The sequence below is a fragment of the Xiphophorus hellerii genome, chromosome 23 (assembly GCF_003331165.1).
Source record: "Xiphophorus hellerii strain 12219 chromosome 23, Xiphophorus_hellerii-4.1, whole genome shotgun sequence".
Taxonomy (NCBI): Eukaryota; Metazoa; Chordata; class Actinopteri; order Cyprinodontiformes; family Poeciliidae; genus Xiphophorus; species Xiphophorus hellerii.
The window spans coordinates 18,289,567-18,345,265 of NC_045694.1; the positions used below are offsets into that span (position 1 = coordinate 18,289,567).

At 37.2% G+C, this 55,699-nt stretch overlaps 2 protein-coding genes across 3 annotated transcripts; both read left to right on the forward strand.

The window, feature by feature from the left end:
* Positions 1-10,929: 10,929 nt before the first annotated feature.
* On the forward strand, positions 10,930-25,231 carry simc1 (SUMO interacting motifs containing 1). Of its 2 annotated transcripts, XM_032554506.1 has the most exons (10): positions 10,939-11,467; positions 15,468-16,734; positions 17,603-17,850; positions 17,949-18,042; positions 18,220-18,381; positions 20,129-20,221; positions 20,307-20,438; positions 20,687-20,843; positions 22,604-22,688; positions 24,762-25,231. In XM_032554506.1, exons 5-10 carry the CDS (start codon positions 18,290-18,292, stop codon positions 24,971-24,973), a joined length of 771 nt encoding a protein of 256 aa, XP_032410397.1. In that variant the 5' UTR covers positions 10,939-11,467; positions 15,468-16,734; positions 17,603-17,850; positions 17,949-18,042; positions 18,220-18,289; the 3' UTR covers positions 24,974-25,231. The 2 variants fall into 2 exon arrangements, with proteins under 2 accessions (XP_032410396.1, XP_032410397.1); XM_032554505.1 differs by lacking the exons at positions 17,603-17,850; positions 17,949-18,042; positions 18,220-18,381; ... (3 more) ...; positions 22,604-22,688; positions 24,762-25,231 and having other exon boundaries at positions 10,930-11,467; positions 15,468-16,660.
* A 145-nt stretch (positions 25,232-25,376) lies between these two features.
* Positions 25,377-43,499, forward strand: LOC116714155 (CCR4-NOT transcription complex subunit 6-like). The gene is given in 13 exon segments (XM_032554504.1): positions 25,377-25,484; positions 26,537-26,658; positions 28,984-29,170; positions 29,392-29,477; positions 29,583-29,687; positions 29,856-29,924; positions 30,397-30,521; positions 30,523-30,555; positions 33,772-33,926; positions 36,136-36,290; positions 36,502-36,732; positions 38,357-38,559; positions 38,997-43,499. Coding segments are annotated over 12 exon segments (1,677 nt in total). The 5' UTR covers positions 25,377-25,484; positions 26,537-26,546; the 3' UTR covers positions 39,213-43,499.
* The last annotated feature ends 12,200 nt before the right edge of the window (positions 43,500-55,699 follow it).

The following is a 55,699-nucleotide window of genomic DNA, read 5'->3' on the forward strand; positions in this document are numbered from 1 at the left end:
AATAAAAAGTTGTCATTGTTAATTCAGAGAATTGAGAGTAGAGTGTCATGTAACAGATTTGAGAAATACCCTATTCTTTTTTGCAAAAATTTTTTTTCCTGTTAGTTAATCTACTCAAAGCAAAGCTTCTTAGCCATTGACATAGAGCTCTACTTCAGTATCTTTGCATTCTGCAATACAATACATGTCAGTAGATAAACCAGAGATATTCTGGGAGGGCACCTTGTTTGGTACAATTTGTATTTTTCTTTTTGCTGCTTTAATCCTCTCACCTCCCTGTCTTGTATTTTTCCTTCCAAAGGAGGCTATTTGGCTGGATGTGAACTGAACCCACTGCTGCCTTATGTAAGTTTCCAGGAATAAACAACCTGCGGTGGTGTGTGGAAACCTTAGCTCAGGTTTCAGGTGATCTGCTATTGTAAACAATTTTAGGGCAATCAAGCTGACAAAATTCATCCTGGCTCAGCTTACACACTGTAAAGATATTTTATTTGCATTTTTGATTTAGAAGGTTCTTGGCTCACGTTTGTGTGTTTACTTTTTGGAGTGGGAAGGAGTCTGTGTATCTGTGAGTTAGCCACACTGTGATTCTTTTTTCAGTAATCTCGCTCTTCTGTATCTCCCGCCTTCTCCCACTGCTGCTCTCCCTGTTAGTGGCCTTGGCAGTTCAAAAGAAATACATGACACGACCTTTATTGTGCCCCAAACAAACAAGATTATCCTCAGATGTTTGTCACATCTAGGACCAAACTACACTGGAATGTGAACGTGTGACTAGATTCATAAATCCTCAAAGGTCAGATTTGACGACTGTGAAATAAATAAAATAAATGTATTAACAGTCACATGTAATTAATGATAAAAATCAGTTGTCTCATCTTTAAATTTGAATACCAAAAGCAGTTACAAACAGGGCAAGAAAACTGGCTATGGTACTTCTCTCCTGATATTTGCTTATTTTTGCAAATACATAAATATATTTTTGAGGTTTAAAGCCTCAAAACTGTATATAGTATTAATGAATCTTTGGCCTGCAGGTATCAGACTCATCGGCTAAAAAAACAAACTGAGACACTAATTTACAGTCTTGGACAATGACAAGCAGCAAAAGGTTGGGTGATAGTACTGGGAGAAAGTATACCATACTGTCACAATATAATGACAGTTTTAACAAATATGTAAAAAAATATTGTTTTTTATAAAAGTTACATTCTGCAGCTTTAATTTTACTTAGGAGAGGGCAGGTCAGGAGGGACTTGGTTTAGAGCTGCTGCTGCTGACTGACTCATCTGTTGTTAAGTGTGGTAAGAGGTACAGGTACAAGTTAAATATATGAATATGTTGGTAATTTTTTTCCTTAATTCATTAAATGCTAGTGAAATTGAGGCAAACAGTAGTCTGAAGCTAATCTAAGTGAGTGAAGCAAAGCGAGTCTTGTTTTGGCACCAGCTGTTTGATCAGTTTATGTAGGATGTGCCATTGCATTATTTTCCCCAAGATACCTTTAAAATATATCTAACAACTTATTCATGAAGACACAGAAGAGTTAAAGTAGGGGTGTCAAACTCCAGTCCTCGAGGGCCGCTGTCCTGCAGTTTTTAGATGTGACACAGGTACAAAACACTGAAATGAAATGGCTTAATTACCTCCTCCTTGTGTAGATAGATTTTCCAGAGCCTTGCTAATGACCTAATTATTCTATTCAGGTGTGGTGCAGCAGAGGCACATCTAAAACTTGCAGGACACCTGCCCTTGAGGACTGGAGTTTGACACCTGTGAGTTAAAGCAATGAGTCAGTATTAAATAATAATTGTAGTTGAGTTGTGACGTCCAAAGATCAGAGGGAACATAATTACCGTAGTATTTAATTGCACAACTTTTGAAGGATTTGACTGTGATCAATTGCGTATGAAGAGATTTTTAGACAGAGGAAACAGTTAAAGCTATATCCTTTTTTTAAGTTCGTCCACAAGCTAAGATCTTAAAATGTGTAAAAAAGGAATTATTTTGTACAAAAATCCAATTTGTACTTTTTAAAAGATCAGGTCACAATTTAAGGACAGACAGGGATAACTTTTAACTGGAGGTAGGAGGATAGAGGATAGAAGAGGAACAAATCATGTCCTTAAAATACCTCAGTGGCTGATGACTAACATGCCCACCAGCAACATGACCAGGAAATATCACAGTTGTAATGTGATTTGTTGAAGAGCAACAACAAATTCTCAGATTAAAAATTGTGCAGCCCTAATTTTGTTACAGGTCAGATGACAGATGACTGCACTCACACATATATCAAAATATACAACAATAAGAGAAAAGCTGTATGTACCAAAGACAGAGGACAGAGACCAAAGTAAGTCCTTACTCCATAACCAGGCCTTAATTTTATTCAAACAAAAACTGCACAACCTCAAGCAAATTATTGTAAAAAGCCTTTAATGTATAAATCCTAAGGTCTTGTTATGTGACAGCGGTGAGTATTTTACTATACTAATTGGTATGAGACCCTTTGACTGCTTTAAAAATCCTCTGGTATGAAATGTATTGTGTAACTTTGCAAAATGTTGAGCAAAATATGACATTAAGAGAGACTCAATATCTTTTCAAAGTGCTGCATGCCTTGTTTTTGTTTCCTTTGGTTATTGCTTCTGTGTTTTTCAGTGACCGTTTGCATTTCTCCTTTTCTTGGTCTATAAATATTTATTCCCCCTTACTTAGGCTGGTTCCATTCAAGAGAAAATGAGGAGAATTGTGTTAACAATTCTAAAATTAATGTTCAGTAAGCTTTTTAAGTTCCGTGAATGTAAAGTGAATTATGTTCACTCATTGTCACACACTTTTAACCGTTTTAGTTTGAAATTTGTCTAATTTCTGCACATTTGGAGTCTGTGAATTAGATTTCTTTGACCCATGTCCAGCAGTGACAGCTTTGACAGTGAAGTAATTTCTCTCGAAACAACTATTGTTAGGTTTTAATCTACACAGTCCTCTGACTGCTATATGCCTGACTTTAAAAAGACTGCTTAGTATTCGAGCCTGCTCTTTAAATCCTGCTGCCAACTCAACCATGAAGCCCTGATTTCTGAGTGGGACTTTGGTCTCAGTTCATGTTAATTCTGCATCATCCTCTGTATTCCAGTTTCCTTTTCATTTTCACATTTGTCTTTGAGACAACATTTCATCAAGTACAATGAGTTGGACTGTATTTAAATTTTTTTCTTTTTTCAAAGTTAATCTGTATGTGTTGAAGAATAGAGTTAAGGCTTACATAAAGTTACATAAATTAAACTGAATTTAACTGGAATGATTCAGTTTGATCCAATTTTATTTAAATCTATCATAATACATAATATATTTATGGATATAAATATCCATAAATATATGGATATTTATATATATTTATATATATATTTATATCCATAAATATATATACCCATATATTTATGGATATAAATATATGGGTATATATATGAATTTGTGATCAGATTTCAAATGTACCAGTGTATTTTCATCCTGGAGAGGCCCTGAAATAACTGTTACTGCAGCTGGAGCAATCTGAAACCGAATGAAATGAATTAAATGTATTTGTATTTGAATTGCATTTTATTGAACTGAGTTGAATTGAAATGACGTGAATCAATTCAAACTGAATTAAATTGAAATAACTTGATTTTATTCAGTTAAAAAAATGATTGAATTAAGTTGATCTACATGTGACTGAGTTGAGTTGCATTTAAATGAGCTAAATTAAAGTGAAGTGATCTGAACCAAAATGAATGAACTGGAATGAATTGAACTGAACTTAACCTCAAATACTAAAACTTAACTGAATCAGTTTCAATGAACTAAATGTAATTCAACTAATTGAAATAAAATTAACTCAACAGAATTAATCTAATGCAGTTAATATGAAAACTAAACTACACTAACGTGGACTGTATTAAAGTGAATTGAATGGAATTGAGCTAATTTTCTTAAAGTATAGATCTAAAGAATTATTTTTTTATGTATCTTTTAAAACTGAGTACTTAGACTTTTTTTACTTCTTTATCTATTTATCTACAATATTGATCACATAAAATCTTTATAATATTTTCATTATAATTAAAACAGATGGGATTCCCTTTACATGTTGTTTACACGTTTGACTACAATAGATTGCAGGTTTCTATGAGTTACCGTTATAGCATTTAGTTGATCGTAACTGTCATGTAAACGATCCTGGTATGACACTCATCACCCTCTGAGGTCACAGATTGTGGAGTGAGTCACTGGGCTTCGGCCCACGGTTAGCCTCTCCTGTCTCCCAATCTGGCATGCTCTGCCATTCAAATAAACCCTGTTAGGTGTGCTGAGCTGCTGCAAAGGCACAAAAAAATGGGTCATACTGACATGCTTCTAGATTTGTGTGGCAAGCATGCCCTAAAGATCTTACTAGCATGATGGGGCTTCAAGTAGCAATACAGGAATTTGAGAATGTGGCAGCTGGATAGTATCACTGGTGTTCTTTGCTTCACGACAGCTGGCACCGGATGCCTCTGGAAGTTGCTTTTTTCACTTTGCCTCTCTACCTGCAGATCTATCTCACTATCTCTCTTGTGTTTTTTTTCTCACATCCCTGACCATCTGCTGGGGCTTTTTGGGATCCTCTGCCAGTCCTTTTTTGTGCTGCCCTGTGGCAACAAACAACAGCTACACATAATTCACCAGATACACCATGAATGCACTGTGAGCATCCATGTACAAAGCTCCTTTCTGGAATCAAGCTGTCAGCCAACAGTGTCTTTTGGCATCTGATTTGTTTTGATACTTGCTGTTTGGTAGAGGTTGTGTGTGTGTGTTTTTTTTTGTTTGTTTCTTTGACTTTATTTTACCATAATCTCTGATCAAGCATCAGAAAGGTTTTAAGAAATTTGATGAAATACAAAAACCATATCAAAGCACTGACTGATTAAATGCATGAAGCTTAAATGCTTAACTGAAGCATTAATGCACAAGGCAATCAACATGATGTGTTAGCTTAAATGGGAGCACACAGTTTAGTATACCAATTCAAGCCAGAGCTTTTTTTTTGGTTTATTACAAAAATGTACTAGCTTTATGCAAACCGATGCTGTTTTCAGGCCATTAAATTCACAATATCCAACAAGCTCTTTGTGGGCCCAAAGTGGGAGGCCATCAATTTGCTCTGTTTTGAACAAACAGAGGAATGCAAAGAAGGGATAATGAATGAGGGGTTTTGGTAGCATAATGATGCTGCAGAGTGTCTGGGGTTTGTCTGTGACATGATGGGACAAGCACAATTAATCCAGTGTGGAACGGACACTTTCTAAACTATTTTTGGTCTTACTTACTCATCCCTTTATCTTGTGAAGAATGAAAGTAATCCTCTTTAAATTAAATTGGGCATCTCATCTGTTCATGTAAAACCTGCCCTTTCTGCTTTAGAGTTTATTCAACTCTAGATACAAACAGAGGCAGCTCTTGAATGAGGCAGTCTTATGTCAAATTGACTTTTTTTTTAAGCTGTACGTCATGTTATAATGTTACTCATCAAAAACATATCAGGAGTGTTGCTTTGATTCTTTCGTACATGTTTGAGAAATCCTTTAATCTCATAACCAAGCGTTGCATTTTCGACAAGCTCCTCCCCGAAGCTACAGTCAGGCTGAGGTCCAATTTCAAGGTGTTATATTGCGAAATTTTGTGTTTGAAATGTTTGATATATACAGCATTTTTAGAACAACTGAAGGTAAGATAGTCACTTGATTATGCTATAAAACTTATCATGCTTATCTCAATATAGAATAGCATGTGCCAAGTAAGCACATCAAAATGGCCTTTTACTTTGTGTAAATTACAAGCTTCAAATTCTATACAAATTTTAGTGTCATCAGCCATGACAATATTCTATTTTGTGCAAACCACAAAGGGGCACCTAGTCTGATTGATACACCATTAATGGAAACTAAAACCCTGGATAGAAATCCATATTATTTACTTTATCATTCTTTTTGTTGTTGTTGTTGTTAAATCTTTCAAAGTTAAAAAGTCTTAAGTAGTTAGGTTTGCAGGCTTGCAAAATTGCAAGTTGGATGCAGAATTTAGAAATGATAAAGCCATGTTGTAACACTATGAACATGTGCAATGCAGATAACATAACTCAATGCAATGCAACTGAATGCAACGCAATTCATCACAACTCAGCTCAATGCAACTCAATTCAACGCAACTCATCGCAATGCAACTCATCGCAACACAACTCAACTCAACGCAACTCAACTCAACTCAGCGCAATGCAAAGCTACGCAACTCATTGCAATGCAACTCTAAGCAATGCAACTCTACGCAATGCAACTCAATGTAACGAAACATAAAACAGGCTGACAGGATATTGCTACTCATTGTTTTAAAAGTTAAGAAAAGATTGACTGTTTCAAACTATCTCTGTCCTAATTGCAGGTTTAAAAAGTGTCATTGTTTGATAAATAACTGTTTTTCTAACAGTTTGCCGATTGCCAGAGTATTGGTTTGTTGAATGTGGTATTATGAAATGTCAGGATGAATACTACATTATGCAACCATCTTCAAAAACACCTGACCTCCAGAAGAGGGGAGAGAAGAGGAGTTGAGTAGATCATATTGAGTGTAGGATACCTGCAAAAACACCAGGCTCTATAAGGACTTTATTCTATAATTCTGTCATGTTTTGGCCATTTCACATTTCATTCTATTTATTTCATTTTTTGAGAAGAAGGCAAGATATGTCTCCTCCAAACAACTTGTTTTTTTATTGTTCATGGATTTTTTTTAGAAAGATTTCTAAATCTATTTTTTTCCAGATGAAACCTTGATAATGCACAATATAGCCAGCCATTGATAAGCACCGACATACCTTTGCTTACCTCTAAAACAGTATGATTGTTAAGTATTTCCTCTTCAATGTGTGCTAATGTATGCAAAACTGAGCATTGTAACGGATTGTAAAGCTACTGTCACACTGTCTCTTATCTCAGCATGGATGCAGATGTACCCATGAACAGGTTTTACATGGGTTTAGACATGAATAAATTAAACCCATTTTGTGAAATGTCAGTTCTTTGGATGTATATGACATTTATGTGACAGTGATGATGAACTCCTGATGTGATTTATCTTTTTCAAATGTAATGATTGCCTTACCGAGTGGATATCAGAGTTTAATTTTAGTCTATACAGTACAGAAGTGCCCCGAAGTGGTCAAATAGTTATTATCCAAATTCTTTAGAAAATAGGTCAGGATGCCCTGCTGTTGAAGTCACGTGAATGTTTTTGCATGGAAGTATGTTGTCATATTGCAACATGAGATTAAAGGTTTTCTCTCAGCAATTGCTTTTACCAAAAACAAATGCAGATTAATATGATAAAATAAAATGAACACATAAATAAAATTTTAATCATTTTGGACAAAGATAATTATGTTGACATTTTTTATTTTTTACCATATTTTGAGACTAGTGATTAAAAGGTTTATTTTTTACCATACGTATATTGAAAATGATGCTGCAGGAGAACAAAACCTGCTTTTCTAGCACAGTGAGATATTTGGAGGAAAGGTGATTTTTATGCATTTTATGTTTGTTTGCTTACCAGTTTTCTTTGTTGGAAATATGCCAGAATTTTGCATTGGTAGGTTTTGTAGGAACATAGTGTGTACATGCACGGACTAACCAGCATGTCTTCTGATGCAGAAGCGACACCTCTGTTTCCAAAGTTGACAGCACAGAGACTGGCTGAAAATCCATGTTATGCATACAAAAAAGCTATAGGTATATTGGTATGAGTAAACAATGAGCCCTGGTTTCTCCTGAATAATTATTAAGTAGCAAGGAATGAAAGGGTGGGTGACACAAAGCTGCATTAGCAAGAAAAAAAGAGAAATAATTGTCAAGTCCAGTGGCTAACGGTTATATTATCCAATAAATTGGCTTACTTTGTTACGTCTTGAATGACAATAATTATGCTCAGCAAGGTCGATATATGTGTCAATAAAAATGATTAGTTAAAATGATACTGAAGTCTCAAACCTAAAGACACTAGAAACAATTCTCAACTAAATACCCACAAAATGCTCATCTCATCTCACATAATAACAGAAATTACTATAAATGACAAACATATTAATTTGGACTGCCAAGGCTTGAGCTTCTCAGTCAGCTCCAAGTACCCATTGTTGTATGCCAAGCATGTATTGGTCCAACTCTTCATGAGTCCAGAAGATAGTATTATAAATTTTAACACTCCAAATCTCTCTCCAAAAGAATCCATTGTGATATTCTGTCTGTAGTTGACCTCCTTTCAATCTTCTGATCAGGAGACCTATTATGCTGCCACGTTTGCAGATGTTTACAACTGCTTGTTACGTCCTGCTACGTTGCCCTGTCGGCCATTTCATGTCCATGTCAGGTGTTTGTGCTTTCTATTTTTCAAAACCAGTACACAAAGTATATAGACCAGGGGTCTCAAACTCCAGTCCTCGAGGGCCGCAGTCCTACAGTTTTTAGATGCGCCACAGGTACAAAATACTGGAATGAAATGGCTTAATTACCTCCTCCTTGTGTAGACCTAATTATTCTATTCAGGTGTGGTGCAGCAGAGGAACATCTAGAAGTTGCAGGACTGCGGCCCTCGAGGACTGGAGTTTGAGACCCCTGATATAGACAGTGTAAAAAGGGGATTCGCAGGTCGAAAGTACAACGAATATTGAAAAGAGGTGCATATACGGCCTTTGAAAGGACACTATTCTCAGGTGATTGCCTCATCATTTATATAATATTTGCATAAAATATGTAGCTGTAGCATCAGTATGCAGTATGAATAGTCTCTGAAAGTAGTGTGGCTCAAGCAGAAATGAAATTACTTATATGCTACAGTATTAGATATGTAGAAAGACAATGCCTGAGTGAATTTCTTTAAACCCACAGAAACACAAGAAAATGTGCGGTAGTGCAATTTGGTTAGATGATTTCAGTTTTCTCCACAGCTCTAATGATCAAGCAATGTTGCATTTATGTTGGATTTAAATTTTCTTGTTTTCTTTATGTTCTCATGCCAAATAAACTGATCCACTGAAAACACTGCTGTGCAATAAATATAATTTTCCTCAATTTACATTTTAAGCTAATTTCCGATGCAAAATTTGTACAGCAGTTTTGTAATGCTAAAAAGCCTAAAGATGATTCCCAAGGCACACGCAATATGCAGATATAAACACAGCCTTTACGTATTAACCACCCTAATAAAGTCTTCACACTGCTGAATGGATGTCAGGAGGGTTGTATGTGTCTGATGGCAGTGACTCATCCTGCCTGATATTTCCTCACAGCGTGAAATGGTTGGAGACATCTGAGGTTAATAACCCTTTTCATCCAATTACATGAGACGCTGAAATCAAAATGTAAATTTCTTTGAAAAAAAAACAAGAATGACTCGCAAAATCATTGTGTTTCGACAAACCAAGTGGGATTTAACAATGCATGTAATAAGAAGAAATAGAATTCAAATAATAGTTAAATCATCTATTTGAAAAAAAAAAAAAAAAAAGGAAAATAAAAAATAAAAAACATGAAGCCTCCAAGGCGGCAGTAATTTTGTGGGCGCAGGAGTTACAGCTTAAATCGTGGGGTTCACCTTGTTGATACTTGCCTGACAATTACATAAATGAAATTAATTTGCGAAATATGTAAATTCGAGAAAAAGAGTCCTTTCTCAACAGATAGCTACCATGGAGACAAATTGAAGAGAAAAATGAAGGGAGCATATTCACAGAAGTGCTTAAGAAAAGGTAAAAGCAGAAGAAAAAGTGAAAATCAGAATGGAGGAAGTGTTTTACTCTAAACTTAATATTTCCAAAAAGCCTAGGAGCATTATGTGTATGCATGGAGATCTACAGACATGTTTGTTCTCCATCTTTTGAACATCACGAGTGCCATCCAGTGGTGACAAATGAGACTACATATTCACTCAGAATAGAATAGAATAGAAGAGAAGAGAAGAGAAAAGAGAAGAGAAGAGAAGAGAAAAGAATATGTTGTATTGTCCCTTAGAGAAGAAAATTATGTGTACCAGCAGCAAAGTGACAGAAAAATTGATGCATGCAGAGTCACAAAAAATAGCAACAACAAAAAAAAAAAATAGAAGAAATCTGAGAAATAACAGTAATTTTACAATATAAGAAAAAATACTGGGGGGCATAGTGTTATAACCATGTCTAGGAGCTTCTGGGAGGAATTACCTGAGATAATGCTCTTTTGTGCACCTAGAAGTAGTTTATTTCTGTAGGAGCTGCAGTTGTTTCATGTATGACGTGGAGTGAAGTTGGTCTTTGCAGATTCCCTCTGTCTTCCACCACCCTTTGTGAAGGGGGCATTCTAGCACAGAAAAAATAAAAAAGAATAAATAAATAAATAAATCGTTATAGCTTCCAGTCCATTGAGAAGGCAGGAACTGATGGTATAATGATGATTTATTATTTCAATCCTTTTATCTCATCAAGAAGAATGAAAATTACAGTCATTTCACCATTCAAATAAACTTCAATCACCGTTATTAACCTTGTTCCCTTACTTTACAGCATTGAATGCTGTTAACTTTTTCAGGTAGAACTGCGCTCTGTTACCATAGCTACCGTCACAAAAATAAAACTACAGCATTTTAAGCGTAGTTACATTAAACAAAAAATAACTGCACTCCCTTGGCCTTTACAATGATATTTTTTTTTACTAATGGGTAAATATTTAATGATTTTTGAGGTCTTAAATATGAATTGATAATGTTTCTAGGCCTGGTGTTATGTATACCTGCATTGGATGGAAGGCTGACAAAAGCAGGGTATGCCTTTGCATTCCCGTACAGCAGGTGGAGGTAGCTGCAACTACAAAGCTTTATTTGATGCGCCATACGAAAGAGGAAAAAAATGACGGAGGAAAACAAGGAAGCGGTAAAACGATACCTATCATTTTCTTGCTGCTGTTGTGAGATTACAGCTTGATCAAACGTTTTGAGGTGGTTTATTTGAACGCTACACATGGCCGACAACATTATGAGTGTGGCGTGGAATTCTAACCAGGAAATGCTAACAGTTTGACGCCTCGGCAGAGAAGTTGTCATGTGTTTTGTGGAAAACGTGATGGGCATTTTCCCCATTCACGATAGATCGTCTTTGTTCGGGACAGTGCCAGCTACCGCGGGTCTGCATGACAAGGTGAAGCTTGCGTGAGCGGCGGCCCTCCTGCTCTAGTAGACCTTCTGCTCCGTGTGAAGGCGCTGGATGACGGGGCAGATGGAAGACGTGATCTCCCTCAGCTCAGACGACTCCGATGTGGAGATCGTCGGCTCTTACGGTGGCTTCACTAAGTCCAAGCCCCCGCCGCCGCTGTCAGAGGTTCGAGTGGATGTCGAAGCTGTAAACGTCAACATCCCCCGGGTAAGCTAACGTCGAAAGTTGTTGCTGTAGAAACTAGGGCGCGGAACCTTTAAACTAATATTGCATAATATTGCAGCTTTAAAAAAAAAATCACACACCACCGGTGCTCAATGGGTAAGAACTTATCTATAGCGCAATACATGTTCTTAATTTCTAAAAAGAAATGTGCGTACTTCTTTGTCTTAGGTCACAAAGTGCTAAAGTTAAAAGCTGAAATTTGCATAACAGCACATATTGTAACTCGTTTGTCTGTCGAAGCACATTGTTTGAATTAGCAGGCTTGTTTTATTATATACAGTGCAGGAGTTTACATCTCCCCTGTATTTAGCTCTATTCCACCCATCTTCCTATTAATGCTGTGGCATGCTTTTCTGTCCTATTGCAGAAAAGCATTCCGCAGCATGGAGCTTCTGCCACCATGTTTCACCAGTGGCGCAAAAAGTGGGTATGCACTGTATGCATAGAGGGGGCGCAAAAACGATGTATGGATTTTTTTTTCTAGTCAGCATTTTAAGTGCTTAACAGCTGTTTGTGTATGAAATGATCAATAACAGAGGAACAGCACTGATTAGGCGCCACCCCCCCTCACATACAGGTAACTTGGGCAGCGTCCCTGAGAACGTGCCGAGGCGCGTTTTTTTTATTTTTCCTTTTAAATGGGAATTGTAGTAATGCACTCAACAACAGGGAGCTAAAGATGGGGCGGCAGAAAAAAAAATCCGGAGCACAAAACAAAAAACGGAAGAGGGGGAAGGATAAAGATGTTGGAGAGACGAAGAAAAGCTTTTCAAAGTGGTTTAAAGACAGTAGGTAAGTAATGTCAGTGTATCAACAAGAGAGTTGTAAATATTCAGGTTAGCTTAAGCTAGCCCAAAATGACAGGTGGTTGTTGTTGTCCAATCTGGGACGCGATTTATTCCGAATGGGCTCTTTGCACCTGCCGCGCTGACGTCACAACCGCATGCGCAAATGCGGCTCTCTTTTTTCCGCTTTGAGTTACCATGACAGCTAGAAAAGACAAAGTCTTATTTCAGACACTATGAACATTGCTGTCTTCCTAATATAATGGGCTTTTAAGTTTTCATGGATTTCCAAACGATCCTGAATTAAGAAGACGATGGCTTGTAAATATTCATCGCTACCAGTTAAAGCTAAGGCAGCACAGCAAAGTTTACAGCCTTCACTTCACTCCGGATCAACTTCTTCAGCCTAAAGAAGAAGGTAAAGGAGCCTCCTGTGTTATTTCCATGGAATCACTTCTGTATTCAGCCTGAACGAGAGTTTATGGGAACCAGAGAGCAGACCAGAGCCAGACAGCCGAGCAACTGATCTGCCTGTACACACTGCTGTAAACACCGTCCTGCTTCACAAGAAGCAGGCAAAACTAATAAAGCGAAATAACACGGAGACCTTAAGGAACACGGCCATATTTTTCTAAAAGCAACAACTGAACCTGAACAGTCAGCCGAACTAGAACTCCAACACCAGAGCTGCTCTACTGATAAGCTATGGGCTTGTTGTTCCTCAGGCTTCAGAAGCAAAAAGCCTGAACCGTAAAATCCCCGTTACTTGGTCTCTGACACGAACGACAATAAACCACGTAATATACTTGAAAACAAGGTAAAAACATTGTCCGTTAATGAACGATGAAAAATGTTTAGATACTTAAATAGCACGTTTTTACAAGAGAAATGTCTAGCATAAGCTAAAGCTAATGTTAGCCACAAAGTTTAAAGAAAGTAAAACTCACCTTCCCCAAACGCGGAAGCTGAGGTGCAAAGAGCCCATTGCTATAAATGTCTGATAGACACACCTACCACACACATCTCAACAATAAGTGTAAAAATAATTACCAAAATAAAACACAGGGAATAGTAAGGACAGCTAAATAGTCGTTGAGGGACCTAAATAGGATCCCACCCCCGTCCCCGGCGCAACCCTCACGAACTAACGCTGTTGTAAGGAGACGGAAACTACGCAGCCGTGGTGAGCTGCTATCAACCCGTGTCTTTTTAAAATGTCTTAAAATGTCTTTTTAAAATATTATTGATACTTTAATTAAAGATGAGTTGTACAAGTTTATGTCGTGTGGGGGATGGTGATGACATGTTTGTATATACCTCAGAAAGTATGTAGTTGCGCCCCTGTGTTTCACCATTGTGTGTTCAGGGTGATGTACAGTACTAGTGCTCCTCCACACGTACTGTTTTTTCCCCCCAAAAGCCTTAAAGCTCCTTCTTTCACATGTTTGTTGTGGCCAGTCCCTACATGTTTTGTGGGAACTCTATCCACCTTATTCCTGGCAGGCTTATTGTGGAAACGATTATGGGTCTTACTTCCGGCGCCCACCGGAAGTAGCAGTTTTCCATATGGGGGAATTCTTCTGCCATTATCAAAGAGCACACATGTTCAGTCTGAAAGCAGGATTTTATGTATTTTGTTCTCAAAACTTTCAATACTTTTGCTTACATTTTTACTTTGAGGGCAGAACTTCATGTCTTTCTTGTCAAAACTTGTAATGATTGTGCCCAAACTTCTCCTGGCGCTCACCCTTAGCCTCTACTCGGAGCAAATCTTCGCTTGCGAAATTCTCTGCTAGCTTGGTGGAAATTTCCTGCTATAATCCAAGAGCGCACATTTTCAGTTTGAGAGCAGGATTTCAGGTGTTTTGTTCTCAAAACTTTTAATACTTTTGCTTACATGCTCATTTTGAAAGGAGGACTTCATGCCTTTCTTATCAAGACTTGTAACGCGTGTACTCAAAACGTCTCCTCACGCTCACACTTAGTCTCTGCTAGTTCACAAAACATGGAACTGCCTTTTTGGCAGAGACGCCTAGCAACCTCTCAGCCAATAGAATGAAAGCGTTGTGCTTGAGTGCGTTTGTTTCATTCTAGCCCGTGTTCCTGTGTGGCTACTATGGATTGTAGCAGAAACCTCAGCACTGCCGGATAATTTTGTTCATATTGACGGACTATTGACGTGAGATCTCGGGGAATAACGTTTCACAAGGAAAATGGACACATTACTGTTTATGTTTTGTGAATAGAATATTACTGTACTGTATTTATGTCCACCGGCAAAATGCCAGCTAATATTACCTACAGTGCCTTGGTGTAATACCGGGGTTCAGCCAACGCAATGAAGGCTAACCAAGATTTTATAAATCTTAAAAAGTTTGAATTATGGTCTAAATTAAGATATCTCCTGTTTTTATTTTTGAAGGTTTCATAAGGACACGATGTGAGGATGAAGTGGGAAATGTCCGAGCAGATACTAAGTGTGAGCTGGAGGAGAAGTTTTCAGTACAAGCGTTATAATCAGACCAAGTTTAGTTTGTGTAGCAAGTGTGTTTTGAACGTGCTCCCAACACAAAAGCGGTATTTTTCATCACCTACCGACTGATAAGGAAATAAAAAGAGTTTGGCTAAAAATTCTAAACCTTAAAAGAGAACCCAAAATGCTTCATGTGTGCTCGTTTCATTTTGTGGATAAAAAGCCAACCGAAGAAAACCCGCATCTGCATCCTAAGCAACTGAGTCAGTGAAGTAGCTAAATATGCTAGTGCGGGTTATTTGAGGTAATTTCTTCAGGTCACCATCCCACCCCGCAGTAGCTGAAGGTAGCGGTAAAACAATATTGCCACATTTAAGCTGTAATAGCTGGTATTCCCAGATATTTTATAGCCTAAAACCTCAGACGAAAGCCGGTTAGCGAGTTGCTAATATGTAAACAAATAGCGGTTCCAGTTTGCGGCGGAAGTCGTGCCTATATATCATGCAAAGACTCAAGGGGACTAGGAATAAGGTTGATTTACCAAATAGGTGACTGCACTGGGCACTGGGGTTTATTTAGAAGAGACTAAAGGGGGCTATATACATAAGAGGGGTACATATTTATCACATATCTGTTATTTTATTTGCCCATCTTGTCTTTCTTTTCTGTCACACTTTGCAAGTATTTCGCTCATTTTGGTGACATTTCCCCTCTTTTTCCCCAGCATTACATTGACCTCACTGATCCAAGATGGGCTTGTCCAGAGCTCAAGCTGCGCCCAAGGTTTAACATCCCAGGCTCCCCTGTTATAGACTTGACTGCAAATGAGACAAAGCTGGAGACAAAGCCAGAGACAAAGAGCTCCCTTGCCTTGACTGAGACAAGAGTGACAAAACCAGAAATAAAGGGCTGCTTTGAAATTGGTGACAGTCAGTTCAACCAAAGCATTGTGAATAAAAATAATGTCTTAAATGGCCAAGGTCTTAAACTACAAGAAAGCTCTTCCGGACACTCCCACATCTTCCCTCTACAGCAGGACTGTGGCACCCAAAGTCCAAAGCAGAGACGTTTGAATTCTCCGATGCAACCACAGAAGCAAAACCTTGCAAAACAACCCTCTCAGGATGCACCTGATGTGGAACCAGATCAATTGCCTTTTATCGAATCACATATCAAGAATCTGAAAACATCAGGCAGTTGTGGTCAGCTAACCAACGATTCTCCACAGATGTCACTTTGTTTTAAACCAAACAATCGCTTTGAAGCACAAGAATCTGCTACTAGTTCAGAAATATTTTCTTCTACATTATATGTTTCTCTCACAGAATCTACTGTCCCTAAGTGTCTTCCTATCATGTTGAAATCTACAACAAAAGAACATGAAAACCCCCAGGAATATACAAGCAACCTGTTGCAAGCTCAAGCAACGCAGGACCTACAAATTCCAACTGACTGTCCTAATGCAGGACATGATGATGCAAACTTAAAGCAGCACAAAACTGTAGAAAATAAACTAGATGGCTTTCATTCATCTGACATGATTCCATCATCAACTTCATATCAAGATAAAACACAAAAAGAAGCTATTTGCTCCAATTTGGAAAAGCTGGATTTATATCATTCAGAATCTGGACAAAGATCTCCCTCCTGATCATCCTTCCTCTCATTCATCTCAAAGTTCTAAAGCTGACTCTGTCTCATACCCAGGTTCCAGTCCTCTCAATCATACAAACCAAGGTGGCCAATCACCCAGGTCTCCCTACACTCCTACTGAAAAGATGTGTGAATGGGAGCTGGAGTCACAGACTTATGAAGAGAATACCGGAGGTGATAGTCCGATGTCCTTGCCTTGGCAAGGAGAAAGTGATAGAGAAGACACGAATGAAGAGAGCAGATGTTGCACAAATTTCCGAGAGGCCAGTAGAGAGGATCGTAGACATGTGTGCCCAATCACTCTTAAGAAATTAATGGCTGGACACCATCAAGTCCTGGTAGGAAACGCCATGTTTATGCTTTATTTTCTGTAGCTCTCACAGCTTCTTTATACAGATGCAAACAAATACGTTGGCTGCTTGTTAAAGATGTAGAAAGTTTTAAAATAATTTCTTATTTTATTCCAGTACCATATTCTTACAATGATTTTGTTGAAAACAAAGACAACCTTTAATTTGAGTTCATTAATTCAGTAGGAACCAAATCACATATTGAAGCACTTTAAATAAAATCTCAAGTAGCCAATTATTGGTTTCAAAATAAATCCCTTTATGATCAGTGTAACTGAAGTGTTTCTGTAATTTATACTTTTTAAGTTCGTCAGTGTTTTGATGAACTTATGCATGGCTTTTTGCTTCCTGCCGGAGAATTATCCATTCTCCATGCTGAGTTCTTGATGTATGAGGTTACAGAAGAGTCAGAGAGTTGAATTCATGAATTCCATTTGTTAATAACAAAATACAGCTGGTCCATAATGACCTACTACCTCTAAGAGCTAACAGACAAATGGCGACCAGCAACAGTTGGTAACTTCTTTTGTTGGCCTCTGTCTAAGCTACGCCCCAAAGAGGGCGTTCCCTAGTGTGTCATTTCTTCTAAGCAGAGCTATCATTTGCATTTCCTTACATGTAATTTCTTGTAGGTTTAGCTTAGCTTTAGCTAAGCAACTAGCTAAAAGAGATAGAAGGAAAACACAGAATTATTTATTCTCAACATTCCCTTGATTGTAAGAATGGCATTTCTCTTTGTCACCTGCCACCAGTCGGAATGGACGCAAGTTTATTTTCTTATAACAAACACAGTGGACAGGGTAGCTTAAAAAGAAGATGAAACAAAGTAATTCTTTTTAAAATGTTTCTTTCATAGATCGATAAAGATAATGTAAGCCCTAAAGCTCCTGAGGTGCTGTGTCGTCCGAGCCTGAGTCTGGTCTATAGTACAATCGAGGAGAACTACCCAGAAGGCACTTTGCAGCTGCTGTCTGACCTACTGCAGCCTGGTTTCTATCCTCCCAAAGATATAACCACCCACCTTCTTCGTGGTATCCTGCTTGACCCACATTGTCCCCATCATCTCAGCTTGCAGGCTTATAATCTTCTTATGAGGACTCAGAGGTCAGAGGCACAAGAAACATTATTTTTCAAAACATTTCATAGCTTTGTGTCAGAATTTTACTCCCAGCCTTTGATTTAAATGTGCTTTTGTATTCCAGACACCACCGGGCTAATAGATCCTCTGTTCCTTGGGATTGGGAGTTGCTTACCTCGGTTATGTCCAATCAGCTTGAGCAGAGCAAGCAACAATATGTGAGAATGTGTAGTCCCATTAATATCACAGAGCAAAAAGAAGTGTTTGTAACATTCTATAATAAATTAATCTCATGATTTCATATTTATGTTGAAATAGATTGTACTATTTTGTTGATATTTCTAATATGAAGTAAAAAATAAGCAGGTGTTTTTGTTGCCTTCTTTCACTGTTAGGATGGCAAAAAGGAAAATCAATGGGACATTCTCTGCCTGCTTTTGGAGTACTGTGTGCAGACTTTAGAGGATGACTTTACTGCCAGATGCTCTTCATCTTCCCTCAGCCATTCCATTGCAAAGGCAACTCTGTCATGTGATCCGGCAGTTTTCTCGGGTCAGGTAAGATGAACAAGCCGAGGTCTGCATTTTACAAAGGAGTAGCCTCTGCCTTAAGCATTTCTACTTCTGCTGCTGTTTTCACAACTAAGCAGCTGAAATGTTTACGGTGCAATAAGAACTGCCCAGAGGGCACATTACAAGCCATTGTGTTAACTACTGCAGCCTGATTACCATCATCCCAAACATAAAACCATCCAAGTACTTACTTAGGGTAAGTCTATCATCTTAGCCTTTGTGACGATGTGATCTATTTACTTTGCTGCATCGCTTCCCTTTGGATGCATTGGCAAAAGAAAACAGACAAGTAGAGTTACCAAAATATTTCCTTAGCCCATATTTGGAGTTCCTGAGCTGTCTCACGAACATCAAAAGACAGGATTAAGTGGGAGTGTTTTGAGGAAATGTGCGCAGACAAGCACAGATACTTTAGTACTTTCGAGAAGTATTGTTTCCCCAGTACAGGCAACAGAATGGAAAAATTAAAAGCATGCACACACAGTATGCAGTTTTATATAATTTTTGTACATCAAATTTAGAGCTGCACAAAAAATCATAGTAATAAGGTTTGTCATATCACAATCGCAAAGGACTGCTTAGATGTAATATTTGGTTGGATATGATTTTCCCCATGCCATACATTCACATTCTATATGGTAACAATATTTATGGGGAACTGGATGGAAACTCACAGAAAATAAATTATGAGAAACGGAAAGAGTTGGGGAAATGTGAGTTGATCTCATGATCACGACATTATGCAATAGTATCTGTGTTGCATGTTTTACTTATCAATTTACTTATCCTTATCAAATTCCAGAAAGTAAGAGTTGTCTGTTTATGAAAACTACAGTATACGTGGTGTAATGTAATGCCTGGGCTGTGAAATTCAATTCTAGTGATTTGAATGCTATAAATTACATTTTGGCTGATGGTCAATATCTAATACAGTTGTTATGGTTCAGTTTTCCTTTTACTCTCTCCAATGAAAAAAAGGATAATGCACCTTAAAAAATAAACCAAATTTATTCTTAAAAATATGTAGAAAGTCTATCTTAGAACTTTTTCAAATGTAACAGTTTTAAAAGACTTTTAAGGGAACATGTTTTACCATTGCTAACTTAAAATAGTTCCCATTGGTTACATCGCCCAACTTCCTCCTCAGAAAGCATAAATTAGATGAAATAAATCATGCCAGCAAAAGAGCAAGGTCATTGCAACACCGGATTACAGCCGGAACATATATTTTTACTGACATACGCCAGCATCAGCTAGTATATTTGTTACAATGGGATCCCATTGAAAGAGCTTGGGAAGCAATGGGTTAATGTTGTCTTTTTAGACTTTATTGATTCTGCGTTGCGTAAGATCTAACTCTCTTTTGATGCAATGTACTCTTCACTCACAATATTTTCAGTTTAATTTAAATGTAAATTTCCAAATTGAAAACTTTTTTGTTTTGTACTTTTATTACTACATAAAAGTACAAAACAAAGCAACATTCTAATGTATGAATGTTGCTCATTCATACATTTGAATGAGCAAGTGAGAGAAACGGTAAATCGGTGGAAGTAAAGGATGCAAATCTAATTTATTTTCACTTTGTTTTAAAAAAACAAAACAATTGCATGATTAGGAAGCAACCACATTTTTAAATGTGTTTTTATATATATATATATATTGGCAGTGTTAGTTTTAACTTTATTTGGATAATCTTAAAATGTCTGTTTTGGCTTTTTCTTCTCAACAGAGATGTTATCAAGTGGCTGTTTTGTGTCATTATGAAAACAACCGAAAATGAAGACAGCAAAGAAGGAATCAAAATTAAGGATGAGCAAATAAGGTACAAAAACAAAACCTTAAATAAAAACCTGTTGTTGTTTCACTCTTCTCTAGCTTTCTGCACACTTACGTTCTGTCCCCTGCAGAATAGTGTCCGTTTTCCAAAGGATGCTGTCTCTGGCCCTGGAGGTTGACCGTTCTCCTGCTCTGAACTCTGCCAAGCTTTCCCATGAGCTCTTCCATATGGTTCTCAGCCACATGCCTCTAAGAGCACACAGGTGACAAGCAGGCAAAGAATGCTTAGGACTACCATAAATTCATAACTACAGGGAATGCTAAAATTAAATGAAGAAGGTTTTTTTTTTTATTTCATCATTTTCCTTTTACATTATGAATGCTCAGAAAAGTAATACGTTCAAATTCAAATATGCAGATGAATGCACTGAATCATCTGAGTTGTTTTGCAACCATACTTGCACAGGGACTGGTTCCCAGTTTTTCAGACTTTTCTGTTGGTGATATGCAGGATGTTGTTGTTGGAGAGCCTGCAGAGTAAGCTGCTGAGCTGTAAGCTGTTGGAACAGTTGCTGGACTATGCATGCCCAGAGAAAGTCTCTATTCCCATGTCGCTTAAGCTGCTGCTTCACTTTCTGAAGAACTGCACTCTGGCTGCAGACCCAACGGTGAATATCATGCTTGTGTATTTTCTTCTGTTATCATAATGACTTAATACTGTTTGCAAATTTCATTACTAGTAGTAGAACTTAATTTCACACAATGCAACTTTCAGAGAGCTCTAAGATTTGTAAAAGACACTAAGAGATTTCTGTTTCACAATTGAGAGACTGGAGATCACAAAACTGCAGCTGCCGGGATCACAGAGTACAGGATTTTTGAAACCAACTGAAGCCACCTGAACACATTAAGCTCTCTTGGAAACTCTTTAGGAGGGGAGATTTAAGCACGCCAGCTGGCGGTAGAAATAAAGAATATTGGGTGTGCTGTGGTGACATAGGGGATGGCTCGACCCACTTTTGGAGGCCTTGAGTCCTCGACGCGGCCGTCGCGGGTTCGATTCCTGGACCCTCCGATATTTGCCGCATGTCTTCCTCCCTCTCCTTTCCCCTTTCCTGACAGCCTACTTTCATATCAGGGACACTAGAGTCCACAAAAGACCCCCTGGAGGGGAGAAAAAAAAAAAGAATGTTCCCAGAGTTCAGAGAGACAACATTTTTCTTCTCCTACCCTCTTAAAACAAAAGAGATGCAATATAATTACTTCATAGAATATCATTTAGCTCACAGCTGAATTTCTCCAATGAAAATTGCATTTGGTTAGTATTGACTGGGTTTTCTGAAATACTTGTGTTGAGAAACATTATTCTTTTATGTAGGGATGTTTGTTTTTGAACAAGTTTTAGTATTGGATTTATTCTTAAAATATTTGTTTCTATTTTAGCAGACAGCAATATATTGGTTAGGGTGAAAAAGATTGTGTTAAACAATTTAGCTCTAATTGGAAAATGTTTCATCCATAAATGTGGATTCCTTAAAACTAAGCTCTACCTGAACCACTGTCAAAACTACTTGTCTTTATTCTGTAAATATATAACATTTACATTTTTAAAGTCCTTTACCTCACTTTTAAAATTTTTACATGTTTTGTTAATTTTATAAACCTTCATTATTTATTTTAAATTTATATCTCTTAATACTTTTGCAGGTGTTTGCCTTTTTTTGTTTATCATTAATGTGTGTTTTGCTCAATCTAAAACTAGGATAATATATGATTTATCCCTGTTTTGAGTTCGTTTACAAGTAGAGCAGGGGTCTCAAACTCCAGGCCTCGAGGGCCGCAGTCCTGCAGTTTTTAGATGTGCCACAGATACAAAATGCTGGAATGAAATGACTTAATGACCTCCTCCTTGTGTAGATCAGTTTTCCAGAGCCTTAATGACCTAATTATTCTGTTCAGGTGTGGTCCAGCAGAGGCACATCTAAAAGTTGCAGGACTGGAGTTTGAGACCCCTGAAGTAGAGTAAAAAAAATCACCTCTCATTGGTTGTCAGCAATGTGTTTGCACTTCAGTTGCTAATCAGTTCACAAAACCCACTGCCTCCATTTACAACTCAAAACATTTGTCTGACAGCAACTGAGTGTAGTTTGTTTCCCCTTATCCCCATCAAACTAACTATTTTTCGTGCGAACTCACCCAAGTAGAGCAGACTGTTGCAGACTTGTACTGACTGTTCATTGTGAGAAAAGTTGGGCAGAAGAAATGGTGTACTGCCTTTTCAGCTATGTTTTTCTACGTGGATTCAAACAAGAACGTGTAAGTCTTATCGAGTGAGTTGAGTTACTAGATTTGGGTAAAGAGAAAACCAACCAAATAAAGATGGCAAAACAAGTAAATCTCTATAAAGCTAAAACAATATGTTTTCCAGGATGGCTTGGAACGCTGGCGAAAGTGGGAAGAGTTGATCCATCTTCTCTGGATGTTACTGCTCAGCTATAGCAAAGCAATGAAAGGTGAGCTGGTAGAAAAAGGCCTCAACAGCAAATGTTGCAGAATACTGCACTGTATAGTATGAGATCTTATAAATTTAAAAAGAACTTTACTTGTGGTGTTGGTGAGGAGTATTTCTCTGAGTGGTGAAATAAATGTTTTCTTTTTCTTCCCCAACACAAAAGTTAGCTAGTATTATTTTGGATAATTAAACTATCTATTTGTACCAAGTCTGTGTTAATAGAATTTAAACCTGCAGGTTCACTGTGTTTCAAACAATGTTTGAAATGTATGTCCTTCTAGCATAACACAGTCTTCTCTAATGCTTTTGTAACATAAAAGTGATCTGTTGGAACAGTCAGTTTCATTACTGAGAAGTAGAGTTGGTATTCAAATACATCAAAAAATTAAACATCAGTCAGATCTTTTGGGTTAACTTAGTTAAACACATTCAAATGTGACCTCTGACGTGTTATATAACACTAATTATGTTGTAATTGAGACACCTATCAGACTGTGGGATCTAATAGGCAGAAGCAGACATTTTGTTCTTAAATTTAGAGTATGGATTTGAGTGAGTTTGACTGGGGCCAAATCATGATGGTTAGGGGATCATGAACGGCCAGTTTGGAGGAGCTCCAGAACACTAGCTTGTGTATGCTGGTCCAAGTTTGCAGTAGTCAGTATCAATCAAAAATGTTCCAGGGAACTAACAGTGGTCAAATGGTCAGATCATTGGCTGCTGAGAACAAAGACTTACCTTTGTAGTCTGATCCAAATTGCCAGAGAGGTTTATGCTGATTCTGATAGAAAGGTGTCAGCATACAAGATCATCATGGATTGTTGTGTTTAAATTCACTTACTGTTTTGCTCACTTTCAGCAGGAAAATGTGCCTCTGCTACCAAGCATAAATGGTTCAGTAACAATTTTATGAGAGCATGTTTAACTACAAATTCCCCTGACGTCAGTCTAATAGAACATCTATGGGACGTGGTGAACGGACAAGTATCGACCTCGGAGCCCCATCTTGCATTTTACAGGACTTGAAATGATCTGCTGCTGACCGCTTGGTCAGAGCAGATACCGCAGCACATCTTCATGGGTCTAATGAGTCCATATCTTGACAGATCACTGCTGTTATAGCAGCATAAGAAAAACCAGAACACCATTAGCCAGATGATCACAATGTTATACCTGATCAGTGTATTTCCTTTTCCTGCTCTCACCTTTATTGCCCACATTTTCCTTCCTGTTACAGTTGCAATTAAATTAAGTTGTAGAAGTATGCATGTGGTATATTGTTATGACATAGCTATTCTTGGTCTTTATGTGCATTTGTTTAGTGTTTTTTACTTTTTTACTCAGTTATCTGTAATAAAATTTTGCAATGCCATATATTCACATGTAAACTGCAATGTTTGTTCCTGGTGAATGCACTGTAATTTATATATGCTAAAGTTACTATTTTGCTGCTAATTTTACCACTTTTCTGAATATTGATTGTATTAAGGAACCAACTGGTCATGGTCACTAAGCAGTTATGTGCTCTTAGTTTGAAGAAGTCAATTAGTATTACTTTTTACAAACTTAATTTTAGATATTTAGAAGTCTTAAAAGACTAGGTCAAAAAGTATATTTTACTGTTTTATATTTGTATACTTAATAAAGAATTGGCGACACATAAAATTAGGTTGTTGGTATTAACATTTGGTAGAACATTTAAGAAAAACATTTTTCATTTGAAATCGTAATCAGCCAAAACTGGAATGGGCAGGTGAAAAAAAAAAAAAACATAAATCAGTATCGAGCATAAAAAACTTAATCAGGGTATTCTGCCCTTGATGCAGGAAAGCAAGCGGTCAAATTATATTTCCTAGACAATCAGCCTGACTTCCATTTAATAGTCAATTTTTGCAAAAACTATTACCTAAATAATGTATGTTCTGATTGCCTGTGTATTTCCCATAATATACCGAGAGCTGATTAACAGCTATATCTAAAATTAAAATTCTATATCATTTATTCACAACTTCTGTTCTTCAACCTCTTGCTTTACTTTATTCCCTACTCACACTTTGTCATCTGTCGTCTACAGGCTGTCTGACCAGCTCTCCCTTTGAGCAAATTGGCAAAGAGGCCACATTAGTTTACAAACCAGACGACATGGTGTCAAAGTCTGCTGTTCAAGAAGCAGTGAATGCTTTCCTGTCCCGATCCCAAGAGGACATCGGTGAAGCCTTACCTCTTCATGTGGAAGAGTCCTTAACTTATCTTCAGGATCACCTGTTAGATGTCTGTCAGTGTTGATTTTGAAAGAAAAGAGACTTTCACTTGTTTTATTCATCACATGATTTGAGAAGCATATTGTAATTTATAATTGATTTTTTGTGTGCCTGTTCATTTGCACAGTTATTTGTTTTAAACTTGTGACTTACTTAAAATTAAAATTTTAATTTATTCTGTTAATCAGGAAGTTATTTACGAGTTCAGTTTTCTGTTTATGCCACACTACCTTCACACAGAGTTTTTGAATAAAGTGGTCCTTCAGGTATATTTGTACATTTATTGCACATCTCTGTGTTTGTCTATCCATCACAAAATGGTCCACCAATCTAAAAGCATAGGTTGCTATTTATTGTGGTTCAACAGCTGGTTGGACCTTCTAGACGGCAGCCAATAGGATGCAGCGCTGTTATCGAGCGAGAGAAAAAAAAAAATCCTTACAGTCGCCATGATACAGCAGCGGAAACGGGGAAGAAGTAGCTAGAAAACAAAAGAGAACACGCAGTCGTCCTCGCGATTTGGTATGCTCTTGCAGGTAAAATGAAACCCTCTGTGTTGTACTCGTATTCATGTAAAGATATTCTTTCTCATCGCGTCACACATCTTTGTCTTTAATGTACACAGCTCTCCCTTCGTGTACCAAAGTATTTCAATAGGAACTCGGTCAGCTTCAAATAATTGAGGTGTTAGCTTTTAGCTTGTAGGCTAGCCAGGCTAAGCTAAATAGCCCGCAGTTGCTTGCAAGTTAATCGTTTCGGGCCTGTTTTAAGAGCGCAGGTGTTTTTTTTTCTTCTTTCATTTATTAGCAATTATTGTTTTTGAAAGAAAAATAGGCGAAAGTGGTGTTTTGCGTGTATTCGTGGCCTTGTGTTTATGCGCAATTCAGTGCTTTGCCATTATGTAAACAACAAGTGCACACTATATTTTCACATTTATCCAGCATATTATTTTTGACGTTTTTCGAAAGGGCTTCGGACTATGGTAACTGAGATTTAATACTAATTCAAGTTGGCCTTTTCACCAGATTGCTAGTCTGCGAGGTAGTTGGGGATCTGGCTTTGTTATGTAGTCCGATAGCTGCCAATTTAGGTTAAGCTAGGCTAATCAGTTAGCGTCACCGAGGGGAACAATCGGTGAGAGTAGCGTTGTTTATCTTGGCTTTATAGCTGTCGAGCTTTTTTTATTTTATCCAGAACAAAACCTCGTTTTGTTGTAAAATTGCCGTTTTTCTAAATCTGGCGGGAAGATTCTATAATGTATTCTCTAGGTGTTCCGTTTTTAACTTATGTAACAACAAAGAAATCAGTCTTTCTAGCAATCTGTGGCACGTTTTACTTATTATTATTATTGCTTCTGATGCACAGCTAGATCACGATCTAGATAACATTTTTGAACGGTTTTAATAAGTGTTGACATTTGTCTGCAGATTTGTTGAATAATAAAATTGACAGCCACATCATCCTGTAGATGGGGGTTACTGAACTATAGTTTCAGGCCAAAACGATAGGCTATGTCTTGCAATTTATTGCATATTGACGGACTTTTTATATTTACCACTGACAGCTTTATTACACACGATTTCTGTAGTGTTATAGGAATGCCCAAGGAAAAATATGACCCGCCGGATCCCAGGCGGATGTACACAATTATGTCTAGCGAGGAGGCAGCAAATGGGAAGAAGTCATACTGGGCTGAGCTGGAAATTAGTGGTAAGTGTCTTCTTCTGTAGGAAATGCAGAGAATCTTGCTGTGATTGTTTCATGCTTCCGACTGGAAAACCTTTATTCTGTCTGCAACCTTTAAGACTGAGGGTTTTAATTGTTTCTCAGTTAAATGTATTGTGCATGTCATTAGCAAATCATTTTTTTGTCAGTTGATTTCTTGGCTGTATTTTCAACACTTATGTCAAAACAAAGGATTATGACTAAGAAGATTTAAATACACAACATAATTCCAGGAATGTGTGATGAAACATTTTGATAGCCACACAATATGAAAAGTAAAATTGTGATTGTTTATGTCCCATTTACTTTAGAGGATCTAAGGTGAGCTCAGATGTAATAGCCCCATTATTCAACATAAAATTCATATTTGTTACTGCACAATATTTTCTTCTTTTGATCAAAAGCAACAGAATATTCTGCAATATACAAAAAGCTATTCAGTGTGTATTCAATGTAAACAGTTTAATTAATCCTAACATTGTCTAAATTATGTCCATTTATGGATGGCATTGAACATCTGTCCAATACCATCAAATTAATGAACTAATATCTCAAATCAGTTTTATTTTTTCTTATTAAGGTAACTGAAAACATTACCTGGCGCACACAGAAGTTGCTTTAATACATTCCATTCCATTTACGTAAATTTGAACACAATTTTGCCAAACCAAAACTTACAAAAAAATCATGAGCGAAATACAGAATTTGTTCCTGTTATCATCAGGAAATCTCAAAACTTCAAACCAAATTAGCCAATAAAACGTTTTTCAGTAGAAGTCACAGCTGGTACCATAATCCTCGATGAACGCATTAGAGGGCAAAAGCCAGCTATGTACTCACTGATGTTATTTATATATGTTTTGTAATCAATAAAACATGTATAAATAAACCCCAATCGTTGTCATACTAAAATGTTTTCCATTAATATGTCAACATAAAATGTTATGATTTTATTGCTTATTTTACATTATGAAAATAATACAGAATTGTTGCTGCTGGAGGCTGTTCAGTGAGTTTTAATTTATTGCTGTAAAAACAAATGCAACACAAAACTCTTTTAATAGTTTGGAAAAAAAAGTATAGGAATTTTTTTTTTAATCAAGAAGGTAAATAACGTGATCATTTGATCTTTAGGGGAAAAAGTCAAGTTCTGAACCATAAACGCTTGAAATTCACTGATGAAATGATTTTTCATCAGTCATGTTCCAGCATTCTCAGATGGAGTCTTGTAATCCCCTTTACCTTCGATTTTCACCAAAAAGTCCTAAAGGAGAATGAGATCTGGGCTGTTTGCTGGTTATATGATTGATGGTCTTTGCTTTCCCATATGCTGCATTATTGTCGTAAAAATGATTATGTGGCATATAAGAAAGCATATAAGATTATAAGATATGTGGCATATAAGATTATGTGGCAGTTCAGAATAAGAAAAATATTTAAATTTCAACGTCTGCCTGTGTGTCTTTTGTAGAGGTATTGAGTGCCATCTGCTCTGGTTCTTTATCTGACACAAAACTCCATATTGATGAAAACTCTTACCAAGAGATTGCTCAGGAGATTTTTTTATTATTATTTTGGGGGAGGTGGGTTGTTATGGTAAATATTTATAATGGTAGTTACGCTACAAAAACTTGTTTCATAACCAATTTTTCTGTGTGAGTCTGAGTTTGTGTGTAAACAGAAAAGTTAGCTTTACTGCATATGTGTCTGTTTTTAAAGACCGGGGAGCAAAACCATTTCTCCAAATGTTGTATTATCCTTCTGATTCAATGTTTCGAAGTCCAGCATCTGGCCTTTAGGTTTAACCTGCAAAACCTGCTTGTGCAGATGATACCACCATGGACCATTACAGTGTTCCCAAAGATCTCAACTTAAATCTTAGTGTAATAAATGTCCAGATGCTTGTTTTAGCAAACATTACTTATTTACTGTGGAAGTATGGCCTCATTGCAAAAAAAAAATAATTGCTTAATTTTTTTAGGTGCTCTATAATGATTGAGTCACATCTGCCAATATCCAACATCAATTTGTAGGTTGATTGGTAGGTCAGAAGAGGACAATGAGAAGTGGGTTATTTACAATTTAATCTAAGACACAACTTGGATCTGCTTGTTTTGTGGAGTGTCTTAGAATATTTATAGTGTTTTTTTTTCATTATTTTTATTATAGTAATCTTAAATTATGAAGTTAAGTTCCTCCTTTTTTTTCATTTTTAGCTACAGTTGAAAAATGTATAATTGTGTCCAAACAAGATTTAAGACACAGTAAATGCATTTACATTTTTGTCTTTGCTTTTTGTTTTTTCTTCAGGCCGAGTAAGGAGTCTCAGCACCGCCCTGTGGTCTCTCACCCACCTCACTGCCCTGCACCTCAGTGACAACTCTCTGTCACGCATCCCGCCAGACATTGCCAAACTACACAACCTGGTGTACCTGGATCTCTCATCCAACAAGATCAGGAGCCTGCCGGCAGAGCTCGGCAACATGGTGTCTCTCAGGTCAGTGATGCCAGGTTACATAATGCAATTAGTGCAGAGATAAAGAGGGCAGCCACCACAAGTTGCCTGTGCATTTGGACTCTGTTTATTATTTAATTACATAAATGCTGAGAAGTATGAAGGTTTTGGTCCAAATCTTAACACAGGGAGTGTGGTAAACTGTTTCCAAGATAATGTTTTTTTTTTTTTTTATATATACATATCTTATTTGTCCTCTGCAGGGAATTGCTTTTAAATAACAACCAGTTGCGAGTTCTCCCGTTTGAATTGGGAAAACTTTTTCAGTTACAGACACTGGGGTTAAAAGGTAAGTGGCTTGCACAAGTTTTTTTAAAAAAATATTTTTTTTTAAGCCTTAAATCATGTTGTTTTTTTGGTACTTGATACAGGCTGATTATCTCTTCCTTTCCAGGAAACCCACTTGCACAAGAAATTATGAGCCTCTATCAGGAACCTGATGGCACACGGAGACTGCTCAGCTACTTGTTAGACAATCTGGCAGGGGCTATTAAGCGCAGTGAGTACTTAGCATCCTCTGCTAACCCGAGACTGGAGCCAAGAGTGTGTTTTTGGTTTTCTTTTGTGATATTATGTGCATAAAAAATATGTCAAATTTATGCATTCAAAAGCAAAATTTAAACACTTCAACTTTTTTATATTGACCTGTTTTTCTTCTTTTCAACAGTACCAACAGAGCAGCCACCAGCCAGGTCATGGATCTCGCTCCAGGAACCAGACCGAACACGTCCAGCAAGTAAGGCTGATGTACACACACCGTAACTTTAAACAAATGTTAGAAATGGTTTTTTTTTTCCTTTGTTTCATTTTATTACTGTTTTTGTTTTTTCCCCTTTCTTACATTTTATACATGTTGATGCAAAATCAGGTTATTTTCATCTGTGGACCTTGATAGTTTGTTGCTGTTGAAAATGTATCACAAAAATAAGGCTGATATATAAATGTCAAAGTGAATGTTAAGAGTTTTACTTATATATTTCATTTTAAACAAACAAAATAACAAAGTCAATTTTTCAAATTCCTTATAGTAAGACATTATCATACTAATATTTAACATTTTCTGGCTAAATTGAGCAACTCTGTTTTATGGCAGAATTTAAAGCTACAGAGGGTTTCTTCTTTTCTGTATAAATCAGCAACATATGAGGACTTGACTCATTTCTGTTCAACTAAGTGCATTTCTTTTGGTTTCTGTTTCCCTTTCATAGCACTGTTCTCAGTTATGTGTTACAATGTTCTGTGCGATAAGTATGCCACACGACAGCTGTACGGCTACTGCCCCTCCTGGGCTCTGAACTGGGAGTACAGGAAGAAATCTATCATGCAGGAAATCCTTAGGCTGCAACGCAGACATCATCAGTTTGCAGGTAAGAAAAATTAAAGGATACTTAAAGTTCAGAAAGTTGTTTGTTTTGTTCATTAAATTAATACCAAAAAGTTTTTAAAAACATCTTTTTGTGAAAAGATACAATTTTGCCCCTACATCACATGATTACACTAACACTCCCCATGATGTGGTGCCTTATGCAAGAGTTGCTGCTCAAAATAACACCCTTAGCAAAACATCACATACAAGTCAGATAGTGTACCTCTCTATTGTAAAATATATTTTTACAATAACCCTCTGGATTTAATGGAACTAGACAGTAGGGAATGAATAGATCAATCATTGTTGTTAGAATGAGAGAAAATATTTTCACTCAGTTATTTAGAAAGCTGTGTTGCTTGATGATTAATACCTGACTGGAATAACTCGAAAAATGAATGTACCCAAAACCCTTTTCTTTGTTTAATGTTCAAACAATCTGCTTAAAAATAAGCTTTTCCAGTAAATCATTCCAAACTCACCTGACACTTTATTAGGTATGCCTCTGCAAGCAGTTCTTTGTTTAATTTATGTATGTTGAACGATAAATTAAGTTGTGGTGGAAAGGGAAATTAGTTTTATGAATATTCAGCCAACAAATCTGCAGGATCTGTAATTCTGTCATGTTGGTACGGATCAAAATATAGGAATATTTCTGACACGTTGAATTTATGGCATGAAGGGTTGAGGCAGTTTTGAAAGCAAAGACGATCCATCCAGGCACTAGCTTGACGTTAGTATTAAAGTGTCACTTATGTGTCCCACTAATTTCCAGTAGATCGTGTGATATTCATACAGTGACTTTGTTGTTGGTAATGAGTTCTAATGAAGTTAAGAAATCTAATGAAAGTAAACATTTTACTTATTGTAAGTAAAGGTAGTTATGGCAGTATATGCCTTTTTACCCACTGGTTGAAACTTCTTTGTTTGAAAGTACATATTTTTGTTGTGGATCATATTAGTTTGAATAAAGTTTGAGTTTTATTGATTACAAAACTGTGAAGGTTTTTAACTAAAAACTATTGAACGTTTTTCAAAGCAAACTTGAATGATATTGTGCAATTTCAATGTTTAATTATTGTGTTAAGTGATGAATCTTCACATAATATCAGCATAAAAATTTAAGTTAGCATTCAGTTTGAGACACTTTACTAAAACTTTTCTTTGTGTGATTTCTGATGACTTTTTGGCTTTTTTCATGGGATAAAGATTTTTACTCCTCACCACTCTGTTAGGTGACGGTTCCTGCTGTAAATTTCCCAGATTCTTTGGGGTTTATAAAGAGCCATATTCCTTCTGTACCCAGACGGTTTTGAATTGTTGTAATTATAGCTTAATTATGTTCCATAAGCAGCCACTTGATTAGGATATGTAAATGCTGCATGTAGTTTTCTGTTTCCATCTGCCAATGTCAACTGGGGTTTAATATTGTTCTCTGAGTTTGAAAAAGCTGCATTCAGGTTTGCTGGTTGGCTCTGACCTTTCTCTGCAGATTTTAGGTGGTTTCCTGGTCCAGACATTTGCGTGCAACATTATTACATGCAAATGTAATAATGTAAATAAGCAAATATTTGCTTATTGTAAATATCTACTCAAGTTTGTGAAAAGTATATAAACTTCCGTGGGACTCATGTAATGGACCTTTATGCACCGTTAATCTTGTTCTTTGTGTCTGCTGGGATGGACTCCACCCAACCACCGTCTTAGGCAGTAGAGCATATCAGTGACCTGGGGAGATGAATTGTTGCTACAGAACTTGTAAAAGATTGGAAAAAAAATTACACCCTGTTCATTTTTAAGGTTTAATGTATACGATCACAGAAAAATCTAGTTGTTATATTTCATAAATATAGGTAGGTACAATTTCTGAAATAAACACACAGCACCTATTACTTTGTACATTCATCTACCAGGAAATGAACAAAAAGGGTCTGTGAGCTAAATCTATCAAATCAGTAACTTTTAGAAACGTCATTAGCAGCTGGATCATAGTGTAATGATCTTCTGTGACCTCATTAGTCTTTCACATCATCTTCAACAAAATCAGGGTTGTTATATATCAGTGTTTTTGCACAACTCTACTAAACACTACAGCTGCCTTTTAGCTAACGTTGACTGCTGTTTCTTCTGCCTGCAGTGAGAATAAAATGAAAAAAACACTTTAGACGTTTTCTTTGTGTAGTTTAGTGAGATTTAACAGTTCATGCTCTTTTGGGTGGTGAAATTTCCCCACCTTAGTTTAAGCACTGTCTTCTGCTTCTGTTTGAGACAATGTGTTTAATGGGCAATCAAAAAATCAGAAGCTTTTACTAGTGTCATAACTAAATATGGTTTTTATGCATTTCATTTTATGTTAATACTAACTAAATCCTAGTTAGTTAGTAGGATTTTGTCTTCAGCGTAATTATGAAGATGAGTAGCAAATTCTTCCCCGTATCACAAGTTATTTCATGAAGCTGAAGGAAAAAGGAGAAGTCAAACTGAGGTCAGAGCGAGAGTTTAGAACTACAATGAATAGAATTTGACCTCCAGACAATCCTATGATGTTTCTGCTGCAGCAGATTATGGACGCATTGTAATAATCCACAAACTAACATAGTCATGTTGCCCAGGTTGTGGTTCCTTTTTCTAAGAACTATAAAACACACACAATCAGGTGTTTAAACTTACATGAGATCTATTTGAGATTATAATTATTAACCACAAAGAGAGGGAGAAATCGCCTAGCTGTTTCTTTATATAGGAGCTCAAACTTGGAATACACTAAATAGTCAAAGGGATTACAAAGTTATTCACATTTATGCAATAAAGTATATGCACAGTCTGTACAACACAGCAGTATTCTTTTTTTGTTTCCAAATAGCAAAACAAAATTGTAAAATTAAAACATTGTTGTCCCAAAGTAAATCTGAAGAATTGTTAAATGGAGGATATGCCTTAATTATTTTTCCCCAGATATTGGTGTCTCTGCTCCATTGCCATCATAACACTTTGCAAGAGCTAGATAATTTTCTGCCTTAAATAATGTAATTTCACTACAAATATATTGTTCACATTTGTTGACAGTTGTTGAATAACTTTTTAACATGTTTCAATATATAGCAATATCTCAGTAAAACATGCTGCAGCTAACATTTAATAAACAGATGGATTTGTTTGGTGTTTCAGAAATGTGCACCATCCTATTAGCAATTTATTTTATCTTGTTAATTTGCAGGAAGTGGAAACGGAGCAGTACTTCAATTTCTTCTTGCCAGAGTTGAAAGAGCAGGGATACGACGGGCTCTTCAGTCCAAAGTCACGAGCTAGAACGATGTCCGAGTCGGATCGTAAACATGTGGACGGATGTGCAATCTTCTTCAAAACAGAAAAGTAAGTAATGCCAACATTATTCCTGTAAGGTGCTGGAAATATAGATTGAAAAAAAAAAGGATTCAATCTTTTTTCAGCCCAGAACTTGGGCTGTCAGAATATTTAAAGAAATCTATGGAACAATAGATTTATTTCTTTTTGAGAAGAAAAAAAAATCTGCATTTTTCTTTTCAACTTGAGTTATTTTTTTATACCTTTAGTCTTGGCATTCTGACACCATTTGGAATGAAATGTCAACAGGTTTTCAAGTTATGAATTACATACAGTACAGACCAAAAGTTTGGACACAACTGTGTGTCTGTACTGTACATGCGTGGTGCCATATCTGGGAAAACAAGTATAAGTCTAATTAAGCTCATTATATTTGTGCTAATAAATAAAACAACATAAAACTTCCAAATGTAAATATGATTAAACCAAAGAAGAAATTAACAAAAATAAGTCCTGGTTCAGTCACAACACAACTACAGAGGAGAAAATATTTGTGTTAAACATTAAGGGTGTATTCAGACCAACCATAGGATTAGAGTCCTGAATCAAACTCTAATCAGTTTGTCTAGAAAGTCTGAGTTTTTGGGGAGGTCTGAATGCAAACTTGAATTCCAAAACGGACTTAAAAACCGAACTCTGATCCGCCTAAAAACCTAGGTCTCGGTCCTGTTGAAGTGGACCCTAAAACCAGTAGAAAACCTGTCTGAATGCAACCTGACTAGAGACAGTTTCAAAAGCAGGAAGTTAGCTACAGTCAAAATATTACTCTCTGCTCTGCGGGTTAACGAAGATGTTGTGGCGGTTGTCATATCAATGGGTTTGCGTACCGACACTAAGCAAGGAATAGCAGAATATAAATGGTTTGAAGTTGTTTTACAACTTTTTAGCAGCTTATTGTCCCATTGCTGTGACGTTCTGCAGCTGCTGTAATTTTTAAACCTTAATAAATGACAAAAACTGAACTAATTGCCTCCTTTGTTTGAACATAATCATTAAATAGGATGGAGGAATTTGCTTAGTCCTCTCTTGTATCTTGATGGAAACCAAACTGTTTGTAGATTTATATCAAGGGAGAATACTTACAAACATCAGCAATTTTCTCAGCTTTAATTTAAGCCATGTTTATAGAAATCAGGGTAAGAAATAAAGGCGCTCCGATCATTTTTGTGATTCCTGCTCATCCCGCTTTGGAACAGCCTGGTTTAGTGGACAGACTCACCGCGTAGTAACGGCGCCTGCAGGAGCGTCGCTAGGCATTTGTCTTGTTAAAAGTTAATTAATTTAGGCATTCACAGTGAGTTCACAATTATTAAATGTAATTTTGTAAGCAAGATGAAGTAAAAATAATTTGAGCTTCTGCATAAAGTCGACATATTAACTGCATACATATGGGCAGCACAGGTGAGCAGTTACATTACTTTACATTCACTTGAGCAAGTTTTTGGGAAGAAAATAATTGCAAGAGTAGTTTTACTACACAGTACTTCACAATTGTATAAAAAAAATTTAATTTGTCTTCAAAATATCAAAGCTTGCACGTTAATTTTATGCTGTTTGTCTGTCTGACATAATTTTTAAATGTTAAGTCAGACGTTCTTATCAGTTATTCAGAATTTAAGCAGCACCTTATACCAAATACTTTTTTCCTCTTGAGTAATTTCTTGAATTGAAACTTTTTACTTTTACTTGAGTAAAAAGTTTCAAACAGCTGTGCCACTCGTACTTCAGTACAATCTTTTGGCTTCTCTACCCAACTCTGGTGTTAAACAAACATATTAGCATTCAACAGCTTTAAAAAGAAAAGCATCATTAAATTTATTTATTTTTTCCTGGCTCATCAGCAGTCGTTTCTGTATCTTTTTCTACTCTGCTGCTGCCAATACCTGAGCTTGAAGAGCACAAAGAGCTCTATTTATATCTTATTTTGATACTTGACACATTTTAAAAATCTTGTTCGTTAAGAAGTAATTAATCCATTGAGAGCCAACCAAAGGCTTTTCTCCTTTCAAAACATGTTCAAAAGTATTTGGAGAAAAAAGCCCTCATGAATCATTTTGAGCTCCCATTTAAAGCATAGTTTAAATTTTAATATTTTTTCTTTGTCAATGACCTGAATTGCATCCTTTTACAACATACCGTAAGAGATGTACTTGGATTTTAAAAACATTTATTCTTCCAATTGCCTTCAAAATATTTTTATTTCTTCCTTTTGCTCTAGATTCAGCGCTGTGCAGAAGCACACAGTGGAGTTCAACCAGCTGGCCATGGCTAACTCCGAGGGCTCAGAGGCGATGCTGAACAGGGTGATGACCAAGGACAACATCGGAGTAGCTGTATTGCTTGAAGTCCGCAAAGAGATGATGGAAATGTCTTGTGAGTAGTTTTGTTTTTTTCCCCCTCATCTTTATTATTTGAATTCTTGCATATTTTGACCTCCTATGTCTTAGATTTGCTTTTACTATTGATCCTTATGTGGCTTTTGTCTATAACTCAAATTATTGTAGTTTAAAGAGGCCTATGATGCATAAATGTATTTTCTGTTATAAGAACATGTTGTAAATATGCTCGTGATTGATCTTTTTAGCTGGTAAGTCACTCCACGGCCTGGACAAGCAGCTCCTGCTGGTGGCAAACGCCCACATGCACTGGGATCCCGAGTACTCGGATGTCAAGTTGGTCCAGACCATGATGTTCCTGTCAGAGGTGAAGAATATCGTGGACAAGGCAACACGCAGCTTCAAGCTGTCCACCTCTGGTGAGACCAATGCCATTCCACTGGTGCTGTGTGCTGACCTCAACTCCTTACCTGACTCTGGTAAGTAGGCGAGAGCAACAGTTTTATATGACCATTATAATTATGGGGATGTGGGTGTCTTAATTGATCGGCGTAAGATCCCACAGCTTTCATTCAAAAACTGCCTTTTCTTTCTGGTATCGCCATATTGCGCTGCTAATTATGGCTTTGTATTTGTGCCACCATTCAGAGCGCGCAGTGAGATTGATGTATATATTTCAAGCAAGCAATAATTTGTGGTGCTTGCTTACAAATTTTTACGCTCGCTCACTCAAAATGTGTTCTGGCGCTTGCACCTTCTCAAGGGTGTGAGTGCCACCCATGAGTGAATGCACTTAACCCCATGTCTGCATTCACAATTTATCAAATTGTATGTTAATGAACCAGTCATAAACACAGTTTTGGATTAAAACGCTGAAAAAGCACAAAGCATCTATAAAACGCATTACATGCATCGCCCTCCCCATGTTTTCCCCTTTAAGCTGCAGGCAGCAGCAGACCAGCAGGGAGGAATGATAATAAAGTTTAACATTGCCCACAATATTGCAGAAGAACTTCTCTTTACTAAGTTTACTAAGTCTGGCATAATTCTTTCACCTAAAAATGGCTTGACGGTAGCAAGATGTTCCGTTTGATATGTTCATGAGCTTTTCAGGAGTGTTGAAACATTTGGACTCATTTAGATTTTCTTCTGTTTCTACCTTTAAATTTTAATTTATTTTATTTTGATGATATCCAGTCTTGTGCAATTCTGATTCAAAAAAATATCTTTATGTTTACTAGGTAATAAATCATTTATGAATCAATATTACCTTTATGGACAGTAATAACAAAAATATATATATATATAAAACTTTGAAGTTAAATTTGATGCAGTTGAAGATTTGGGTGCATCTCGTGTTTGTTCTGGTGCTCCTAAGAAAAAAAAAAAGACCCCAGTGCAAGAAGTCAGTCTAGAGGTCTGGTTAGACCAAGCAGAATAACTAAAAGGAAACATTTGCTGGACTAAAAACTTCCATTATATATAATATAATATAATTATTATATTATGTATGAATTCCATTCAATCCATTATTGTTTTCTGTTTTAAACAAAACAATTTATACTCAACTTGTAAGAAATATATATTTGGTATTGTATTTCTGGAAGAGGTAAGCTATGTTTTCTTTTAACTGTGGTAAACTTTTCAAAATAAAGATGGCTTCTGGGGACATTTGCTCTATTTACACTGCATAAACCAGGGTTAAGACAGATTAGGTTAGAAATTAGAAATGCAGATAAACGAAAGTATAGCCAACTCAAACTGCTTGTAGGGAACCTCCTCTTTTCAAGATAAAAAGAACAAGCAGAGTGGATCATCAGGGCTGATTTTCCCTCCATCCAGGACATGTACAGGTTTAAGGTCAGGAAACGACAGCAGTAGTTTAAGGAGGGACGAGCCAAGGAGTCAGTAGAGATAATTTACGTGAACATATAAGTTTGTATGTCGTTGGAAACACAAACAACAAACAAAGATTTAAAAGAAAACGTTCCTGATCATTGAAAATTCAAGAAATTATCATGGAAATTATTATTATTTTTTATTTAAATAACAGACTAGCACAGTGGGAAATGTGTCAGTTTATGTGTCATGTTTTTTCCTCAGGTGTAGTCGAGTACCTGAGTACAGGCGGAGTGGACTGCACCCACAAGGATTTCAAGGAGCTTCGCTATAGCGACAGCCTGACCAAATTCAACTGCAACGGCAAGAACAGCACTTCTAATGGCAGGATCACCCACGGCTTCAAGCTCAAGAGCGCCTATGAGAACGGCCTAATGCCTTACACCAATTACACCTTCGACTTTAAGGTAACTAGATAAATAAAACACAAATTTGTCCTTTTTTTTACCCTTGTCTTTAATCTTTTACCTTTTTCTTTAAAACCAAGAATCGGGTACCATTTTTGCCGTTAGGAGTCATTAAATATGCTGCAACAAATATGCCAGAGGCTTGATGGTGGCTACAAAAAGTGTTTGTTTGTATCTTGCTGAGAAATGACAATTTTTGTCTGTATTTCAGGCTGTATGTGTAATTTCAAACCTGTTTGGGTTAGAGAAAATCTGGTGTACATTCTGGTTTTTAAAATTCATTAGAGTTGCCCTCCACTTTAAATGGAAAAAATGGTTGAAATTCCTGAGAAAAAGTAAAACAAATTGATGTTAATTCCCGCAGGTGAGTTTATTTATATTACTCTGGAGCAGCCCAAAGCGTTTTATTTGCTCACTATAATCCTTCTGTCTCATAGGGTGTCATCGACTATATTTTCTACTCCAAGCCTCATCTGAACGTGTTGGGCATCTTGGGCCCCCTGGACCCTCACTGGCTCGTAGAGAACAATGTCAGCGGCTGCCCACACCCCCACATCCCCTCTGACCACTTCTCCCTCTATGCTCAGCTGGAGTTGCTCCTGCCCAATGTGCCCTCCCAGGTCAATGGGCTGCACTTGCCTGCACGCAGGTAGTGAGACCCTGCCATGCCACCAGGGGGAGCTGCGACCACAGCTTCCCCCTCTACCAGCTCTTACCTCCGCCACCTCTGGAGGAGGAAGACCGAAAAACAACGCAACCTGTAAAATATTCGTACAGTGAGGTCTGGCTGACAGGGATTTCGTATAAAATGTTATAGATATTCTATATTTTTCTTTTATTCTTTCTGATTTTTTTCTTTTTCTTTTTATGTCCTTTTTTAACTGCTTGGTTCAGTCCTGTTTATGTATCACGTGTTTTGGACTCCCTCTTCTCATCTGGTTCACAAACCCCCACCCCTGCATACTTTTTATTTTTCTGTCTTTCAGGCTAGAGGGGATGGTAGCTCATTCAGATTCATCACATGAGGCTCTGTGTGGTTTTAATGGGGAAGCTTAAAAGCGGCTGGGTGGGTGACATTTAGCTGAGAAGCTGCAGAGCTGTCTGTCTGTCCCTGTATAAATCTAAAACCAGCAAAGACAGCAGACTTGTCTGTCTCAGTCCCTCCATGTTTGGCTCATGCTCGCTATCCATCTGTACTCTGGGCAGCCGGCGTAGATTCTCGGTCTCTCCAAGATACGCACATTTGGGCTTCGGGTAGAATGCAACTTTTCATGACTAGCTAAGCATCCCAGCAAGCGGATGCGCCGCAGCTGATCCGAGGGGATCTTTCCTGCTGTCATTCTGTGGTGCTCAGGCCTTTTTGTGTGGTCACGGCCTCCCGCGGTGCTACAAGATAGTCCACACCTCTGACCCCTGGTCCTGGTGCATAAGAAGCGGAATTATGTGACATCGGCAGTTCGGAGAAAAAGTGAGAAACTGAGAGCAGCTACCATCCTGTTTGCAGACAGTTTCACCCCGGCTTGTATAGTTGTTATGCTAGTCATGTGCTTAGGAGCTCATGTGGCCCAAGAATCACCTTTTTTAGAGCAACGAGCGAGGGAGCTAGGTCGACCGGTTAAGCGATGGGAGGTAGGGGGGCTTTCACAAACCTTTTCATTGACGTCATTTGCGTTTTCCCAGAGAGCGAAAAATGGCTGAAGAGTAAAACCAGCATTCCTCTCTCTATCAGGAGATGACCTCCAACTTCACTCATGCAAGATCGAACATACACACACACACACACACACCCATACACAGGTAATTTTCAGGCAGATGTGTAGCACTGTCTCCAAGGCCAGTAGTGACTCCTCCCCCCACCCCCAGCCATACGTTCACACATAGAAGCAGTGATTTTTCACGAGTGTTTGTACAGAATAGAAACCTAGACTCAGTCTTTACATGATTGTATATGAACCACAAAAAGACCTGTTTTCTGGCATTTTTTGTACGAAGAGTAAATTATGGTCAGATTAAGAAAAAAAAGAAGATTGTATTGTAAACTATGGCTAAATTTTTATCCAGTTAATGTTGAGATGAATTAATATTACCAGCTTGTACAAAAGACGTAAGAGGAGGCTGCTCGCCGCGTTCGCTGTCACTTCTTTGCACTCCCAAGAGATTTAACTGTAACGCATCAGTATTGTTTTGGCTGATTTGCTTTGATGTAAATAGACAGAGTCAATTTTTTTTTTTTTTACCTGTTGCTTTCTGCCTATTAACAAAGCCAACGAACCAGGCTGCTGCCGACGGTTTGGACGAAACGACACGCAGCACCGATTCGCATCTGTTCATCTGGCTCCAAAGCGAAGTGTAAACGACACAACACGGAGAAGTCCCGTGCGTACGCCCCGTACTCACTGTAGCAGTTGATGTTGTCTTGCACTATTTACATGCGACGAACGCTCGAGCAGCCTCCTCTCCTTTTATTTTTAAATACTGTTGAGACATTTGTGAAGATTTTATGTCCTTTTTTTTTTTTGTTAACGTTTATTTCATTTTTTTTATGAGATGTGACAATGTAATGATGATGTGTATATTCTTCCTATTCATTGAGCTCTCTGGTAATCAGGTATGCTTTCTTCACCCTACCCTCCTCTCCTCCACTGTACGGAACATGAGCGGGGTCGTCTTTATAAATTCACTCAGATTGTTTTTTTTGTTGGTTTTTTTTGCCCCCAGATTACCTGATCCCTCCTATCTCCCTTCCTGGCCGCAAATTAGCCCTGAGCTTTTATCCATCACCACCACCATAAACCATCTAACCTCAGACTTTTTCTGCTACTCTTCTCAATTTTTTTAACATCCCTTGCCCCACTTTTTTTGTATAGATTTTCTACAATTGTCATTGCAGCTATAGTGCCATTTGTGGACCACCCCTGTCTCTTGCCTTTGCATTGGAAAGGGTGGAAGAGCCCATTGTTCTTTTTATTCCTGCTGTTTGTCAAAACGGCCAGCCTGTCAAGTTTCTGTTAATCAGATTTGTTCCATCTCAAAAACAAGTTGAAATCGGTTAAATGTGAGATTATTTGAAATGCACTTAAACGATTCAAATGCAGCTCTTATTATACTTCAACAAGAACTTTTTTTATGTCGAATAAGCAAGAAAATGGGAAGTGTCAACTTTGTCCCTGTCTCTTGTTCCTCCCGTTTTTTCCCTTTCCTTTGGTGAAAATCAATGTGCCCAAATTGATTTTTCTTTCCTGAATGGCATTAGTATTGTAGTAGATTTAAAGGGTAGCTTCTTTTTTTTTTTGTCCTTTTTTTTTTTGTAAAAGTGTGAATAAAAGATGTACTTCTTATTTCCTTTCTAAAAAGACATAATTTTTGGTGTTTGTGTAAATCATGATTTATACAATGATGATGATGATGATCTGCTGCATTGTTTTTACCCTTCTTTGACTTTTCTTATCCCTTCCACCACAAACCAAATCCTCTGTCAAAATCACGACACGTTGACTTGATGGGTTGATTGGAGAGGTCGAACGTTTCCGAAGATGCGTCGCAAGAAGGAAGTAACTATCAGTTAAAACCCGACACACGGATGTTTTTTCTTTTCTTTTTTTTTTTAGCTTTTCAGCTTTACTTTGGCTGTCTCTGCACTAGCTGGAGAGTGCTGGTGTCCATAGGTTAGGGCAGCAGAGCTGTCTTACTAGTTGCTGCAGTTCAGTATTAGCAAATACTTTTTGACGGGTGTTAAAAAAAAATACAAAAGAATAAAAAACGTGTTTGTACGGCAAATGATGTGCCGCTAGACCGGTCATGTGATTATTTTTTTTCCCCCTCGTACTTCTAGTCCCACCTCATTCTGATCTTGTGCTTTACAGTGGTTCAGTCTGTTAAACTAGCTAGTGATAGTATTGATTCACAAATCTATTTCTTTGTTACTTCTCTTGTTTCCTCTAAAGATCTGTCAAATTAGAGCTGGATTTGTCATTAGTGGGTCATCACATCGCAAGCTTTTTATTTGTTCAGGCTTATTTAGCTTAGTGTTTTTGTGTTATTTTGTCTGCTGGCTGCATCTTTTTGTAACAGTGCAAACCAAAGCTGCTTGTAGTACAGTTGTGTTGTAGCGGAAACTCTTAAACCAATCAACCCTTTTCATTTCTCTTATTTAAAAAAACAAAAAAAAAAAAAAAAAAAACCTCCATCTTCATGCAAATTAGGGCTGTAAGAAAAGCAAAGTCGTTTTCTCTCTGATCCCACTTAATTTGTCCTTCCATCAGCTAAACTTGGCAATAATAACTGGAAACTTTCACATTCAGCCATTTTGTTTTAATCTTTAAAATGTAGCTGTTTAATCCTTCAAAACTGTTTTGCGCATCTTAAATTTGCCTACCTGAACCCGTTTGCCCCCCCTTCCCCACTCTTCCTCTCTCTTTTATCACCCATTTTGTATATTTGCTCATCTCCTTGCCAATTTTAGTGGTAGTTGTTCAATGATCAGGATTGTCTATCTGTAGTCAGCTGAGTACATATATTGATCTGTGTCACTGTGTTTATGCACTGGACCAACTATTGTTTACCATTCATAAAATACCAGCAAAAAAGGAAAAAAAAAAAAAAGATGAACACTTGCACAATGTTGTAGAATGTCCATTAACCCAGATGAGAAATCAAGGCAGCTGTTTTCAAATCAACACATACTGTTTAAACCTGCAACTGAATGGTAAACAATGCTTTCTGTTGTATCCTTTAGCCGTCCTTTTTATTCTCTTTGGACTAGTTTTATTCTTTTATTATACTTTTTTTTTCTTTTGACTACAGGTTCTGCTTGTTTCCTTTACACCTATCTATGTATTTTCCTACTTCTGGTTGAAAAATAAATTCTGTATTATCTGTTTCAAGCTGTGTCACCTCCTATTCTTTGCAATGGATATTGGGAATAAATTCTATATCTGTTGTCCTCGTCTTGCCTGTTTTCATTCTCATTTTGTTTCCTCCAAGGCTTATTTTGTCAATGGATGCATTACGCCTTCATTGCGAAACTTTTTTTTTTCATTATACACATTTAAGTATTGCATTTTTAGTCTTTTAAGCATTTTAGTAGATGCTCAAATATCAGGTCCTCAAACCCAATGAACTTGTTCATGATTCCACAGGTGAGAAACCTACATTTCCAAAACCTTTTGTTGGGTTTTATTCGACAAAACACAATTTTGTGCCTAGTTTTTAAGTGGAATGAATGGCTTCGGAAATATTTTACAAATAAAAATCTTAAAATGTGTGCATTTCTAGTTAATCCCACCTGAATCTATATTTTGTTTCTTTTGACACAATGTCTCTCCCACATCTATACAGGTTTAATTTTTTTTTTTTGCTTTTTATCAAAAGCTGAAGTAAATAAGATTGGATTCTCCAGTTTTGACACAGTTGGAGTAAAGACTTGGACTAGGCCAGGGATCCTCAAATCCAGGCTGTGGGAGCAAGTTGTAGATGTCTCTGTTTCAACACACCTGTGTCAAATAATTAGGTAATTAGCAGGACTGTGGAGCACTTGGCTGCACCGAGGAGGTAAATCAACCATTTGAATGAGGTGTGTTGAACGGGGACAAGGACCTGTGCATCTTGAAACGCTTCACCTGCGAGGTAGGATGGCTTATCGGTGTATGGTGACATGTTCGTGGTTTGAACAGGCTAACATGCTTGAATGTTTCATGTAACTTTTATTCAAGCGTTTAAAACCAGGTACTGTCGCCCCTCTAAAGCGAACCGCACGAACTTTGTGAGTAAAATATGACGAAAAAAATACTCATTGTAAAAAAAAAAAATCAAATAAACTCCACCAGTTGTCTTGACGTCAAATAGTACAATGCTAAGCTAAACGTCGAGCCTGACCTTTAATGTTTTTTCTTTCTTTCTTTTTATGAGCTGTACAGAAAATGGACATGTTTCCCTTCAGTTTCGGCTAAATATTTAACACGTTACATCTTTTGCAGGCTGGGGGTGATTTCTTTGTGGTCACATGGTGGAGCCAGAGGATCAGCTTTAGACGAGCAGCGGGATCCGGTCTGCATGCGCGTCGCCCTCTGACAGAGCTGACCTTTTCAGATTGACAGGTATGAAAGAGTTGGGACTTTTCACCTTTAACACTTGAAAAGATGGTTTTCATCAAAAAATGAGAACTGTCTTGCCTCAAAACTTCCATTCAATGAAAGCTGCTCTTTTTGACGTCGAAGATAAAAAAATAATAAATTATGTTTGCAGTGTGTAGAATTCAGTTTTCTGTGTATATTGTATTCAGCACAGGTGAATTTGGTGGATCTATCAAGAGATTTTCTATTGCTTGCTTTAGATCGTGTGGTGTGAAGTAGTGCTTTGCTACCTTGCAGAAAATGACTGACTCTCAGCCTAATGTTGTTAAAATGTCATGCTGAGCCTCGTAGAAGTCGTCCTCTTTAATTAACAAATAAACCTCCAGATCTTGTTCAGGTATATTACTAGAAGTTTAGCTTTTCACCTGTAATGTTTTTTACTTTCCGTTTTTGAGCCATAATAACTCTTGGTATGCTGGTCGAGTGAATCTAAATTTGTAAGTGATACAAAGGCTGTGTGGTTGTGTTATTTAATGTGTGACTGGACCATTTTACATGCCATCAGTCAGGTGGAACAGGTGAATGATGGCATGTTTGGAGTTTTTCTGCAGTAATATGGGTGCTGTTGCAGTCTCTTGTGGAAAAGAAAGAGCCTGGCCAAATGGCAAAGCTCAGGATTTTACAGTTTACATCCTGCCCCTTACTCCTGGTCATGAGATATGCAGCATGACCGAAAGAATGAAATCGCTCATAAAGCAGGAGAAATGACCCAACTCAAAGTAGAGCTGATGGATGGATAGCCATAGTCTTAAATATTCAACTCTTTTTAAAGTGTTTTATTACAGATCTCCTCAAAAACTGAAGTTCTAGACTTTGGAGTTTTTACATTGTTCTGGTCAATGGTTTTTCTTCACATAAACAAAGCCTACAGCTCACAGAGCCCTCCTAATCTGGTATCTGAGCTGCTTTAAGAAACCTCAAGTCCCAGAGCATCATACACTCTCCATCATGCAACGTAGATGCCACTGCATTATATAGAGGTCTAATTTGTATCCAATTTTAGAGTATTATAATATCACTTAACAGAATATTGACATAGAAGAGAGTGAAGCCCATATATAAAAGTTTTGCTACTGAAATGAATTGATTGTCATTGGGCTTTTAATTTTGAGAGGTTTTGTAGAGAGACGTTGCCTTTTTAAATATTTTTACAACAATTTTACCAGTTATTTTTCTTTTTCTTTAACAAAAATTGCAGGAGTAGAAGTGATTATGCCTCTTTGGTAAATGTACGAAGCCTGAGGGCCATGGGCCCACAGTAAAGTTCAATGTCTCTATCTTATTAGAGGGAGAGTTTCAGAAATGAGAGGAACAACAACGAAGCAAAAAAAACACGCTCTCTGAACCATTCCTGTACTCTTTCTTACCCAAGACCTGAACTCTATACCAACATTTTCCTCAAAGTGACTAAAACCTAAAATGCCCCACCATAAAAGCAATACCTTTTGTGGTCTTTCTTTTGGAAAGTGACAAGACAGCCCCTTTTAGCTTTAGGTTTTGTTTAAAAGCTTTGGCAGTTTTATTGAGTTGTTCTTATATCAATATACTCTATTAAAGAATTTAGACCATCTACACAAACTATCATTGCAATTTAAGGCTTTGTACTTTTCACTCGTCACATTTAATACGTCATATATCTTACAGAATAGCAATACCTATATGTAGCACATTCAATATCCCTTAATCAGTCTGTATAAAATGCATCACTGCAACATAAAGAAAATCAGTGAATATGTAAGACAGATTTTGCTCCGTCTTCTTGTTGTTCTATACAAATGTTATGTTTTTAGTAAAGGCGATAAAATATTTATTGAGATACAAACCAGAGATATTTCCCCCCATGTTTTAGATCAGGTCAGGATGACCTAAATATCTCTACATGTTACAGACAACATCTCAAACATGCAGCTTTGTTGTGTGACCACATGGGGAAAATCTGTAATCAGGAAGAGACCTTTGGATCCTTATAAGTCTAGTCCACATGACTGCAGATGCCAAATTCATCAGTTCAAGCAATTATATAACCCTAACCCTATGTACACAAATTGATACTGCATCTCTTCTTCAGACTGGTTTACTATGAATAGGCATACAACCAGGGGTCCTTTTGGAAATACTTGTACAGTCTGTTTACATGTCTCATCAGTAAAGAGATGCCATTTAATAAAAGAGATGACTATAGTGAGAGCTCTGCTCGATCAACCTCTGATCTGTGCAGTTTCCACTTTGTGTTTTTCTTTCAAATGCTAAGAAGAACATTTTGCACACATAAACGCCAATGCTTGAGAATTGCAGCTGCGTCCTTGAAATTAGCACCGGTGAACAGACCTTGAGGGAAGTGAGCCACCATTCTCTCCTACATCGACGATGTGCACAATGAAGAAGAGAGGAAACTAATCCAAGAAATGCAAGCAGACCTTTACCAGATGCCCACAGGAGAGACACCAACTCATAATGAGATTGCAACTGCTCTGCAGAGCAATATAACTGTTAGTAATATGTTCTGGTTTCAGCTCTTTACACAAAGTCAATGAAACTTTATTTCACAGAACATGTACAGAGAAACTCATGGTTTCCCATAATTCCCCTGAAATGGACTTTGACACTGCATGCAGTTCTCACCTGAATTTGCTCAAGTGGAAAAAGAGGGGCTTTAAAGACGCTGTTTTTATTCTGTGGAGTTAATCTGCTTTAAATGAGAGCTCGGAAGTTGGAAGACGACATCAAGAACTTTCCAAGAAGCAGCTGTTCCTCTGAGGCCATGAACTGTTTCTTATTTTAAATTCAATTTTTATTTACTTATTTTTTCCCCGAAGCCAAATGTTATCCAGCGTCAGTTTATTGACAGTTTTTTAAGAAAATAAGAGGAAACCAGATCCTTCCTTTGGCGTTACCGGGCTGTCTGTCTGGTGTTGACGTGGCCTCAGACACTATAAATTTTTACGCTCTCTTGCGATCTCTCCTTTTTTTTTTTTGCTTCTTTTCTTGGATCTGATGTTTTCACTCCTCCCTTCTTCAACCATTGTTTTTAAAGTAAATTCCTCCAAAATTCCAGCTGGGGTGTTTCTGTAGTGAGTGTGTGCTGTGATAACTACTAGGCCTGTTTCCTGTGTGATGTTTAGCCAATTCCTCTCCTCACTAAACTACTTTGGGCTCCATGGCTGTGGATTCAAGCAATAAAGGCTCAAAAAACGAGCACATAAACTGTAGCTCCGCATGTCTAACTGGGCCTAGGAAGAGCCAGGCAGAGACATTGCTAACACAGAGGGATTTTGGCTGGAAATGTTCCTGAGGTTTTTCACCGAGTGAAGTTGACCTCTCTGTGCTACAAGAGCGAGACTGATGCAATCTGTAGCCAATCTGACCAAAAGGTTTTACTGCTGATGGAATAACACTTGATGATTTGCCTCTCTGCAGACACCACATGTTCATGCTTATGTGTGGCTTTGTGCTATTAAAGAGAAAGTAAAACCTGACAGCCACCAGGACAGAAAAAGCTTTGCATACAGATTCGGACTGCAGAAAAAAATTTAATAAATCAGTGTTTCTATTTTCTTAGAAATCTGGGAAATTTCTTATGTAAATTTAAAAGATCGAGACAGTCTATCGCAAGTTGTATTTAAAAAAATAAATAATAAAATCAATTACGCCATCCCTCCATTTTCTGCACCAGGTGAGACCTAAGGCTAACTATCTCCAGGGATTAACGGACGAGAAGTGGGGAAACATCCAGGATGCATTGCCAGTCTGCTGCACGGAGCTCAGAAACACACACAGACATACACACATCTGGTAGCAATAGGTGGATTCAACATATGGGTGGTGGACACTTAGCCCCTTGTAAACCTACAATATGGAAAATGTTTTCACTAAGATTTTAATAAAGGACTTAATGCAACCTCCTGGGTATTTTGCACAATAAAAGCATAAAATAAACAAATGTGCTTTTCGAGTTTTAGGACCTTGGATGTCTTGACAAATTTGACAATAATGTATTGTTGCTTCTGTTCACTGATTTTCAACATTTTAATAAAAACAAATGATTGGATAAAAAGTTTTTCACTTAAGTCTGCCTCAACAGATTAGATTTGAGGCGATATACTATGCTTTATTAATTTATTTAAATTAAAAACTACTTGTAACTTGTAAATCAAGAACTGGCTCATCAGTTTATAAAAAAAAAAATTGCTATTTTCCGAGTTTCATATTCATCCATTAATAGATCGCCTAGAAACTCAATGGAATTGCGCTATCTTTATACTGTATATTTTTCTTTCTCTCTGTAATTATCATTAGTTTAAACATAGCTAGCTATAGTAACAGAAATTTTAGTGAAATGAAGCCTGGAATGCCTTAAACTTTGTGTTCAACATGCATTCTAATAAAAAAAAGAACATTTCTGAAGTTTTGCTTTATCTTTTACATTTTATGTTTGTGGGTTTGAAGGCATTTTCTCAGAGACCAAGCCGACCACGCGACATCGTGAGTAGGCGTGAGCTGTCAGAGTAATGTCATTAACCTCGCCAAATCAGAACTCTAAAAACAATTAAAACTCAAATGGGAGATGCTACTTTAGTGTGAACTGCTGTGTGTGAATAATTTACTGCCTAATGGGAAGTGATATTAACTTCAAGAGTTACTGTATGTTTAGGCTATTTTTCCATCTGAGCTTCATTGTTCTGATTTTGGATGAACATTCTTTAATATATTCTTGAAGTCATGTGCTGTTTATGACAGAGGCAATAAAAGCATCATAAAATGTCTGCACGAAGCTGACAGCTTAAGCATGTTTCCTGCAGGGCAGCTTTGCTGCAGAAGCTAATGTTTTCAGCTGTCAGTTCTGACATAAATTATACCATTCTACTAATTTAGCCAAATTAAACTATGAGTCCTCCTCGCACTCATTAGCTATTAAAGCTATTTAAAAAAAAGTTGTGTTCTGAGTACTAAATCATCTGACAGAATCCCAGTTTGGTTATCTTTGAAAATTCATAGTTTCATGTTAGCAGGGAAGAGTAAATTAACCTTGACCTGCAGAATTCATTTAGCAGGAGAACATTAAGGGAATGACAAAACATGTGGAACAGACGGATGTGATGAAGATGGAGGATTTGGTAACCAAACAACCCCACCTCCTTGCAAACTGCACACAACCTGCAACCTTTTGAACAGCAACAACTCTGCCATTGACATATAATCCACAGAAAGAGAAAACAAGGCTGTTTATCTGTGAAGTCATGCCAGGAATTCACAGCATGAACTTCATGAAAACGTAAATAAGATTGCTTGCTCTGATTTGTGTCTAATTGGTGCAATATGATGTGACCGTGGTTTGTTTGTAATTAAATGATAAGCTGTCAAATAGGAAAAGCATTTTTGTCATTATGCTATTTGGTCATTTATGACGATTATTAAAGAGTTTTTTTTGTTTTGCTTTTTTACCAGATGTTAATAAGTGATAATGAAAGCCTGCATGGAAGGAACACATGCAGATGAAGTTATCCTATGGCTCTGACTCTTTGGGACTGCTGTGGAATGGGTAAAGTCTCTGTTATACCACTATTTCTTCCAGTCTATGAATGTGTTTTAAAATGTAGGCCCCCTTCTGAAACTTTGCATTGTAGCAGGATAGAATATCTTAATTTTTCTGCAGCAAATTGTTACCATATGACTGCATCACCTCTTTATATCCAGCAGTGTAAAGACATGAAAATATGAAGCTATTCTCACTGGAATATTTATATCTTTTCAACTTTTTTCATACGGGCAATATCTGTGATAGCCCAATGCAGGACACAAAAAGGGACATAAAAATAACAAAATCACAATCTCCATAGTGTAGCATGATTCTCTGCTCCAGACTTTGCAGTTGAGCTATTTTCATTTTCAGATGATGAATGAAATCCTGAGATGCTAAATGTTTGAAATCTTACTTTATAATCTAAACCTCTCCACAACTTTAGCAATGACATGTTTGCTGTATTCCTTTGTTTTCATAAAATTAATAACTACAGTTCTCTGACAAATCCGAGTGCCTCAGTAAACTGAAAATGTTCTGAAAGTGATAAAATGCAACTGGATTTAAAATGTTTGCTTTTAAACTGTCATACAGTGTCATGGTAGCAAGAAACATATTTAATTCATAACATAAAGTCTGTTTTTGAGATAATCAAACCTGATAATTGTGTTGCGCATCAGTTTGTCGGAAAGAAAGCTGTTATTGTTATACAGAAACCTTGTGCTTAATTTTTGTGGATAGAAATTGCTTGGTGGAAAGGTGATTGTCCTTTAGATTTTGAGATCTCGATACCATTTTATTTTTGATAGCTCATTAGACTGTTTGGGTAAATATGTACTTATTGTAGCTAAGTCATGATAGAGTATTACCAGCAGCTGGACTCAATTTACGACTGAAGAATGTGTAGACATTTGCCAATCAACACAATATGTGCTGACAAATTCGTGCAGGAAGTAAGTAATACTCCTTGGACCATTAGACGTGTTTTTTTGTGACTCAAGTTGTTTTGTAAGTCTGACACTTGCTTGTTACACAATTGGCCCCAAAATTATTTATATCTTTTTGAGAATTGGATTTGAAGAAATCTTTTGATTTTATCAAAATCTTTCTTTTGACTGTAAAACATTTTCACATTGCAGAGTGCCCTAGTCAAAGTCTTCACTTTAATCTGGTAGCAATTTTATGGAGGCATCTAAAGATTAAGGTGGCGATAAGGAGGCCTTATGACTTTGACGAATTGGACCTGATAATTTTAGGCATATCTCTGGAGGCAGTCTGCATGATGTGGTGGCTTTGCATTTTTTTCCATAAATTTTTGATTGTAGAATTGCCAGAATCTCAAAACCTGGCATGCATTCAATTTAATCAGATACATTAAACAGATACTTCAGCAGCAAAAGTAAAATCAGAGAACCACTCTGTGTGTTTGATAGAAACAGACTTCATCCATGCAAGCAGTTCTCTGGAGCAAGGTAAGTTTAAGCCAAGTTTAATTGTGTGGATCCGATTGCTGAGTTAGCTTCTGCTGCTGTCATTGCTGTCACCGTTAGCGCTGATGCTGCTGTTGCTGCTTGGGTTTGTGGGAGAGGGCTGAAGTCTGATGTGAGAAGCTTCTGGTTGCGGTTGTCCCTTTGTTTACTGTTGTTTAGTCTCCTGTATTTATAGATTCTCTGCTGCCTGTTTCAGCTAATTATACCATGGATGCCATAGGGATAATTGCAGTAATGAATGGTTGGCTTCCCAAAGAATTCAGGTTTTTTTCCTCTCTGTTCATTTTGCCTTGCACAATAAGTCCCAACTTCAGCAACTCGGTTTGTGTTAGACATTCCTGTGCACATACATCTTCCTGCGTGCTTGGAGCCACATATGTTTTTGCCTTAATTCATGCCAACTCACTGTGAGTTACCTCAGAGTGGCGCCGTTTAGTATTTTTTATTTTTTTTTTTATAAGAACACATAATTCATGCACTGCTTTGAAATTGCCCATTTGATAGGGGCACAGGTCTCTTACTACCTCCACAGCTCACTTAACATGCAGAAACAGAAGCCAGGAATGTTCTTTAATCAACCTTAATTATGGTTTCCCAGACTCTGCTGCTCTAAGGTCAGCTGTTAATCCTCGCTCCAGGTTCACAAGTTCAAAGTGTCATTAGCTTAGACAGTGAGGGTCTCTAAACACACCATGTGTAAAATACTAAACAATATCAGCACCCACAGAACTTGCATTTATCATAACATCCACGGCAACATAATAATGCCCCATTAGCCTGATGTTGGAGTTGAAAAATGTGGGGCTCTGTTTCTATGCGGATGTTTCATTTTTGCTGTTCTCCTCGATTCCTGTTCTTAACTGCAGTTGTTTATTGGGCAATGGAAGCTTTCGCAGGTACTGCACATTCTAACTAATGCACATGTTAGTGTGTCACTGCTGTGTTTTCTCACATGTAAACAGCAAACATTTCTGATGAGCTCTTGCACTGAGGACTATGGGGAGCTCATATGAAAACAACGCAGGGCAAACCAGGCCAGATCCAGTTGAAAACACACACATTTGGAGCACGTATGCTCTTGATATAGTTTGGAAGAACAGCTGCGAGCCACGCCGAGAGTGTCCTGGAAAGGTCAGTAAGGTTTGACGGGAAAAAAACAGTCTGGTTAGAGCTGGTGATTTAGATCCCTGTCTGGCTTCAAACTCACAACTTCTAGAGCCTCTGTGTTTACACATGAACAACCCAGACGAAAACGTTTTATAGAAGGGATGTCAAACGCTCTGACATTGGTGACACTAAAAATTAGAAATGTACAGTTTTGTATTTAAACAAATTTCACAAAAGTATTTGAGTGTGGTTTGAATATTTATCAAAACAGCAATTTACCATAATTGAAAAGTGTAAAAGTTATAAAGTGAGTATCAACATTGACATTTTGACTTTTGGGCAATTTGAAGAGTTGAAACATGGAAAATATAATCTGTGATTAATTACTTTAAATAAAACATGCCTATATTTCGTATCATTATGTAATAATTGGCTGCAGTGTTGGGAACAATCTAGTTTGAGATACTCTACTGACTTAGTTGAATGTACAGTATGATGGGTTACTTTTCTACATTTCATGCTTTCATACATTAAATGATTATTACTGTTTATTATTATTATTATATGATTATATACATATATAATCCATTCCCTAACATTCTTGTATAATCTGTGCATATAGCTCCCATATTTATATTTATACACAATCTATATCTCTTTGCTATAACCCCTTATAGTCCATACATACATAGTCTTGTACATCTGTAAATAAATATTTATATCTCGTAGAGCACTTCTGGATGGATGCAAACTACATCTCGTTGCTTGTACTTGTGACAGTGCAATGACAATAAAGTTGAATTCTATTCTATTACCGGTAACTTTAGTTGGTATTAAAATTCATTATCATTGTTTGAGCTTCAAAATAAAAGTCTGAACCAGCCAACTCACATGCCAGTATACCAGTGCACAAAGACACAGATGAGTGAGTTTTGCTGTATAACATTTTGACACACAGTTTTGTTCTCAACATTTTCTTTTATTTGTAATCATAAAGAACCCAAGCTTGTTTGTGACTCTTTCTGAACTTGAGTTGTAAATGTCATGAAGAGTTATTTAACCACTATCCTTCAGCTTTGTGTTAGTAATGTCTCTCTGATAATTAAAAGTCCTCACATATTGTTGCTCATTTTGTTATAACAAGCACTTTTGCTCTTTAGATATGCATTTTTTCTTGTTACATAATAAAAAAGCAGGCTTTGGTTTGCTTTGGACAAGAGATCAGTTTAGTCAACAGTATCTATTGACCATGTTTCCTTGCCAGAGCAGGAAATGTATATTCAGCTGGTAGCTGGGATACAAGTCAATTTACAACAATGAGCTAGAAACCACGGACTTACATCACTTCTTACCAGAGTGGAAAAAAATACTCTATTTCTGGCACAGATAATTACTGGTTCAATCATTTGCAGCATGCTCAGAGCTTTCTTTTTGTCACTAGGCTGCATGCTACTTGTTTTCATTCATGATTATTTTCTTGCATAAAATTGTTTTTCTTTGTTCCAAAATTAAAAATTAGATTTGTAATTTTTAATCTTTGATTTATCCAGAAAATAATTGGATTTTACAAAGTAGGGGTTATAATGCTTACTTTATTTGGATGGTTATTGTGGCTGAAAAAACAACAACCTTGCATTAGGAACGAAGGATGAATACCAGTGTTTGAATTAATTTGTAATTTGATCTAGCAAATTCTCAAAGCTGTTTAAATTATTAAATTAGTTTTTAATCATAACTCTCATAACTTTGTCAACCTGTCCTGTATAAATTCAAGATGACTTTTGACTCCCACATAAGTAGTTGCAAAGTCCCTATATACCTTGGATTGGCCCTGAGTATATAAAAAATAATGCTGAACCGAATTAAGCCAAGTTAGAGTTTGGGTTGTATTAGGGCATCACCATTGCCTCACAGCAGGAAAGCATTCAGTTTAAATCTTGGGAGTTCTGGGTTTTTTGTATGATTTGCATTTCCGGTGTAGAGCTGATCTGCTTTGATGTCAATTTTATGACTGAAGCAACCTCTGTGATACTCTAAAGATGAGGTTGAAACATTTCACTTTTGGGACTCTGATGTTGTGCTGGTAACTTGTGTACCAGATCTTGTGTTTGATATTTAGTTCTAAAACAATGATCAAAACCTTGGTCATGATAGATGGACAACATGCGGACTGTAATTAATTTCCCTCCTTTTGACTTCTGTTGCTGTTGCTGTGGAAAACAAAAGTTTTACTTTAAGTAAAGCAAAGAACATTTTCATTATGATGAGCCCAAGTTGATATTTCAAAGTTGTCTGCTGAGATGATGAACTGAAGTGGGACAAAGAGGAGCAGAAAAGCTAACAGGACAAGAAATAATGATGTGAAGCTGGTGTGTGTGTGTGTGTGTGTGAGCCCCTGAGATTTCTGGGAAAAGCACCTATGTGTGTTGGGGGAGAAATTGCATGCAAGCGTCATTGTCATGAGAGCAGGTAAAGGGCTTTGACACCAGACAAATGTCAGCATTGATTAGTAATTCTTACCTTCAACATTTTTCTAGAATATGATATTGTTTTGATTCGGTTCTGATCTCAGTTGCTCAATGTAGATTTATCCATTTGTTAGCCAGCTGCTTCTGGGATTGTCTGTGGAAGCACAATTCTATAAAACTCAGAACGTCTGCTGATTATTACATTTTACCATTATGTTACACATTGTGCAGCACTGAGTTCTCGCTTACACACAATTAAGTAAATATTAACCTCACTAAGCCATGAAATTCTTTTTATTGAATCCTTAAACTTATTTGTGATACAGTGTGAATAATCTGTATACTTCCTCTGTTTCCATCTGTTGGCAAGTGGCAGATGCTCAACCTTGACTCTGCTCAAGGGCACTTTTGAAGACGACCACAATT

What these genes read in the sequence shown, in the direction of transcription:
- simc1 (XM_032554505.1), top strand. Translation starts at nt 11,312, where the DNA reads ATGACGGGGCAGATGGAAGACGTGATCTCCCTCAGCTCAGACGACTCC. An exon ending in TAAACGTCAACATCCCCCGG is followed by an intron (nt 11,468 to 15,467) that starts GTAAGCTAACGT and finishes CTTTTTCCCCAG; the next exon opens with CATTACATTGACCTCACTGA.